The sequence below is a fragment of the Vicia villosa genome, linkage group LG6, assembly GCF_029867415.1.
Source record: "Vicia villosa cultivar HV-30 ecotype Madison, WI linkage group LG6, Vvil1.0, whole genome shotgun sequence".
Taxonomy (NCBI): Eukaryota; Viridiplantae; Streptophyta; class Magnoliopsida; order Fabales; family Fabaceae; genus Vicia; species Vicia villosa.
This window is the reverse complement of record NC_081185.1, coordinates 66,800,304-66,872,392: the sequence shown is the minus strand read 5'-3', so window position 1 is coordinate 66,872,392 and position 72,089 is coordinate 66,800,304. Positions and strand designations below refer to the sequence as shown.

Here is a 72,089-nt window from a genome sequence, read left to right as displayed (position 1 = left end):
AGAATTTTGCAGATATAGATATTGATATATCAGAAGCTGTAGAGCCAAGAAGCAAAGCTGCAGAAGCTGAAAGTCTCAGAAGCAATGGATCAGAAGATCAAGTTGATGCATCTTTAGAGAATCTCAGGATTTCTGAAGAGCCAACAGTCAGAAGATCACCCAGACTTGCATCAGCTCATTCAGAAGATGTGATCCTTGGGAAAAAAAATGATCCTATCAGAACAAGATCCTTTCTAAAGAATGACTATCAGAAGTAGTAATCAGAATCAGAAGATGTACAGTCTTTTCAAAACAACACAGCTGTCATCTATAAGTATCTGAAAATGAACGCGTGTCCGTACGGTCAGTACAAAGCGTGCAGTTGAAAAGACGCCGACCTAGGTAACTGTGTTAAATCTTTTCATTTACCATGTTCTCTCTCCAAATGTCATTTCACATTAAATGCATAATGATTTTTTTTAATCAATTTCTTTCAAAACAGTTTTCCTTCTTTATTTTTTTCAAATCATTTAAATAACCCGCTTCATCTTCATTTCTTCCTTTTCTCTCTCTCTCTCTCTTTTGTGTATCTCTTTCGTTGCATTTGTTTTCAAACCCTAGTTTCTGATTTGATCTCAAAGCATAATCATCATGAACTCATCTTCAAGTTCATCAAACCCAGCAGAAAGTCTCACTTCTACACAGATTCTTCTACGCAAATATGGGTATGCTCCTTTGAAAACTTGCATGATTCCCACGGACGAACTGGAAGTTCTTTGTGAATGTGCTGTGGACTTCGACAATCTTAGAGCAAATGGTTTTCTGTGTGACGTTAGAATATTGGAGCAAGGATGGTCGAAATATCTTGATAGACTGGTTGGACCAATTTATCCTGAACTTGTGAAGGACTTCTGGGTACATGCAACGGTTACCCCAACTGCTATAATTTCCTTCGTACTAGGGCATGAAGTGGTTATTACTGAAAAACTCATCAGGAAACTGTACAATCTGAATGATGAAGAAGGTTGGTCCGGCTTTCGACCTGGAACGGTTAACTGGCATCAAGTTGAAAATCAAATCTCTCTTGCCTTCGGAGCTGATTCTCACAAAATGGGTACCTTGAGGTCGTTTTATCAAGTATGGGCTAAGATTATTCTGGGTTCTCTTCACCACAGAAAGAAGATGTTCTCTCCCTCCGCCTACATCAGTCCGGATAACAAGTACACTCTCTTCTGCATTGGCAGAAAGATAGAACTCAACATCTCTCACATTCTATTTGAGAATCTGAAGACTTCTATAGTTGAATCAAGAGAAGATGAAAGGGCGAAGTACCCTCATATTCCTAGAAAGACTATTCCTTTCGGAAGAATGATTTCAGACATTCTGATTGAAAGCAAATTGCTGGACTCCATCAGAACACTTGATGCGTCCCATTTTCTTGGAGTAGTTTAGGGTCCCATCTTCAATGGTGTGGATTTGTTCAGACTAGAGCTCATCCAGAATGTATCTTCTGTGTGCACAAGCTTTCCTGACATTATGTCAAGAAGAGTTGCTGTTGAAGGTTTTGTCTCTTTGTTTCATAATGAACTTCATCAGGTTGTCAAGCTTTACCTGGAAGATTGTGTTAGGAAGCAATCAGATATTGATCCTGCTTGGATCCGTGGCAGAGTACTTCTGTCCAAAGCTGATCTTCTGAAGAAGGATAAGAAGGAACAATAGGCAAGGCTAAAAAGAAAGGCCCGAGAAGATGAGGCTAAGAAAGCCAAGAAGCTGAGGGTCACCTATGACCCTGACAAGGTGGACTCTGTTGAACGCAGGGAGAAAAGGATCAGAGACTCCTTTCACAGAACTAGATCTTCACATGCTTCTTATGAACGCATCTCCAGGCAGGTTTTTACTCCACCTCCTTTTGTCCCTAAACCTTCTCTCCAATCACCTCCATCTGAACCAAAAGTAAACTTCACTTTACCAAATCCTTCTCCATCATCTCTTTCCTCTCCCATTCTAAACCCCACACCTCTAAGTATTCTTTCCCCAACTCCTTCTGATAAATCTTTCTCACCAATTCCCTTTACAAATACTCCATCCTCTTCTCAACCTATCTTTTCTAATACTCCATCCTCATCAATCATTCTCTCAGATATCCCTTCTTCCTCATCCACTGCACCTCCACCTTCTATATCCCATCCCTTACCTACCAGAAAATCCAAACCCTACTGTCTTCTCTACCCTGACTACAAATTCACCTTCAATCCGCCTGAACCTGAACCCTATACCTAACTAGAACTATTCAGACATGAGGTGATTAGCAGTCTAGACCTTCTGAAGGATGCCTTCCTAAATGGTCTGGATGATGTTTCTACAAGAAATCTCTGGAAAAGCTTTCGCAAGGATTTTCAAGTAGAAGCAATGGGAGTACAGAAAAGACTAGTGGCTGTTGCCCCTGGTTACCCTGGTTACCTTCTGGAGGGTGATAATGGTATATGTAGCAACCTGCCCTAAAAATGTAGACTTTTAGAGAGTCGCCACCTATTCTGAAGGGCGAATAGGAAACCCTACGCAGATGTGAGATTCAGGGTAAGTTACTATATTCAGGTCGAGGGAAGGTGTTAGGCACCCTCAACCCTTTCCTATTGGCTTTGAATCTAAGGCAAAAGTTTGATGGCTAAGAGTATTAAGGTAAGGTTTATGCTAAAGAATTGAATAAGGGGAAAATTGAGATTTTAGGGTGGGGGACTCGCCTTGTTGCCAAGTGCCTACGTATCCCCTTATGGAGAATCAGAGCCAACGTAGTTCGGGGAAGGGTTGTACGCCCTTAAGGTTTGAAATTTGATTTGAAGGTTTGGAGGCTTTGAATAGCCGATCGTAGATAAAAATCTGTATTTTGAACTTGAAGTTTGAAAGATGTTTGAAAAGTGTTTTGAAGTATGGGCGTACAACCCTGATTTAGTATGGCACTATTAACCGCAATGATCAATAGGTTTGATCACCATAGTCAAAAGATTAGGGGTTTTGCACCATTACCAATTCAAATCGATTGATTTGATTATCACTAATAACGGATTATTGTATTTTATTATTTTTGAATTTTGTTTTGTATTGTTATCCCTCATAACCGATTGATTCGGTTACAAATAATAACAAATTAAATTTGAGAAAATAGGAAAGTTAATCATCACAACTAATAAAAACAGTTGCAACCATTTAACCAAATAGAAATTGTTTGTATTTTATTTTAATTAAATAAACATTTTAATTAAAATTATTATTGCCCATAGCGATTAATCGATTTAATCGGCACGAACAATAAATTGACATTTTTTAATATAAATATCACATATTAATTTATTTATAAAAATAAATTATTATTATTGATAAATATATTAAAAGAATTTAATTAAAACAATTATATTGATTAAAATTAAATAGTTAAATAGGTTTTGATTCAATGTGGTTACCACTAGGGCTTATGGCATAGGGACCAAATTCTGGACGTTGATCTTAGCTGAGTGGAGATTGGGGGGTTAGATCCTGAAGGACTATGGTAGTCTGTATGGCAGCAGGCGCATGGGATCCATGGTTGTAAAATTCAGAAAAATAAAAGTGTGAGGGGAGGCTCGAACCCACGACCTCTCCCTCACATATTCGCTTCATTACCAACCAACCAAACACACATTTCTGTTTCTGAAACGCCTGTATTAACAAATAAAAAAAACTGGCAAAAGCAATATAATACGCGCGCCAATTTTTGAATGACCCAGTAACGTGATGCCACGCAATCACCTTTTTCACACAGACCTGCAAAACTCTGAACTTTTGGCTACGGTTTTGCTGGGATTTCGTTCGTAGCAAATCAACCCCAAAAAATAGCGAATTGCATCTATGGACATATAAACTTTTCGCGACCCTCCCCTTACCTTCGTCTAGGCTATACGAACCTAACTGTGCCCTTGCTTTGTCCTAATTTCACCTCTAATAAAAACCCCCAATTAAAACCCTAGAAGCTTAAATCGGCTATCAATGGCAGAACACGCTTAGATCATGCAACTTCAATCAAAATCATCCAGAAACGATCCCCACATGATAACAAAGCATAACACGCAAACAATTTCACGTAAAAACGCAAAGATTGGCCCAATCGATTCAAAGTTCAGTGCGACTTACCAGGGCCTATATGGAGATATTCTGGGGTTGTTGTTGAAGCGTGAGTATCCCAATAGCTTCAGAATGATCCCACGAGTCTTTAGCAATCCTTGTATCTCCTTGAAAGTTCCAAATTCCACGAAACCGAAATCAAGTTCTTGGAGAAATTTTTTTGTTCTTGAAATCCTTCTCTGCAGAATTGTGCGTCCCCTAATCCTATGCCCCCTCTTGTCTACTTATAGTGAACCAATTAGGTCTAAAAGAGAGATCCAAAACTCCTTAAGTCCACTCTTGCCAAATCTTGGAAAATTGATATTTTCCTTTTATGGAAGCTTGCTATTTTGAAAAATATTGTATCAATTTCCTCCCCTTTGATCATGCACGAAAATAAGATATATTTTTCCCTTTAATATTGATTGGAATTGGCCTATGTGGATATTTTAACTTAATATTTGATTTTTTACTTAATTAAATCATAAAAATGAAATAAAAATATATATTAAATCAAAATAAAAAGCTAAAATTTGTGGCATGTGGTTTGGATAATCATAGATATCTTGTGGGCCAAGGTTGAGTCATAGAAAGATAGGCCCATTTGCAAGAAATCCAACTTAGGCCTCCTTTATTTCACATTTGGTCCTCCAAAATCAACCAACTTTGATCAAGCATATCTCACTCAATTTTTAGGCTATGAATGAGTTCTAATACTTTTTGGAAACCTCAAGAGGTCCTCTACAAGCCACTTTGGAATATATTTTCCATTTGGAGCTTTTATCTTGATCATATCCTCCTTGGGAAAAAATTGCTTTTGAAGGATGCCTGAAAAGGACCTGTAATCTTTTGCATTCTATCTCTCAAATGAATCATTTCTAGCCCTGGCTTGTGAGAGACAAAGTTGTAGGGAATCCAATTTCCTTCAAAATAGGCTTTGAGTGGGGAATTTTTGATGTTCCATGTGAAAGTTATGCCCAGTCAAAGTTGGGTTGACTTTCTCCTAAGAAACCCTAATTTGAACCTTTTTGCATTTGTTCATCTCTGAGTTTCTATTAATGGAATCATGATCAATCTTTGATCAAATTATGGTTATGCACCTCTATACTTGATGTTTGACCAATGATCATAGTTTGAATCATGCTTTGATTGCAGTTGACCTTCAGGTTTGAATCAGTTTACTGTGGATCTTGGGGATTGTTTGAGCAAAGCTTTGGCATTGAATCTTGAACCTTGAATCATTGTGAAAGGAACATGTAGGGCAAATTTTGGGGTATGACAGTATATACTACCATCCTCTCAGAAATTGTGTTGCTGCTGAGGAGAAGTAGTTTGTGGATGAAATGGAGGAAGCAAGACTGGCTGTTGCATTAGAAGCTAACCCTTGCAGGGAGATTGTGGTCTGGATACCTCAATATCCTATTCTACTTGGGGATTTCAAGACTCTCTTTGACTTTTTGAGGGAAAACCCTTCTAAGAAAGACCCAAGCTTGGTCATTCCAGAAGTTGTTGACCCACCAGAAGTTGAAGGTCCTTCTGCCCCTAGGAATCTAGCTGTCATTCTTCAGGCACTTGAGAATGGAGATTCTGAGATTCCGGCTGCAGAATATGAAGATGCTTCTATGCAAGAAGCATATGTCGAAGATCATGCTGCTGAAACAGTTCCTGTTAAGGAAAACCCTGCAAATGATCTATCAATGGAAGCTACAGATCACAATGCCATCTGTTGCACCCCAAAATTTGCCCATTTATTTATATCCAATTGGATTTCATATCACTTTCATATGCATACCTCATCTAGGTCCTTCATTCATGTATACATTCATTTCATTGCCATCATTCCAAGAAACTGATAAAAAGAAGTGGAAATTGAGAACGTTCTGGTTAAAGGGAAAGTCAGGTCTGAAATTGATGTGTGAGACAGTTCACTCACATCCTCCTAAAGATCAGGGTTTCATTCTCTCCAAGTCAAAGCTCTGATTAAAAGATACAAGCTTCAGATCCATCAGAGTCTCCAAATTAGGATTTTGACCAAAGTCAACCCTGTTGACTTTCTGGTCAAGATTCAATCAGGAAAATGATTGTGGATGCAATATATGGCTGTCTGAAAGAAATGTCATTTACTAGAGTGGTTGAAGATTGATTGAGAATTAGACTGGAAACGGAGTAATCGGGAAATTCATCTGGAATCAGAAAAACCAGGAAAAGCTGAGTTTTTGGTCAAAGTCAAAGTCAACTGTCAAATCTGGACTTTTGGTGGAAAATCAGTTAAAGAAAGTCAACGGAATAAATAAAATCAAGAAAATGTCAAAACTACCAAAAATGGCAAGATGGTTGAAAATGAGAGCTTCCATAAGAGGAAACTTTGATACTCAGAGAAATTTTGAGGACTTTGACAATGGCGGGACAGCTGACTTCATAGCTATTTTACACATGGAACTGGGCATAATTTCAGAAAGATTTCAACATGAAAAATCCTCAGATCATAGCATGCTACAATTCTCTAGCTGTAAGTTTTCTCATTGGAGGCCTGGTTAGAGAGATAAAAGGATAGGAAGTTGGGAGAAACACACTGAATCTATGTTCAATACTTAGAAAAATTTTGAGGTTTTAAGATTGATTGAACAACTGACTTTATGGCACATTTACACGTGGCATTTGGCATCATTTCAGAAAAATGTCAACATCAATGTTGTTCATCTCATGGGGATGAACAACTTTGTAGTTGGACATTTCCCCAATCAAGGTTTGGATCAAGAGATATGTTCATTGGAAGTCTGCAAATCATCGATGGATCAAGACAAGTTGCCAGGCCTGTTCCTTGACCAGCGTGAGCATTTAATCAAACACGTGGTGTGTAAGATTGGAAGTCAGTTATAGAGCATTGCATGAGTCACATAAGTTCAAGCCTGGTACCATTCCACTTTACTCCATGTCATCTACCCAATGAGCCAAGATTCAAGTCATTTGGACAAGCTTTGAACAAATTACAAGCCCTCAAAGTCGCTGCTTTCGCAAATCTTACATCATGCGTCTTGTAGAGCCAAAATGTTGGGTCGCGCGTGTCATATTCACGAACACGTGATGTGCCAAATGTAGGGATGATTTTAAAGGATTGTGGATCTTTTCTGGGTTTGATTCCAAATCTATGGTGTTCTACTACATGCCCTCTTTCTAACAAGATACAAATGAAGACAATTCGGTATGCATAGGCCAAGATATGAGCGCTCAAAGTTGTGCCCTGAATGAACCATAACAACTTGCATGGTAAGCTTTGAAGGGAGAGGGAGGGAGTAAACCAAGAAAGCCACACGCATAAAACAGTGATTTCTTTTACTACAAAGGCACGTGATTTGTGCATTAAAGGGGCAGACATTAACAGAAGAAAAAACTCAGCATCACATGCACCGATCCTCACCGTAACACTCATGCACCCACACCAACCATATATAAGTTCACACTCCTCATAAATCAGGAGGACACGCTACCCACTTCATTTTTCCAGATTCATCACACTTCATACTCTCCTCTCACCTTTCTCCTCTTCTCTCTCGTCCTTCTCTCTCTCCTCCACAACAAACCATAACAAACTTCTCTCTCCACCCTCAACCACCGTAACAGATTCCAAAACCACCATAACCACTCTCCACTTCATCATCTTCATCAATCAAACTCTCCCTTCATCCTCATTCAACCTCCACCATAGCCAAGATCTCCTCTCTTCTCTGAATGAACACCACAACGACCATCACCAACCTTCTACGATCTGGATCATCACCATCATCTTCAACTTCCACCAACAGAATTCCTTCTCGCTGCACCATCGGATTCAAGCACATGGAAGTGGTTTCGTAATATCTCGGTCCGTTTCCCTTTCAGCATCAAGGAGTTGCCATATTCAGTGCGCTTTTATTTGCTGCAAGACTCACCGCACGACCTCGACGTCACCGGCATCGGTTTTCTTGTTCAAATTCGAAGCAGTATTCAAAGCTCTGATAACGTCCGAAGCTCTCTCAGCATTATCAAGTGGATCAAAACCTAAGCATATGTAGAGTTTTCAGAAGATTTCTTGCGGTTCATCAACAGATAAGTTCCTTGGATCTTTCTCAACATCTTAGATCACATGTAATAGGTCATGCATTTGGTGTTGTGTTTGTGTGAACTCTCTTTGATTCTTGAGTTGATTTCATTGTTGAAGAATTGCTCGTTGTTTGAATGATTTAATAGATCTTGTATCATTGAGCGTCGTATTGGTGTATGCAACATGCGTTATGGTGATTTTCATGGAGTTAGGGCTTTGAGATTCGATTCGGTTAGCAGCTTAGAGAAAGATTTAGTGAAAACTAAGGCCGGATTCGTGATCTACACGAAAAACCGAGTCTGGCGGTGGTGGTTTGATGAATTTCTGGGCGTTTTCATGGAATCTCCGCCGTGGGAGCCGCCGGAGAAGACAACCGGAGGTCTCTCCGGCGCCGGCGTTCTTTTTATTATTTCCTCTTTCCGTTTCCTACGTGGCGCACTGATATTGGTTCGAGTTCCCATTCTTTGGTTAGTTTTTTCCTATTCAAATGATTGCAATGTTGTGTGTTATGCTTCAATTGGTTCATTACTGATTTTGTCATTTAGCAACTTAAGTGGAACTTGCCCCATTGACGAATGTTCAGGTCACGTAGCATTTTAATAAATACCATAGTATAATGAATAAAATGTCATGTGATATAGAATAAAATGTGATGCATGAGGAATATTGGAAATAAGAGATAGAAGTGAGGGTCTGGGCCTCGTTTTTTACTGGGCTTACGAGTTTCGTCTCTGCATCTCCCAGTCATGAGCCCAGTGCATGCTATAACTAAAGTTCATTTCAGTTTATTTTGCTATTTCACCCCTGCCAGCAACCTTTTTGCCTTTTTGTCTTAATTGTTTTCTTCTATTTTTGATTCATAAGTCATTTTCTCTTGAAGTAATAAAAATGATAAAAAAATATTTTTTCTACCCAATTAGAATTTTATGAATACTTAGTTTTCTTAGAATTTTTAATTGATGATTTCTTTGAATTTTGATTGGTTCTTGTAATAAATAAATAGTTTTTTCTAGTTTTAATTTTTGGAAATAGTTTAGGTCTAATAAAAAAATAAATGGTTCTTTTAGTTTTGATTCTTAAAATTAGTTCTAAAAATGATAAAAATGCAAGTTGCTTGTGAATATTTTTCTTGTAGGTTTAGAATTTAATTCTTCTATTTTGTGAATATTTTCATATTTTGAGAAATACCAAAAATACTCCTAGTTGTTAAAGTTGACTTTAGTCAACTTAAACAACTCTCTTCTTAGTTAATTCCCCTTAGATTTTAGTTTAGATATTAAATAGGAATTAGAATAACACTAGGTTTAGAAACTAGGCTAGTCCCCCTATTTTCATTCTTTTTCCTTTACAACTCTAAAACACTTAATAAATGCTCAAAATAAATTCCCTTAAAAAATACAAAGAAAATACTTAAAACATTAATAAAAAAGTGAAAATCATTAAAAAGGGAATGGAAGCTTGGATCTCCCTTGCTTTAGGGAATCATCCGAGTGCCTGGATTTCCCTTGCTTTAGGGTTCCATTCGGGCGTAAGTTCCCAAATTCTAAAAAACACAAACCATAGAGTAACTCGAGTTTCCCTTGCTTTAGGGATTTCCTCGAAACGCTCAAACTCTCTTCTATCTCTCGCCCTTGTGGCATTCTTAAGAACATGTTGAATCCATTCCATAATTAGGCGTATAAGTCTCCAAAGGTCGAGCATCGTGGAGTGCGACTTTAACCTCTGTTCACCTAAAAAACACAAAAACATAGAAAATCTTGAGCCGAACTACGGTCGCTCTGATTCCTTGTAAGGGATACGTAGGCATTGGGTCGCGGGGCCTAAGCGAGCACACTTGTAAATATTTCCTTCTTTTCCCCGTGTTTCTTTTTGCATTCATTCGCATTTAGGTTTAGACATAGTATACACCCTTTAGATAGAAACAAACATAGGTGGATACCATCGAGTACGATGGGCGTGAGGGGTGCTAACACCTTCCCCTCGCGTAACCGACTCCCGTGCCCTGTTCTCTGGTCGAAAGACCTTGTTCTTGTTCTGAGTTAGGTTTCCTGGTATTCCTTTCCCTTATGGGATAAATATATTAGTGGCGACTCTGATTCCATTTTTCGCGGTAGCGACAGCTGGCGACTCTGCTGGGGATGTTGCTAGACCTATTGCGGGTCAATTCTTAGCGAGTCGATCCTAGCCTGCGTTTGTTTGTTTATTTACTGGGTGTTTACTTGTTTTATGTCTATACCTTGTATATATGTTTGCATGCATATTCTTTGCCTGCATATCATGTTTATTTCTGTTTGCACATCATGCATATGGATTATATTTTGTGTTCTCTGGGGTCTTCTGTTCTGTTTTGCAAGTGGGGGGTTTGTATGAGAAGGCCCACTACCCAGGCCAGTGACACATAGGATTAGCGTGGATGCTCATGTTGACTCCCGTGGCCCTTGCTACGATCGAGTTCAACATGGGGTACCACAACTGGGCGAGGTTCTTTCATGGAACACTGTGTCTGGCACCCTTGCTGCCTCAAACACTTTGTACCCCATGGGAACTGTAGACCCTAGTGACCATTAGGGACCACCTGTCCGTGTCTAGAATTCATACCCGTGAGTTTGGGGTGGGACAGGATACTAGCCTTCATCATACCCGGATTTCTATATTACAATCTGAAGCCGGAATTTTGAACCTGCATCATTCAGAAAGATCAGTATAATTCAGATTGCGAGGCGTTTAGTCTCACCACTTTGCATTGCATAACATCATTCCTTCATCCACGACATTTGTGGGGGATCCTAAAGTATGATTCTAAGAAAAAGAAAAAAAGGAAATGAAAAAAAACAGAAAAGATGGAAAAAAATAGATACTATATGCAAAAAAGAAAAGAATAAAAGAGAAACAAAAGTGTGAAAAGGCTTTAGGATCCCTTAGAAATGAAACATGCATTCATGATATCATGCATTTCATAGTTCTCTCAGAAGCTTATGGGGGCCCTTTCTTCTCAGATTTTGACTTCAACAACAAAATTGACTTCTCACCGTTGTGCTCGAAAGTTAATGATGGAACAACTCCGTGAGGACTTAACTCAGATGAGGACAGAAATGGGGATTAACCTGAATCATTGTATGGAGGCTATTCAAACCTTTTCTCTTTGATAAGAAGAATTGAGACAAGTTCCTCAAAGTCCAAATGAAAATGTTAATCTCACCTCAAGAGAAAGTCTCATGAATCAGAATGTTCGAAGTATTATGGAGATTCCTATCACTTTTAAGGAGAATTCACATCATTAAGGTCCTCAGGTTCCCGATTATTGGAATTGACAAAAGATTCCACCTCTTGGAGGAAAAGTTTGAAAGCCATAAAAGGTCTCGACTCCTTCGAGTTAGACATTGTGTGTTTGTGCCTAGTGCCTGATATCAAGAACTGCAAAGGCCATTTATGCTTACTCCGAACAGTTTGGATATCGAAGTTAATGTGGTAACTACCTCTTGTACATATGTGGAAGTTGCTTGGGGCTCCCGACCGAGGGATAAGCAAGACGTATTCTGGTCTTGAGCATTGCACCATTCGCATTGCTCGAATCCCTAAAGCATTACAATTTTTTGTGCAACTTTGTCAGAATCTTTTGTCATGTGATAATCAAGAGTGTTCTGCAAAGGCATTTCTCATTCTCAAGCTGTTGCTTCATATCATGTGTCATCTCTTCCTGGAATTTTCTTCTCATAACCCTTTGCTTGTCAACAGAGATAAAAAGAATATGGGAAACATAACGATGTAATGCAAGTGCCTTGTGCTCAGTTATATCCCTGATGGTTGGTATTTCAGTTGGCATTATGGGTCTTCCTTACCACATATAGCTCTCCTGAGTTTGATGATCATACTAGCTTCTTCCATTTATGATGGTGATTACTGTTCTAGCATCTATATTTGGGGCTCCCGACCGAGGGATAAGCAAGACATTGTCTATCTTGAGTATTGCATCATTTGCATTGCTCGAATCCCTAAAGTAAGGCAAAAATGCACCACTCTTGTACGCCTTTGTTGGAATATTCTTCTGGGAAGTAATCTAAAGGGTGTGGAAGGAACATATGATAATTCTAAGTGGCTACCATGCTGGGGGCACCTAACCATTCAACTGAAGGTGGTAGGACATTCAAAGTCAGAATTCAAGTCCTCGACGATTCCAGAGCAGTCTCATCCATTCAAGAGGTTTTATGCACCAATTGAAGTCTCAATGGAGTATCGAAACTGCAAAAGGCATTCGAGAGCAATAAGTCCATACGGAGTCGAGTCTCCTCTACAAGGGTATTCATTTAGTTCTTTATTGCATTCTCATTTGTAACATTCCATTGTTTGTTTAAGCATTGCTAGCATGTAAAATTTGTTAATTTCTGAATGAAAACCATAATGCATTGTTTATGTTTGTCTTGAAGTAATCCATTCGTTTTCACTCAAAAAAAAAGTTTTTGGCATTACGATACCAACTTTACTAATATCTTGCTTAGGCAACGAGCGGAGGGAGAATGATGAAAAAAATGAAAAATCCTTAATTGTGTGTTTTTGAATAAAACCCTGCTGATGATGTACAGGCATTGTTTCAAATCCCCAAACACCGGAGATATAAGGGAGATAGACCTTCGTTAACCCCGTTGAGCCTTGAAGTAGGAGTTTCTTTTCTGTTCAGAAAAAAACCCTTAATTTTAACCCTGGGGCAGGGTAGTGTTCATTTAACTTGATCAAGTGTTCAAAACTCACAAATGATATGCATCTGAGGATACAACAATGGTTATCCTTCAAAAGGTTGAGGAGAGTCAAAACCGTAATGGTTATCCTTCACCTACCAAGAGGTCAAAAGATGACGATACCACAATGGTAATTCTTCATCAATCATGGAATGAGGCAGTCGCAATCACGTCCAACGAATCAAAGACAATGCGAGGTCACACGACTTGTTCAAAAAAAAAAAGAAAAAGAAAAAATGATGAAAAATGAAAAGAAAAAAGGATGAAAGAAAATATAGCAATAAAAAGAAAAATGATGGTGAAAATAAAGCAAGAACAAAGTCGTGTGATAATGAATCAGAAGAATAAAAGGTGAGCGACTGCCATGTCCAAAAACAAAACCTCATTGATTCCTCAACCGTTTCAAAATTCTTTGTGAGGGAGGAACACTCACGTTGAGTTAATTGAACTTAGGAATGGAGAACATCATGAAGGGGGTGGGTACTAAATAATTTTGAGCCTAAAAAATCCTTTGTTTCTGAAAACCATGAACCCGGCCAAGTTACAACCCTTAAAAGTCCTAATTGAAGCAGGGTTTATTTCGAAGACGCACTCCAATGAGATAGCGTTTAACTGACTCTCAATGAAGCATAACACATATATATGTTGGTATTGTATGCCCGCTTTACATTTCATTCACAAGAGGTGGCCACCTCATTGCATAAAAAGTTTTAAACTTCAAGACTATCATAGGCTTTGTATTAAAATTGTCATTCTTAGAATTAACATTCTTTTGCATACAAAACATTTGCTTAAACATCAAGAAAGTTTCCATGATGAGAATCCGTAAAGAGCTTGATCATGTCAAAGTAAAAGGACTTGAGAATTCCTTAGAGTAAAAAGAAATCATTTCAGAGACTGATACCAAGGGGCATGTTTTCTGAAGACTCCATTAGCATAATCAATTGATAACTTCTTCGATTGGTTACCCTGAGGGGAGAAGTCTGAATACTCTATTGAGTAGATGCATTTTGATTAAGTACCCAGAGGGGAAGAGTTTGAAAACTCCATTGAGCACGATAAAGTTGTTTCCAAAGTTTGGTTGACTTAAGGGAAGTAAACTCAAGGATTCCGATAAGATGTACATAATCAGGGGCAGTCACGACGAGGAATCTCTCTCGTGAGTTCAGCCTATCTGGGGCAAGCAAATCAAAGTTTGACATCTCAAATTCGACCAATCAGGGTTAATCAAGTCGAGGAATCTCTCTCTTGATTTCAATCAATCTGAAGTAGTGACGTCGAGGAATCTCTCAAGCTCACTCAATCTGGGGCAATTACGTCGAGATTCGACAAATCTCTTCAAGGATCCGTGGATCAAGAGAAAGGATATTTCAAATGTATGAATATGCTGGGGAAGATTTTCTCAAGTAATGGTGGTGTAAGGATCCTTTCGAGGAAAATATCTTCGTAAATCAGATACCTTCTTAAGTCAGGCAGCCTGGGGCATAATCTTTTGATTTGTATTGAAGGAACCGTCATTCACCTGTAAAGTGCGGTTGGCCACCACATAAGTGGAGAAGTATCATAATGCTTTTCCCCAGCAAGTTACTCTCTCCCCAAGCATAGGAGTTTATTTCTCCTGAGAGTTAGTTCCATTCCTCGAGCATAGGAGTTTATTTCTCCTAGAAAAGTCTTCCCCCCGAGTATAGGAGTTTATTTCTCCTGAGAATTCATTCTCTCCCGAGTATAGGAGTTTATTTCTCCTTGAAATTTGTTCTCTCCCCAAGTATAGGAGTTTATTTCTCCTCGGAGTTGTTCCACTCATCCCATAAAGAGTTCCTTATCCGGATTTCTCATCCCCAACATGGCGAATCGAGGGAATCTCCTCGTGTAAAAAATCCTCCAAGCAAAGGCATATGGTGAGAAGTCAGAAGTATTCGTCAAGTCAAATGAGAAGTATATTTTGCAAGTTAAAGTCCAATGTCTATTGGCACCCCCACAGAGTTCTTAACACTAAAGGGATTCTCCCTGGTGTTTACCTCTCCCGAGGTCAAAGACGAAGTTCGATCAACAAGTCAGCGAAATATTCTTTAAAGGGCCCTCGTCATCTTTGCATATAGTAACCACTGCATTCACATTGCATCTTCAAAAAGCGTAGCATTTCCATGAATATGGAGCATTACGCCAGGAGAAAAATCAAACATGCATCAATGCATAATCTGGTTCGTGTGTGCTCCAAAGGCACAAAATGATATATCCCTAGAAGAAGTCTCACTTTCTCACTCCAATGTGGATTGGATACAAAGTCTTTCTTCGTCAAGATCATTGTCTCTATGGTTATTTCCCGTGTGCTGAGCTCAATCGTTTGGATAACCCATACTTTGTGTATGGCAATTCGAATGATTGTCACTCTGGTAGAATTACACCCCGCCTTTTGGCCTGAGGGAACCATGTAGTTCTTCTGTTCCATAAGTAACGATATTTTCGTCAAAGTCCAATGTTTATTGGCGTCTCCAATTGAATCTAGTCATTACTAGCCTTTCTTTCAGTCAAGCCCAATGGTTATTGGCATCTCTTTCGAATTCACTATTCATAAACATCCCCAAAAAGATTCTAGTCGTCACTAGTCTTCTTTAGTCAAAACCAATGATTATTGGCATCTCTTTCTTTAAAGTCCTGTTGTTACAGGCATCCTTGAAAGTCTGGTTGTTACCAGCAAAAGTCCTGTTGTTACAGGCATCCTTTGGTCAGTTCTAGTTGTTACTAGTCTGTTCCTTTAAAGTCCTGTTGTTACAGGCATCCTTTGGTTAGGTCTGATTGTTATTGGTCCTTTCCTTGAAAGTCTGGTTGTTACCAGCAAAAGTCCTGTTGTTACAGGCATCCTTTGGTCAGTTCTAGTTGTTACTAGTCTGTTCCTTTAAAGTCCTGTTGTTACAGGCATCCTTTGGTTAGGTCTGATTGTTATTGGTCCTTTCCTTGAAAGTCTGGTTGTTACCAGCAAAAGTCCTGTTGTTACAGGCATCTTTTGGTCAGTTCTAGTTGTTACTAGTCTGTTCCTTTAAAGTCCTGTTGTTACAGGAATCCTTGAAAGTCTGGTTGTTACCAGCGAAAGTCTCGTTGTTACGAGCATCTTTCGGTCAGCTCTAGTTGTTACTAGTCTGTTTCTTTAAAGTCCTGTTGTTACAGGCATCCTTCTAAGTCTGGTTGTTACCAGCAAAAGTCCTATTGTTATAGGCATCCTTCGGTCAGTTCTAGTTGTTACTAGTCTGTTTCTTTAAAGTCCTGTTGTTACAGGCATCCTTCTAAGTTTGGTTGTTACCAGCAAAAGTCCTATTGTTATAGGCATCCTTCGGTCAGTTCTAGTTGTTACTAGTCTGTTCCTTTAAAGTCCTGTTGTTATAGGAATCCTTGAAAGTCTGGTTGTTACCAGCAAAAGTCCTATTGTTATAGGCCTCCTTCGGTCAGTCCTAGTTGTTACTAGCCTGTTCCTTTAAAGTCCTGTTGTTACAGGCATCCTTTGGCTGGGTCTGATTGTTATTGGTCCTTTCCTTCAAAGTCCGGTTGTTATCGGCAAATGTCCAGTAGTTGACTGGCGCTTCTTGTTTATATCAGGCATTTAATAGTATCCCCTGTTTGGAATCAGTAGTAACTGGTGTCCTTTCTCAAAATCAAAATTGCAAAATACCACCTCAGAGTTGTTACTCCTGAGTGCAAATTTTTGGGTTCTTTGGTATTCAATCCACTTACACCTCAAATGTCCAGAACTTGTGTCGTTCGTACATTCGGGTTTAAGAAGATTGAATAGGGGCAGCTGTTGCACCCCAAAATTTGCCCATTTATTTATATCCAATTGGATTTCATATCACTTTCATATGCATACCTCATCTAGGTCCTTCATTCATGTATACATTCATTTCATTGCCATCATTCCAAGAAACTGATAAAAAGAAGTGGAAATTGAGAACGTTCTGGTTAAAGGGAAAGTCAGGTCTGAAATTGATGTGTGAGACAGTTCACTCACATCCTCCTAAAGATCAGGGTTTCATTCTCTCCAAGTCAAAGCTCTGATTAAAAGATACAAGCTTCAGATCCATCAGAGTCTCCAAATTAGGATTTTGACCAAAGTCAACCCTGTTGACTTTCTGGTCAAGATTCAATCAGGAAAATGATTGTGGATGCAATATATGGCTGTCTGAAAGAAATGTCATTTACTAGAGTGGTTGAAGATTGATTGAGAATTAGACTGGAAACGGAGTAATCGGGAAATTCATCTGGAATCAGAAAAACCAGGAAAAGCTGAGTTTTTGGTCAAAGTCAAAGTCAACTGTCAAATCTGAACTTTTGGTGGAAAATCAGTTAAAGAAAGTCAACGGAATAAATAAAATCAAGAAAATGTCAAAACTACCAAAAATGGCAAGATGGTTGAAAATGAGAGCTTCCATAAGAGGAAACTTTGATACTCAGAGAAATTTTGAGGACTTTGACAATGGCGGGACAGCTGACTTCATAGCTATTTTACACATGGAACTGGGCATAATTTCAGAAAGATTTCAACATGAAAAATCCTCAGATCATAGCATGCTACAATTCTCTAGTTGTAAGTTTTCTCATTGGAGGCCTGGTTAGAGAGATAAAAGGATAGGAAGTTGGGAGAAACACACTGAATCTATGTTCAATACTTAGAAAAATTTTGAGGTTTTAAGATTGATTGAACAACTGACTTTATGGCACATTTACACGTGGCATTTGGCATCATTTCAGAAAAATGTCAACATCAATGTTGTTCATCTCATGGGGATGAACAACTTTGTAGTTGGACATTTCCCCAATCAAGGTTTGGATCAAGAGATATGTTCATTGGAAGTCTGCAAATCATCGATGGATCAAGACAAGTTGCCAGGCCTGTTCCTTGACCAGCGTGAGCATTTAATCAAACACGTGGTGTGTAAGATTGGAAGTCAGTTATAGAGCATTGCATGAGTCACATAAGTTCAAGCCTGGTACCATTCCACTTTACTCCATGTCATCTACCCAATGAGCCAAGATTCAAGTCATTTGGACAAGCTTTGAACAAATTACAAGCCCTCAAAGTCGCTGCTTTCGCAAATCTTACATCATGCGTCTTGTAGAGCCAAAATGTTGGGTCGCGCGTGTCATATTCACGAACACGTGATGTGCCAAATGTAGGGATGATTTTAAAGGATTGTGGATCTTTTCTGGGTTTGATTCCAAATCTATGGTGTTCTACTACATGCCCTCTTTCTAACAAGATACAAATGAAGACAATTCGGTATGCATAGGCCAAGATATGAGCGCTCAAAGTTGTGCCCTGAATGAACCACAACAACTTGCATGGTAAGCTTTGAAGAGAGAGGGAGGGAGTAAACCAAGAAAGCCACACGCATAAAACAGTGATTTCTTTTACTACAAAGGCACGTGATTTGTGCATTAAAGGGGCAGACATTAACAGAAGAAAAAACTCAGCATCACATGCACCGATCCTCACCGTAACACTCATGCACCCACACCAACCATATATAAGCTCACACTCCTCATAAATCAGGAGGACACGCTACCCACTTCATTTTTCCAGATTCATCACACTTCATACTCTCCTCTCACCTTTCTCCTCTTCTCTCTCGTCCTTCTCTCTCTCCACCACAACAAACCATAACAAACTTCTCTCTCCACCCTCAACCACCGTAACAGATTCCAAAACCACCATAACCACTCTCCACTTCATCATCTTCATCAATCAAACTCTCCCTTCATCCTCATTCAACCTCCACCATAGCCAAGATCTCCTCTCTTCTCTGAATGAACACCACAACGACCATCACCAACCTTCTACGATCTGGATCATCACCATCATCTTCAACTTCCACCAACAGAATTCCTTCTCGCTGCACCATCGGATTCAAGCACATGGAAGTGGTTTCGTAATATCTCGGTCCGTTTCCCTTTCAGCATCAAGGAGTTGCCATATTCAGTGCGCTTTTATTTGCTGCAAGACTCACCGCACGACCTCGACGTCACCGGCATCGGTTTTCTTGTTCAAATTCGAAGCAGTATTCAAAGCTCTGATAACGTCCGAAGCTCTCTCAGCATTATCAAGTGGATCAAAACCTAAGCATATGTAGAGTTTTCAGAAGATTTCTTGCGGTTCATCAACAGATAAGTTCCTTGGATCTTTCTCAACATCTTAGATCACATGTAATAGGTCATGCATTTGGTGTTGTGTTTGTGTGAACTCTCTTTGATTCTTGAGTTGATTTCATTGTTGAAGAATTGCTCGTTGTTTGAATGATTTAATAGATCTTGTATCATTGAGCGTCGTATTGGTGTATGCAACATGCGTTATGGTGATTTTCATGGAGTTAGGGCTTTGAGATTCGATTCGGTTAGCAGCTTAGAGAAAGATTTAGTGAAAACTAAGGCCGGATTCGTGATCTACACGAAAAACCGAGTCTGGCGGTGGTGGTTTGATGAATTTCTGGGCGTTTTCATGGAATCTCCGCCGTGGGAGCCGCCGGAGAAGACAACCGGAGGTCTCTCCGGCGCCGGCGTTCTTTTTATTATTTCCTCTTTCCGTTTCCTACGTGGCGCACTGATATTGGTTCGAGTTCCCATTCTTTGGTTAGTTTTTTCCTATTCAAATGATTGCAATGTTGTGTGTTATGCTTCAATTGGTTCATTACTGATTTTGTCATTTAGCAACTTAAGTGGAACTTGCCCCATTGACGAATGTTCAGGTCACGTAGCATTTTAATAAATACCATAGTATAATGAATAAAATGTCATGTGATATAGAATAAAATGTGATGCATGAGGAATATTGGAAATAAGAGATAGAAGTGAGGGTCTGGGCCTCGTTTTTTACTGGGCTTACGAGTTTCGTCTCTGCATCTCCCAGTCATGAGCCCAGTGCATGCTATAACTAAAGTTCATTTCAGTTTATTTTGCTATTTCACCCCTGCCAGCAACCTTTTTGCCTTTTTGTCTTAATTGTTTTCTTCTATTTTTGATTCATAAGTCATTTTCTCTTGAAGTAATAAAAATGATAAAAAAATATTTTTTCTACCCAATTAGAATTTTATGAATACTTAGTTTTCTTAGAATTTTTAATTGATGATTTCTTTGAATTTTGATTGGTTCTTGTAATAAATAAATAGTTTTTTCTAGTTTTAATTTTTGGAAATAGTTTAGGTCTAATAAAAAAATAAATGGTTCTTTTAGTTTTGATTCTTAAAATTAGTTCTAAAAATGATAAAAATGCAAGTTGCTTGTGAATATTTTTCTTGTAGGTTTAGAATTTAATTCTTCTATTTTGTGAATATTTTCATATTTTGAGAAATACCAAAAATACTCCTAGTTGTTAAAGTTGACTTTAGTCAACTTAAACAACTCTCTTCTTAGTTAATTCCCCTTAGATTTTAGTTTAGATATTAAATAGGAATTAGAATAACACTAGGTTTAGAAACTAGGCTAGTCCCCCTATTTTCATTCTTTTTCCTTTACAACTCTAAAACACTTAATAAATGCTCAAAATAAATTCCCTTAAAAAATACAAAGAAAATACTTAAAACATTAATAAAAAAAGTGAAAATCATTAAAAAGGGAATGGAAGCTTGGATCTCCCTTGCTTTAGGGAATCATCCGAGTGCCTGGATTTCCCTTGCTTTAGGGTTCCATTCGGGCGTAAGTTCCCAAATTCTAAAAAACACAAACCATAGAGTAACTCGAGTTTCCCTTGCTTTAGGGATTTCCTCGAAACGCTCAAACTCTCTTCTATCTCTCGCCCTTGTGGCATTCTTAAGAACATGTTGAATCCATTCCATAATTAGGCGTATAAGTCTCCAAAGGTCGAGCATCGTGGAGTGCGACTTTAACCTCTGTTCACCTAAAAAACACAAAAACATAGAAAATCTTGAGCCGAACTACGGTCGCTCTGATTCCTTGTAAGGGATACGTAGGCATTGGGTCGCGGGGCCTAAGCGAGCACACTTGTAAATATTTCCTTCTTTTCCCCGTGTTTCTTTTTGCATTCATTCGCATTTAGGTTTAGACATAGTATACACCCTTTAGATAGAAACAAACATAGGTGGATACCATCGAGTACGATGGGCGTGAGGGGTGCTAACACCTTCCCCTCGCGTAACCGACTCCCGTGCCCTGTTCTCTGGTCGAAAGACCTTGTTCTTGTTCTGAGTTAGGTTTCCTGGTATTCCTTTCCCTTATGGGATAAATATATTAGTGGCGACTCTGATTCCATTTTTCGCGGTAGCGACACCATCCCTGTGGATAGAAGCTGTGAAGCTTCTTCTGATGAACCTTCCCGTCTTGCAAGGACTCTGGAAGTTATTCAGAAGCACCAGGATGAGCAAAGCTCAGTCAATGCTGAGTTTAGAGCTTTCATGGAGAGGCAGAATGAGCACAACAATGGGGTTCAAGATATGCTGGCCAAGATCTTGTCGAAGCTAGGGTCATCTTAGATTGAGTCTTAGTTGTTTTGTTTCCGTTTTTTGCTTTGCTGCATCTCTTTTGTGCATCTTCTCTTGCCTATCCTCTTGTACTTCTGTACTTCTGTCTTCTTGAGCTTAAATGAAAGTTATCTCTTTCTTCCATTTGTTTCCTTCTGTTTTTCATCTGAATCTTTTATATTTTTTGATGTTATGACAAAAAGGGGGAGAAAATGTGATAAATGATCTGATTAATATTATCAGTTACCGGGTAAAAAGGCCCCACATTACTAACAGAACTTGCAAAGTTCTATGCTTTAAGTTGTGTTGTTGCAGGAATTGAAGATTCTCTTTAAAAGATCAACATAAGAAGCAACAAGATGAATCAAGCTCTTGGATTCTTGAAGCAAGCTGAGTGCTATGAAGCTTCAGGATCAGAAGCAAGAAGGAAGAATGTTCAGATATTCTGATGATAGAATATGATCTGAAACATTATGTCTATTTGTTCTGATACATTTTATATGGACCTGATACATTTTATATGGCTCTGATACATATTATATGTTCTAACTCATTCATGCTGACTTTTGTCGTTTAGCGTTGTTCTGTAACATTTCAGGATGTAGAGATGCTCTGATGATGCTCTGATACATTCAACAATGTTCTGATACAATCTAGCATGAAGTGATGAAAGAAGAAATTCAAGCTCTGAAGCTGTCCTAATGGAAGCAAGAATCAGAAGCTGTGAATGTTCTGAAAATCAAAGAAATTCAAGTTTTGAAGCTGTCCGATGGAAGCAGGAATCAGAAGCTGTGGATGTTCTGAAGATCTAAAGAAATTCAAGTTCTGAAGCTGTCCGATGGAAGCAGGAATCAGAAGTCATGAATGTTCTGAAGATCAAGCATATGTGAACGTCTCTACTGAAATACTCAGGGAAGTCTTTTATTTTTCTTCTAGTATTAATTTCAGGGGGAGATTATCTATCTCAGGGGGAGATTGTAAACCTCAGGGGGAGACATATTCACATGCTTATGCTATAGCTGTGTAAATTGTCTTTAGCCGTCTTCTCTTTCTGATCGCAAATTCATATCATTTATATATGTTTTTGTCATCATCAAAAAGGGGGAGATTGTTAGAACAAGATTTGTTCTGATCAATATTCTTAGTTTTGATGATAACAAGTATATGAATTTTGTGTAAGATAATGTGGTACTCTAATACACTGCAATTTCCCTTTCAGGAAATATATAAAGAGTAAGCACAAATCAGCGCTCAGAAGCTTTGACTCAGAAGGTTCAGCATGCAACATCAGAACATGGTCTGGCAAGACATCAGAAGATGGTCAAAGCAGAATCAGAACATGGGTCTATGGAAGCATCAGAAGAACTTGAGATCAGAAGCAGAAGCACTGAAGTTCTCATGGTATCACGCTCAGAAGCACTTCAAGGTCAGAAGACAAGAAGATGTTTTGCACCAAGCTGTTTGACTCTGATGATATTCAAACGTCGTATACACAAACATCAGATCAGAAGCAAGTACAAGATGGCAGGCTACGCTGACTGACAAAAGGAACGTTAGAAGCTATTAAAGGCAACGTCAGTAGACACAGCGTAAACAAGGCTCGAGGTAGTTGACAAAAGAGTGAAACATTAAATGCAATGCTGTACGGAATACGCAAAGCATTAAATGCTCCCAACGGTCATCTTCTCAAGTGCCTATAAATATGAAGTTATGATGAGAAGCAAAGTTACCAATTCTGAACGAACTTATTCTGAAAAACTTGCTGAAACGCTGTTCAACTCAAAGCTCAGAAACTTCATCTTCATCAAAGCTCACTACATTGCTGTTGTAATACATTAGTGAGATTAAGCTTAAACTGTAAGAGAAATATCACTGTTGTGATTATAGCTTTTCAGAAGCATTGTAAAAGTCTTATTTGATTACATTAATTTGTAAGTAACTAGAGTGATCAAGTGTTGATCAGGATACTCTAGGAAGTCTTAGCTTGTGTCTAAGCAGTTGTAATTAGAGTGATCACGTGGTGGTCAGGATACTCTAAGAAAGTCTTAGCTTGTGTCTAAGCATTTGTTCCTGGAGTGATCAGGTTGTGATCAGGATACTCTAGAAGACTTAGTCGTGGGCTAAGTGGAAAACCATTGTAATCTGTTGCGATTAGTGGATTAAATCCTCAGGTGAGGTAAATCACTCTGTGGGGGTGGACTGGAGTAGTTTAGTTAACAACGAACCAAGATAAAAATAACTGTGCTAATTGTTTTTATCGTTCAAGTTTTTAGACTACACTTATTCAAACCCCCCCCCCTTTCTAAGTGTTTTTCTATAAATCGAATCTTCCACTTCATCACATTCACTAAGTGTCTCAATGCACTTACGGAGGCCTCTCACCAATCAACCATTGCTCTCAATTTCTAGTTTAAAATAATAATATTCCAGATTGAGATAGTGACCTGCAGAATGTAGCGGTTGATAAAGTTGACACTCCCATCTTTTATCAATGATTTCAAATAAGGCTTTGTACTTGCTTGAATTTTTTTGATTGAAATCTTTTTCAATTGATTACTTTGCTAACCTATTGAAACATATATGTATCCCATTGTGGGTTTCCTTTCATTATCAACCATTCTTAGCACATCTACAAGAGGCGCCATGCACTTAGAGTGTAGAGAACATCATTCCAAAATGATACCGTAAGTATAGTAGTAGCTTCCCTTTGTCATTTAACATCTTTGACACACTTGGAACTTGTCCATTCTTCACAAAGCAACATCTCTCTAAGCTTGCCTTTTAGTTCTTGCATCCCTTGTAGTCAAAGGAAATGGGTAGCAAACTTTGTCACTCCTTGTTTAACCAATTCAACATTGTCGGTAGTCTTTCTCAATAGATTCAAAGAAAAAGTATGGTAATAAATGTAGCCCACAACCGTAATCCCTTTTTGTATAACTTTTTGAACCTTAGGAATTTTGCCCATGTCTTCTAACATAAGGTCTATACAATGGGCAGCACATGGCATCCAAAACATATGAGGCCTCTTCAAACACAATTATTTACCCGCCGCTACATAGTTACTTCCATTGTCGGTAACCAATTGAAAAACATTCTTTTCACCCATTTCCTCAATAAAAGTGTCCAACAACTTGGCTAGCTTTACCCCCGTCTTGGCATAGTTAGAAGCATCAACACTTTTTACAAACATAGTCCCTGTCGGGCAATTGACCAAGAAATTAATCAAAGTTCTACCTTTTATATCCTTCCAATCATCAGACATAATTGAACAAACATATTTATTCCTTTGCACCTCTTGGTTCTTCAACAAACCTTTTGTATATTCCAATTCATTTTGAAGGAGTGGAACCCTAAGTTCAAGAGAACTTGTCGGTTTCAAATGAGGACCGTAGCTTCCAACAACTTCCAACATCAACTTAAAAGCTCTTATATTTGCTACGTTAAAAGCAACTCCGCACGTATAAAAAAAGTGACCAATATATTGGATGGTTCTTGCCCTCGCTTATTTATCACACGCATTATTGATGCTTCTGTTCTTAGTCTTCTTATACACCAAATCCAATGGCCCTTTAGTCCTCTTGACGACCATTGAAGAGGTCTCACTTTCTGCAAGCCTCTTTCTGGTTCGAATTCTACATATTTCCTCAATATCAATTATATAATCCGTATCTAATTGCATCAAAACCTCTTGTTTTCCTTTCTTAATTCTCTCTTTCTCAACCATTGCAGCACATAATATAACCTTAACATCCTCATGTGTTTTCAAGCAAAGAGCTACATCATCCTGAATTCCTAGTTGATGCCTTTTTGCTCTACTTATTCCCTCACTGCTTGTTATATTACAAAAATCATATGTCTCCTTCTTCTTGTTATCAAAATCCTTCAAATGATTATATTTCCATCCTATGTCCTTACTATTGATTGCTTTGAACGTTGGAGCACATGAAGCAATCGACGCAGAATTCTGTGTTGAAGATGATGCTGCCATGTTGTTTTAGTCTCTAGAATATAAAGATAAACGGTGTTTACAATAAAACAAAATACAAGGAATAGAAAAGAAAAAGAAATAGAAGGAGATGGAAGAAAAAAAGTTGAATAAGTAGAAAGAAACAACAAGAGATGGAACAAAACACCTTAGAATTGAGATGGCAGAAGGAGAGGGAAGAAGAACCGAAGGAGATGGCAGAAGGTGGCGGCAGCGGCAGCAGCTCAACAGTGGCGCATTTTTGTAGAATGAGAGAGGAGGCGCACAAGGAGTATAAGGAGACAGAAACAAAATGAGATAGGAGCGTTTAGAAATTAGGGCACGAGAGAGAAATGAGAAAGAAAATCTGTTTAAAAATTAAATTTAAAACATGGGCGTTTTGGTAATTTTGCCCAAAAAATGTTTAGAAAAAATAAAAAGAACTGGAGCCGCTCCGCCCGGGAATTTTCCGCGACCTATATAGCGGCTGAAGTGGCCGCTTTCTCATCTCCGCCTCAGCACCTTGCATATTGCGCAGCAGGATGCTGTTGCGCTACGGAGCGACCGAGATTGATTACTCAGATTTTACCAAAATTTAAAGGAGGTTTTAAACAAAATATAGATTCACTTTAAAAATAAAATTATTCAAAGAAGATCTAACTAATAGTGTTTCACCATGTTTTTCTTTTCTATTTCTTTTCTACTTGGGTTCTTCATAGACAAATGAAACCTCATTCCTTCTTAGAAAAATTCAAATAAAAATCTGAAAGAGTACCAAAAGCACAACAAAATAAGCATTATCTAAAAACATAAAGGCTGTCAATAGTTGGCCATCGAGCATGGAACGAAATAAAATAAACAGGTCATGCTTTTCTACATTTAGAGAAGAAAATAGGTTTGCTAGTTTTGAGAAATTCGCTGCATCCCTTGTAGCGGGAAGAACCAGCTTTTCTACATATAGAGAAGAAAACAACCTCTCTCTATGTAAGAGAACAACACTTGTAAATAACCGTAAACAGAAAATTGCATGTTAATAGAGCTCATCATTGGTGAAAAAATCTATCATCTTTGGAAGATATAAATAAAGTGTTAATAGAATGCATCAAACACTATTAAAAACTAGAACCGAAGTACGATACATACAAAGTCAGTTTGGCCAAAATTAAGAACTATCAGCAAAATAAGAAAGTAGAGAAAGCCACATACTTCACTATTAAAATAATGCAGCACATTCCCCCAAATTCTTGGCCAGAAATATTTACAAGAACACATTCTGATCAATATAATTATCATAAAATCAGCCATCAATATTCTCATCAATATACATTCATTATTCTAAATCTACATGCTCTTCATCCATATCCTTATCATCATCTGATGTGATATTGTCCTCGGACCCAACACCTTCGTGCTCTTCGTCCATGTTATCTTCAACCAACAATATAGATGCATCAACTTCATACCCCTCAACTGTTGTATAAGACAAATTTGTAATTTGTTCAACTACAATCACATCATTAATTGGTCCAACTTCATCAACTTGGTAAGCAAGATCTTCCACTAGATATGTTAGAACATAGTTTGGTTCTACATCCTTGCAATAGTTTTGATGATAACAAATACATAATTTTGTTAAGAACAAATATACAGTCTAATCGTATGTATTGACTTGCAGAAGTTCTGAAGCACTCTAAGAAGAAAATAGAACAATGAAAGTGATCTCTCAGAAGCAGAAGGCTGCATTGAGAGAAGTTTACAAGAATGAGAAGTTCTAAAGATTGAGAGAAGTTTACAAGAGTAAGAAGTTCTAAATATTGAGAGAAGTTTACAAGTATAAGAAGTTCTAAAAGATTGAGAGAAGTTTACAAGATGTTCTGAGACTAAGACGCTTCACAAGCACCAAAGGATAAAGCTGCATTCTAAACTCTGATAAGAAGTTTCTGACTGATCTCTCATCTGAACTAAATGCTCTGATAATCAGAAGATGCTCATTACGTTACAATCATTAATACAGGATCAATTAGTAACAGCTTAAACATCATTATGGTAGATAGAATCTTTATTTTTGGAAAGATCCTTAAATCACATTTTATCATCCTTCCAAAACAAGAAAATGTGTCTTTCAACGGATCTAAAGTTCACTCTATATAAAGAAGACATTGTTGAAGAATTGGACACAACTCTCACGCACGCGAACAGAAAAGAGCGCTCATAAAATATTCTTATTTCTTATTATCACTGTGCTACAATTTCGTGTATACATCACAGTTGAGATACTGCTTACTAGAAGCACTATTTGTAAACACACTTAAGAATTGTTTTGTAATTGTTACTCCTTGAGAAAATTGGATTATGATTTGATCTCGAGAAGATGTTGACGGTTGTCTATGTGTTATTGTAAACAAAGTTTTGATTAGCGGATTAAGACCTCATAAAAGAGAGGCGAAATCACCTTAACAGGGTGGAATGGAGTAGTTTGAGTTCAAACGAACTAGGATAACCAAACATGTAACTTGTTTTAATTTTTGAAAACCCCAATTCAAACCCCCTTTCTTGTGTTTTTCGTTTATTCAAGATCGCCAATTTCAATATGGCCCAATGGTTGTGTTTTTATTACAACACAACACCCTCGTTTACGTGGCACAATTGAAGGATAAAAAACATAATAAACTTGCTTAACAACATGTGATATTATGAAAGAGTCATACTCTTTGTACCTCCTGTCCATTTGAATCTCAACAGTGTCGTATGTCTTGTCTATTTTTGTGCCTATAGTTGGATCATACCAATCACAATAAAACAAGATAACTTTATTCTCCGAGTCCAAGTAATTGTATACTAACTCGTACATATGTTTAAAAAATTCATAGAAGTCATCTTCACCCCCATTTGTATCTCCTTTTACAAATACATCACTATTTTTGGTTTTTTCCCTTCAGTCCAATCTCATTGTGAAATTTATATCCGTTCACGAAGTGTGTGTGCCATTCGTTTGCGCTTTGAATAGGGCCTTCAAACAAATTTCTCAAATAGAGTATTTCTTGAGTCGGTGTAACAATGCTTGACAGCCTCTCCTTGAACCATGCTGGAAATCGAGCATGAATGACACCGGATGTTGATTGTATACTAGTACTATGAAAATAGACGTTGTTAAATTCCCTAAAAAAACATACTATAAGTTTCAAGATAATAATATTTTCACACTATAAATAAAATTAAATAGTTGGGTATACTTACTCAAGATATGGTTTAACTTCAACGCAGTTGATCAAGACATGAACATGTGCGGATTGCATTTCTTGTTGGGTCAACCAATGAACACCTTTCTTTCCAAATGGACGACCTGGAAGCACGGAAATTGATAGGGTGAATTGACTTCTTTCGCTAACATTTACAGGATTCCTTATGATTCTTGGAGTTAACATCAAGTTGTTGAAATAGTGATTGTAAAAATGTGATGTCTCCCGATGCAAATAAAGTGCACATATTGATCCTTCAACTCTAGCTTTATTTTTCACTGATCGCTTAGAATCACCGATGAACCTTTCAAATGGATACATCCACCTATAATGAACAGGTCCTACAAGATAAGCTTCATATATAAGATGCACAGGTAGATGTTCCATGGAGTCAAAAAAACCAAGTGGAAATATTTGTTCCAACTTACAGAGAATGATTGGAATATTTTGGTCTAACTTAATGATATCATCCACTCATAAAGTTGACGCACAAATATCTCTAAAAATTAAATAATTTTAGTTAGTGGATTAAGCACATGTTTGGGTAGAGAACCGAACGCAATTGGTAGCAATTGTTCCATACAAATCTAGCAATCATGACTTTTCATACCATGCAACTTCCCAGTGATAGCATCGACACACCTTGCTAAATTTGAAGAATACCCGTAGGGCATCCTCAATTATTTTAACCATCGACAAACCACTTAAGCTTCTTGTGAAGTCAGAGTGTAACTAGCCTTGGGTTTTAATAATTTTCAATTCGGTTGAGGCTTCAACTCCAACTCTTTTCGATTACACCAAATTTATGTGTCTTGTCTAGTCGTCTCATTATCTTTTGTCCTGTCTTTAACATCCATCATTGTGTTAAATATATTATCAAAATAATTCTTCTCAATATGCATAACATCAAGATTATGGCGCAACAATTTATCTTTCCAATACGGGAGGTCCCAAAATATACTTCTTTTTGTCCAATTGTGTATGACCCCTTATCCTGGAATCCTACATGCTTTACCAATATCTGTGAATTTTGGTAGGTCACAAACTTGGTCCCATACAGCACCTGGTGACAATCGAGGTGGAGGAAGATATGTTACCACGTCGTCTTTTTTTAAAACATGTCTTGTTTCTTCTATAGTTATGATTTCTTTGTAGGAATCTGCGATGACAGTCAAACCACGAGCTCTTCCCCCCTTTATCCAATGTAAACGCCTTAGTGTATCTCATGCAATGCGGGCAACCCATTTTGCCATGCATACCCCAACTAGACATCATATGCTAGAAAGTCGTTAACAGTTCACATCAAGGCAACTCGCAAAGTAAAGTTTTGTTTACGGCATATATCATAAGTGCATTCTCCAATCCAAAACCTTTTCAAATTATCAATTAAAGGTTGTAAGTACACATCGATTCCGGATTTTGGACTCGACGGTCGTGGAATGATATAAGTCAGAAACATGTATGGTTTTGTCATGCACATTTCAGTAGGGAGGTTGTAAGGGGTAACAATAACTGTCCAACAAGAATACGCACTTCCCGACGCTTAGAAATATGGAGAAAATCCATCAAAGTATAATCCAGGCTTGGCGTATCTAGGTTCTGCAGAAAAATCAGGATGTATCCGATCAAAGTGCTTCAAAACCTCGCCATTAGAAGGATGTCGCATAGTGCCTGGAGTTGTTTTGTTTGTATGATGCCATGTCATCTGACTTGCACTATGCATTGAAGCAAACATTCTTTTTAACCTTGGTATAGTCGGAAGATAAAACATGGACTTCACTGCTACACGTGTTTGCTTACGGTTAACGACTTTACTTTGAACTTGGTATCTTGGACTATTATAGAACTTACATTCCTCCAACAATCCATCATTAGTACGAAACTCATTGTCATAAAACAACGTGCAACCATTAATGCAACAATCAATTTTTCTTACACTTAAACCCAACTTCGGCACCAACTTCTTTGCATCATAAAAAGTTGTAGGCAAGTTGTCTTTCGTAGCAGTCGAGTCCAACATAATTTTTGTGAAGAATTCCAAACACTGATCAGGAACATTCCAATTTTTCTTGGCGGCCAATAATATCACACACATTGATAACTTTGAGTATGAAGACCCCTCAAACAACAGTATATTCATCTCATTCAATAACTGATAAAATCTTTGTGCTTCCTCATTCGGAAACTCTTCCCCATCAAAATATTCAAGTTTATCATAGGTTACGTTCACGTCGAAAGCATCCTCAACCATGTCACCAATCAGATAAAGTTTTCCTCATATTCCATAGTCGGTCGACTACTTGAAGCATGCATATTGCTAGTCTCGGGCACGTTCTTCGGCAGTTTTTCACCATTAGACGTCCAAACCCAATAATTTTTAATGAAACTTCTTCTATACAAATGACGTTCTACTTCCTCTGGGTCACTAATTATATGTCTACATTCACATTTAAGACAAGGACACCTAACTCCCCCTTCACTTTAACAACATTCCTGAGCAAATGCCCATGTGATAAACCTATCAACTCCTTCTATAAATTTGGGTTTAAGTGCACGTCTTTCTGATTCCAATCTATCGTACATCCAACTACAATAGTACAAATAATATTCCATCTTGAACATTTGTACAATCATTGCACTAATTAATATGTAACTTGTATGTAAACTATATATAAAACTGTTTTTTAACATATTCTCACATAATATATAACATATTCTCACATGAAATATTAACTATAAAAAATATATAACATATTCTCACATAATATATAAATTTTTATAATAAAATTTTTAAGATAAACATAATTATTTTGATTTTGCTTAAAAATAAAATTCCAACGCCAACATATTGTTCTTTTAAAAAACATAAAATGTATAAATTATGTTTTTAATAAATTATATATAAATATAAATAAAAACATTATTAAATATTCTATTTTTAGAAAACTATAATATAATATAAATTTTGTCTATATATATAATATTCTATTTTTTTACTAAACTTTTTTTTACCATTTAAAATAATAACACACACACACACATATATAATATAAATTCTGTTTGCCATTAAATTTACTTTTTTTTACCATTTTAAACAATAAATATTCTATCTATAACACTATATTGTGTATACTTCTCAAACACTATTGCATTCCTATAGCTCTAAATTTCATAAATAGCTTCAGCACAAGCCATTTTCAGGATACTCGATTTTCATCCTTTTTTCTTTGTGTTCTCATCTATCCACTTGAACTCTGCATTCCAGCCTTTAGGTTCCCTGTCAATGTTCATCCATTCAAGGGTAGCTTTCCAGATTCTGTTGGTATCCCTGCATTCAAAGAAAACATGATTTATTGATTCATCAACCTCTTTACACATGTTGCAGATACTTTCAGTAATTAATCTGAATCTTCTCATCCTATCCTTAGTTGCCATCTTTCCATGACATAGCAGCCATAATGTGATGAGTGCTCTAGGCCTAACATTGTTCCATTTCAGAACTCCTCGCCAGTCCACATTCAGGTTATCTTTTATCAAAGCAGCATACATGTTACTCATCTTAAACCTGGGCCTGCTCAGGAGGTTGTTCCAAGCAGTTTGGTGTTGCATGACTAGTTCTCTTTGCTTCATGATGTTTTTAATCACCCATGACCAACTTGTTCCAGCCACACAATCCATCACACTGCTTCCTTTCAGGTAATATGCATTAATCCACTTGACCCACAGGATATCACTCTTCACACAAATGTTCCACAGACATTTCATCAGAGTAATTTTGTTCCACTGATCCAGATCCACAATGTTAAGTCCTCATTGACTGTAGGGTTTTCACACTTCTTTCTAGGCAATTGGACTTTTCTTAGTGATTTCCTGGCTTCCTGACCAAATGAATGACCTGCATTTAGCGTCAATTTTGTGGATCACTGCTTTGGGGATGGGAAAACAGTGCATCCAATATTGAGTCACAAAAAAATTAACACTCTTTACTAGTTGCACCCTTCCAGCATAGCTTAAGAGCTTTGATGTCCAATGACGAATTCTGGAAACAATTTTCTCAATTAGGGGAAAATAATGCATGATGTGTAATTTCTTAAAGCTTAAAGGGATCCCTAAGTACTTAAAGGGGAGGACTCCTTCCTCAAAGTTGGTGACCTCTTTAATCTCCTGCATCGTGTCTACATTAACACCACCAAAGAACACCTTGCACTTAGCTGGATTAATGATCAGACCTGTGGAGGAAGAAAATCTATGCACAGTCTCAGTCATCATCTTTACAAATTTTGTATCTCCCCTACAGAAAAGCAGAATATCATCTGCAAAAATCAAGCTTGTGAGTCTGATTTTTTTTTGCATTTGGAGTGATGATGAAAATCAGTATCCAGCTGCATGCTATGATGTAATCTATGGAAATATTCCATCATGAGCACAAATAGCAAGGGGGAGAGAGGATCCCCTTGCCTAATCCCTCTACAAGCCAACATAGATTCAGAAAATTCTCCATTGACATTAAACACATAGCTTACAGATTTGACAGTTGCCAAAGTCCAGCTAATAAACTGCCTAGGTATTCCAAGCTCATACATTATTTCCTCCAAGGCTCCCCAATCTACCATGTCATATGCTTTTTGGAGATCTAGTTGCATCATGCATCTAGGTGTTCCACCTTTTCTATTGTACCCTTTGATTAACTCATAAGCTAGCATAATGTGGTGATGTATGTTCTGACCTGGTATAAAGGCTGCTTGGCTCAAGTTGATTTTTCCTTGTAGCACTTTCCCCAATCTAGCAGTTAAAACTTTGGACATAATTTTATAGAAGGTTGTACAACCAGCTATGGGTCTGTATTCTTTGATACTATTAGCATGCCTAAATTTTGGAATAAGGGTGACTATAGTTTTGTTGAATTCCTTGTACATCCCCCCCTTCTGAAAGAATTCCCTGACTGCAGCAAAAACATCATCCTTAATGATGTGCCAACTAGCCTTAAAGAACTTGGAGCCATAACCATCCACCCTAGGGGATTTTAAGTCACCAATTCCTTGTAAAGCTTCCTCAATCTCCTTATTAGTGACATGTGTGATCAGGTATTGCCTCTACTCATTGCTCAACTTTTTTCCTCTCCTCATGGTTGCTACATCAATATGAGTGAGGTTGTGGCTAGCCTGTCCCATTAAATTTTTGTAGAAGTCTATAACTTCATTTTCAATGTCCTTCTGGGTGGTGAGGATCGTGTCATCATTTTTCTTGATCATAGTCATACTCTTAGCTTGATGCTTGGTCTATAATGTTGATGTTTTTATTGGCGGATTGGAATCTATGTTTGGCTAAAATATAATAGCAGCAAAATGTAATAGAATGTATAAGTCTTGCAAATATAAAAGAATAAAACAGGTACAAAAGCAAGATGTTATATGGAATGTCATGACATCAACTCAAGACATCGCGCCTGCAGAACTGGAACATGAAGACTCAGTCTAATACTCAACAGATACAGAATATTCTATGGAATATTATGTAATCCTATGTGGCGTAGATTTAAAGGTCAATAGAATCAAGTCAGAATATTGAAGAATCTAATCAGAATATTGAAGATTAAGCAGTTTCTAATTTAGGAGATAAATTAGGAAACTTGTGATTAAAAACCTTTCTTTTAGCAGAAGATATATGCAGATTTGTAACAGCTAGTAGTGCTGCAATTTGTAAGCCCAAGTCCAATTGGGAATAGGTTATAAATAGAAACCTTTATAACCTAGTTTTAAAAAAGAGCAAACCGAGTATTGAAAAGATGTAGTCATTAGGGTTTGTAAAGGTAGACCACCCAGGTTGTGGGATGGCTGCCATGTCTTTCTCGACACCTATAGGTAAGAGAAGTTATTGTTCTCACTCGAAACCTATAGGTAAGAGTTGAGTATTATGTTCTTGATTAAAGCTGTGAAGCAAGATCTAGTTAGTTTTTATTGTTAATTGTTTAAATAACTGTTGCAGGGTTGTAACAGTTAGGTATCACTAGGGAGTGAGCAGAGGTTCTCTTGTCTTAGATGGAGTTCTAAGATAAATGTTGCATTGGGTAGTGACTAGGTAAACCAGAGGTTGTTTATTTGTAAACCATAGGTTGTTTACATAAAATAGTACTATTGATAGTGAAATCTTCTTCCTGGCTTGTTAGCCCTCAGAGTAGGTAGTTAAACCGAACTGGGTTAACAACTCACAGTGTTATTTATCTTCTGCATTGTATTGTATGTTTAGTATTGGATGTTGTAACATCGTGTATAACATCAGGTTCAGGTTTGACAGCTTGTCCACTTACTGAACCAATGAAATTTACAGTCTGGTTATGTTGACTGAACAAACATGATCCCAGTACTCATGGACTCCTTCTTCTTAGGGGTAATCAAAAATTGGGGATCGTTCTGTTTTGCCTTTGCTAAGCTGATAACAGATCAGATGTCGAGACATCGTGAGTGACATCCTGAGTCTGTCATACCAGAATTTCATTTAAGTAAGCATGGAAGAAAGCATTATTACCATCCCCTTTTTTATCCAATTAATCTTTGTTCTCTGCTGCAGCCAACTATCCTCCATGTTGTTCCAGTTTATCACAACTTCAGTATATATTTTGATGTCCTTAATTTTTTTGTTTATTCAATCTATCAGTCGTGAGATCATTTTGTGCTGTGGTCAGATCATGCCTAACTCGAGCCATCTTCTGTTTTATCCCAGTCAGAGGTTTGTCGAGATTTTTCAAATCCCCTCTAAGCCTTTTCAACTTATTCCAAAGAATATTCATAGGGCTACCCTGCATATGCTTCTTCCAGCTGCTCAATATTACCTCACTGTATACTCTACAAGGTAGTTATTAAATTTGAAACCTCCCTGTCTATGCTTGGTCTTCTCTCCACAAATATGCAAAAGAGCATGATCATACACAGTAGAGGGAACACTTTTAGGACATAGTCACTATAGTCATGGAACCAACTAACATTAGCCACAACCCTATCTATACGAGAGTATATTGGATCCATACTTTGCTTATTGCTCCAGGTAAAGTAGTCTCCAGTACTATCCATTTCTGCCAAGCCTGTGGAAATCAGCATTTTATGAAGGTCCTCATATTCAGATTCTTTTACCATTCTATCTCTTATTTTGTCCTGAGCTTTGTTCACATTGTTGAAGTCACCAACAACATACCAAGCCCCTGTTACAGTCTTCGAAAGGTCTTCAATATGATGTCAAAGAATTTTCCTCTACTCTAGCTGATTATGGGCATACGTTGCTGTGAGCCAGAACCTGAATTTACCATTGCTATCATACACTTCACAGTGAATAGATTGGCTAGTCATACGAATCATCTTTATATCTACTTTAGTAGGATCCCATCCAATTCAGATTCTGTTTTATAATACATATATTAACCTAATTACAAATTTTACAAAAAAAAAAAACATAATATTTAACAATCAACCAATAATTCAATTAATATATCAAATTTAAAATTGCAAAAATACCTCTTCTTCAATCTCCTTCAATCTTTTTGTTCAATATTTTTCTAAACCTCTTCAATCTTCAATCCTCTTCACTTCAATATTTTAAAGAAATAAAATTAACATAAATTAAAATTCTAAATCAGTAAAAATATTAAATAAATGAAATAGAAAATACAATAGAAAAAAATTATGAAAGAAATATACCTTGAGAAATTGAAATGGAAGAAAAATGGAAGGGTGAGTAAAGATTTGGTGTGAAGAAAGGGAGAGAAGAAACAGAGAGAAAGGGAGAAGAAATGAACAAAAAGAAATCAATGTTCAAATGGGAGTGCTGAAAGAGGATTTAGTAAGACCCTCAGCGACGTGGAAATCACGTTGCAACGTCTCTAACGATCAAAATAATAAATTCTGTATCGACGTGGCTTTCACGTCGCAACTTACCCTCATGGCAACCACGTCGCCATGTCCCCAACGATCATACTCTTTAACTTTCCCATCTGCCATTACCTACACTAGTCAAGTCAAAGTCAGAATTAAAGTGTTGCGACGTGAGAAACACATCACAACATAAAATTTGAATTTTTTTTACTTTCCCACCATATTACATTACAACTTTTAATGTTTTTTATTTATTTTAGATATTGAGACGTGGAACAAACACAACTTTTTTTTTAAATAAATATTCTCTGACTCCTCATGTGATAACTTGATTTTGATTTTTAAGTATTAAAATAATATATTGACGTGATTACCACGTCAGAACACCACTTTTTGCCACATGCCATATTTCTTGTAGTGTACAGCGGAGATCAAAATGAAGTGAATTTTGTAGCTTTCAAATCCTAGCACAAAATTTGATAGAAATGAGTCATAACATAGTTAATAGCAATAACAGAGATGCGAGAAGATAAATGAACAAAGATGAGGAAGTGTAAATGCAGACTCTTATAGTTGAGGTTGGATCTAGACACCCTTCTTCATGAAGGGCCTGACACTGCAATATCTAAAAGTTCTAAAATATTTGCAATAAAAATGAACACATGCCCAAGGAAGAAGAAAGAAAGATGGATGATACCTTGTCATACTTTGCATTTGCAAGTTCATATTTTCCTTTGAATAACCGATTACCCTGTAAAGCATGAGATATTTTGATAGCCAATTTAAATTAGAGTATAATTTGTATATATCATGATTAAATACAAAAATTACAGTAACAGTTATGTCTCTGAGTTGTGAAACTCCTGCAAAACTAAGGCGACACAGAACTTAAGATACAATAGCATCACAAACAAATAAAGATACTATAAAAAGTAAAAGGACCTATAAATTCTAACATTACCAGCTCATTAGTTAACTTTGTAGTTATATTTTTCTCTATAGGAAAACACGGCTCCACCTCAAGAAAGAACCTATTATAGAAATTGCGACAAAAGTTTAGTGAAGAAAAAATCTAGTAGGACTACAATGGTTGATTTAGGAATGGTTTCTACTACCTGAGACAGTTGATAATTTCATAGATGTTTTTAAAGCATCTGGCAGAGTAGGACTTCCATCTCTAATGCATATAATTGGCAGCGATCATTTTGTAATCCTTTCGATTCTCGCAACATCCTGGAAAAATTACATCAATGGCTCAATGTAAGTGGCAGTCTAGAAAATGCAGACAACACATAATTGTCTTTTGAAATTTCGTATAATTGTCATCTAGCATGACGAGAGAACTTCTTTCTTGTCTCGCAGAATTTCCAATATTGCTTACTGGAATGACAACAACATACAAAAGCTTATAATGAAATCATAAACATATATCCATCTCCTTCTTCACATGATTTTTCACTGAACTGAAATCATAAAGACTCAAAAGTCATTATGCGCAAATGGATCTCGTACGAAAAGTGAAGATATTGGATCTCAGATAAAAACTTATGAAGAAAGTGACAATTATAACACAAGCTTGACATAAAGACATGAACTTTTCCATTTCAAGCTGAAGTTGCAGTTGAAGAACATGAACAACAAAAAGTGTGCAGTATACACATTCACAAAACCATATGCCACTCAAGACTCATCAAAAGGCAGTCACCAAAATACGACCCATCATCATTATCATCATGTAACCAGACCTGCTCTCATCACAAACAATACATCATCAAGATAATGCAACAGTATAAAAATAGATCCAACATAAAAGCAATATATCTCACTATTAGCGAAAGTCATGTTCATGTACTCAACAAATCGAAAGCTATTAAGACATAAATGAGATGAAAATTTCCATACCATCGTGTTATTCCTTCTACCAGATCTGCTCATGCTCTTTGTGCTAAGAAGAGAAAACATTTCATCATTATGTTCAAAATCATCAATGGACTCGACTAGCAGCGCAATCCGTGGACTCGATATATTTCACACAAACTTGATTCACGTTCTTCGGTTCCAGTGTTATTGGTGGTCGCGTTTCTAGGGGTTGGAGAAAGAGAGACGAGAGAGAAAAATATGCTATTGGAGAGAGATATAGAGAATGGTGTGTTTTGAGGAAGGAGAGAGAAAGAGAAGGGAGAATGGGAGAGAAATATGTTGAAATGGTGTGTTTTGTTTGTCTACCGGATAATGCAAAGGTTCACAAACTATAACAAATAAAGGGTGAAAGAAAAGTTGTATAACATTGTCTATTGGGTAAAGACAAAAACACTCCATAATTTAAAAAATGTGTGCCATTTGAATGAATGAGACAATATCATTGATTGATTAATTCCATTGAATTAGCAAGTTATCGAAGTACCATTTGTTTAGTGCAATTTTATTTTTCATTAAAGGTATTTTAAGGTGTTTATATATATATATATATATATATATATATATATATATATATATATATATATATATATATATATATATATATATATATATATATATATATATATATATGAGGAGGGTTATATTTACTCCAAGAGTAAGTTATTATAACTTACTCCACATCTTGACCATTTATTATTTTCAATCTAATGGTTAAAAATAATAAGGACTAATTTTCTCTCTCCACATTTAATTACTTATTATTTTTAACCATTAGATTGAAAATAATAAATGGTCAAGATGTGGAGTAAGTTATAATAACTTACTCTTGGAGTAAATATAACCCTCCTCTATATATATATATATATATATATATATATATATATATATATATATATATATATAGGGAGCGTATCCGGTGAGAACTGATATCTTTGGTGAGAAATGATAACTATTATAATCAACGTTTAGGATTTAAAAGTTTCAAATAAATAACACCTTACTCAATCATTCTATAAAAGGATATTATTGCCAAAAATAAATTTATTGTGATTATTATTCATTATAAATATACTTAATATTTATTTAGGATATTATGATAAAATATACTTCAATTATATTTATTATTATTTAGAATAAATATTATCTAAACTATAAATATTTTTCTAAACTAAAATAATAAATTTAAAAAAAACTTCTGAAAAATTATATTAAATTTAAACTAATTATAAATATAAATTACTTACTCATCTTCTTAATATTAAAATTATTTTTATATAAAATCATGTCATATAGTTTTTAAAAAATATATCTTAAAAAATTTAAATTATGATTCAAATGTTTTTTTAAAAAATATATAACTTAATTTTATTTTAAAAACATCACTTTTTAAATCATAACTTAATTATGTAAACAATTTTAACATTGTATCTCGTATTTAAATAATAGAATCATATTTTTTTCACAATTTATTTTGATAAATGACTTTTCCTAAACATACTATTTACACTAAATAAAACTCACAATATATTAAAAATAATTCAATTATTGCAGTAAATTAATATTAAAGTATTAAAATATTATTTGAATTTAAAATTAAGTCTAGAATAATTTATTTAAGAAAATAAATTCTAAAAAAGTATAATTCTAAAAAATATGAGGTACAACGTTAAAATAGTTTTTTAATTAAATTAATTTTTTAAGATTGATTTTTTTAAACTGTATGACATGATTTTTTTATAAAAATAATTTTAATACTAGAAAGATGAGTAAAGAATTTGTGTTTTTTATTATTTTGTAACTAATATTATTTTTAAGAAGTTTTATTTTGAATTTTTTCTTTTACTTTTAAAAAATATGTATACTTTAAATAAAAAAATACACTTCAAGTATATTTTATGATAGTATCCTAAATAAATATTTAGTATATTTATAACGAATAATAATCACAATAAAATTATTAAGTATATTTCTTTCGAATTTATTTGGATAAATAACTTTTTCTAAACATACTATTAAAACTAAACAAAACTCACAATATATAAATAACAATTTAATTATTGCAATAAATTGTTATTAAATATTAAAAAATTATTTGGTTTTAAAATTAAGTCTTTAATAATTTATTTATGAAAATAAAATCTAAAAATAATATGATTCTATAAAATACGACATATACAATGTTAAAATAGTTTTTTAGTTAAATTATTTTTCTAAGATTTGTTTTTTTAAAACTATATGACACAATTTTATATAAAAAGCATTTTAATACTAGGAAGATGAGTAAAGAGTTTGTGTTTTTGATTATTTTGAAACTATTATTACTTTTCAGAATTTTTATTTTGAATTTTTGCTTTTAGTTTTAAAAATACTTATAGTTTAAATAAAAAATACATCTAAAATATATTTTTGGTAAGAATCTCTTTTTATAAATTTTTTAAATAATAAGTGCATCATAAAATGATTGAGTAAGGTATTTTTTATATAAAACTTTTAAATCTCAAACATTTGAATGCCCATATGAGGCCGTTGTAGTTTGTGCTTTCCATAAGTTATTTTAAACCGTTCATTTTCTAATTTTAACCTCATCAGTTATATTTTGAATTCTTGAATGGTTTCACATCAATCAGTTTTATTTTTATTGTTTTATTACCGTGTAAAAACTTTGTTGTAACAGTATTTTTCAATGAAAAAAAAAATTTCCTTTATCTTATTAATTAATATTTATTTAATAGTTGTATTACTATTAATAATTTTATTTTTTTTGGGTGTAAATTATTGTTTATTATTTTACTATATATATTGCTATTATTTTTTATAAACCCAATATATTGCTATTGTGTTTCTTTATAAGAAACGCCATTTTCTTATTCCCTTGTCTTTTTTCTGTCTCGTCTTTGTCCTTTCGATTCTCTCTGTGATTTCTCTTTGGGTCTTCAACATGAGTGAAGTCCATGAAGGTGACTCTGTAACCATTGGAAAGCTCAAGCAATTGCAAGCTCAGTTCGCCAAAGACAGGAATTGGGATCAATATCACAGCCCAAGAAACCTTCTCTTGGCTATGGTAATTTTCTTTGAAATTTTACATAAATTTTGTAACTTTTGTAACTTTTGTTGTTATTTCACCTTTGCATGAACTTCATTGGTTGAATTTGTAGTTTTTTGGAATAAAAAATTGATTTTTGATTTTGGGTTTTTTTTACCAGGGTTTTGTTTTGTAGTTTTCTGTTTTGACATGTGAAAGAAAGAAAGAAAGAGGGTATTAGGAGAAGAACTATTTTAGTTTAATCGCTTTTCTTTATAATGGGTTTTGATTTGAATATATTTCTGACCTATCAAAGATATGCTTACACTCTGTTTGGCATTTTGTAAAGGTTATTCTTTTGCAAGTTGTGTGTTTTTTTAATTGCTTTTGAGTGTATATATGCTTTTGCCACTTTTTATGAACTTTAGAGATGATTGTATGTCACGGCAAATGAACAATTAAAGAGGGTCGAAGCTATGAAGCACGGACACCCCTAAAACGACCCCGACACTGACACGGCGACACCGTTAGTAATTTTAAAAAATGAATAAATTAAATGTAATTGCAAGTGTCGGTGAAGGTGTCCGTCATCGACACCGACACCGACACGCCTGATTTAAGAGATGTCGGTGCTTCATAGGGTCGAAGTAAAGGAAAAAACTATTTTGTTTGGGGTATGAATTTTCCGACACGGGTTGTACGAGTGTCATAGAAGTGTTGGACATCGACGTGTGTCGGACACCGCGACACGCCTGCTCCCTAAAGATGTTCGTGCCTCATAGTTTGTGATTTCCATTTCTATTTTCTCTTTTGTTATTGGTTATATTCTAATAGGTTTTGGATAGAATTGAGTATGGTGCTGGAATCAATTTTAGGCAGATGCCGAATATAACCAATTTGTGGTCAAAGCATAATCGACCAACCCAAACGCGATTATGAAGAGTTTTCCAGTGGAACCTAACATAGGCTAAACCATTTTGATGCCTTATTTTTCAGGTTATGTCATTGTTAATTCAGTTCTAGTTCATCTCAGTGCAATGCAAACACATTCCATATTATTGTTACACCATTTATCACACGCCATATGCAATTAGTTTCCTTGCCTTATGTTCTTTAACTTCATACGTATAGAATGCATATAAGATTTAGGGGTATGTTATTAATAGTGATGTTATATAGCGGTTATAGTGGTGCAATAGCGCTATTGCGTAACGAAATTTGAACGAAACACTTTTGTTCTGTGATATGTTTTAGTGCAAAATACTGCTAAATAGTGGTTACAGCGATGCTATAGCAGTGTTTGCATTGCAGAATTTGAACAAACTGTTATTTTCTGCTATCTGCAATTGACAACATTGATCTTATACATATTTTTTTCATGTGATTTTTTGAAGGTGGGTGAAGTGGGAGAATTGTCCGAGATATTTCAGTGGAAAGGTGAGGTTAAACGTGGACTTCCAGAGTTTAAAGAGGAAGAAAAAGTTCATCTTGGAGAAGAGCTTTCTGACGTGTTGCTATACCTTGTTCGTCTCTCTGACATTTGTGGTGTTGATCTTGGCAAAGCTGCTTTGAGAAAAGTCGAACTCAATGCTATCAAATATCCAGCAAAAGCTAACAAAGAAGTCACAAACAAGGAAGATAATAATGGTACTGCTTGAGGGTGACACATTGGAAGGAGTTAGTATTATGGTTTGTATACTACTATATTGCATTGAAACTGGTATTAGATACTTATAATTTTCTCACAGATTTTTTTGTTGTTATGTATTTCCTTTTCAAATGCAAGAAAAATGACATGATTCATCGATCTTCTTTCTGCCATAGCCCCAAGAGTATTTGACTTTAGAAGGAACATTCTCGACAGCTAAATAAGAGGTTGAGAAGTTAAGTTCATCACTTACAGTTACATGAGTAATGGACTGTGTTATCCCTTTTTATTATTCTTTCTTTTGAAAAGCTTCTTCCATCCCTCTTCTTCAAGTAATTGACATAACTTAATATTCTCAAAATTAAATCCGGTGTACGGAATATTGAACTATTATTTCCCTTTGGAAAGCACTAGCAAATCTGTGAGTTGAATCAACCAATGAATAGTTCCTATATTGATGACACTTTCTAGCAAATCTCTGAGTTTTCATCACTTACACTTTTTACCTGCTGGGTTTAGAATTAAACTCACTTTGTAGTTTAGCAATACTGCACTCTTCTTAATTTGTTGGGTCCTATCCATTAGGTCAAAACATTGGTCAGACTTCCAAGTTGTAGTCTCTCTTTCCATCTTCAACAAGAAACCCTTGAGTGATTGTAGAATCCCATCTCTCTTCTCTACCATTATCAAAGACGATAACATTGAACTCGACATACCATTCATCACGGCAATGCTGGAAGTTCCAACGGTGCTTGGCTCAGCGGAGACGGTGGACCACAACAATAGACCTTGTTGGTAGGGTGGCTCCGGTGGATACGGTGGCTTCCCACACTTTGTCAATGTCAAATATAGTGTTACCACACTCATGAACATTCCATCTTTCTAAGGCATGAATTATTCCAGCAATGCGCCAAGCACTCATCCTTCTTCTTGGAAGACAATTCTATTGTACATTAAAAGAAATATATTGATTATATTTCTAATTCCCAATTGATAACTTCTTTAAATGCATACAATTTATCATAGGGATTTATTATGAGAATATAAAGTCATATACGCGCCAAAGAATATAAAAATGTGCTAAGTACTAACCTCACATGAGTGCAAGTTTTTGAGTTCAGTTGGAGTTATCATTGCTGGTGTTGTATAGTGGTAGAAGCAATCTTTTCGCATTTGTTTGGGAGGAAAATGAGAAAACGGTATGAAAAATGATCCCTCTGATGCTTGCATTTGCTCATCTTCATTCCATTCATCTCCAACTAACCATATCTATTAGACTCATATTATTAAAAAATTTAGAAAATAGTTAATGTAAATTTTGAATATGCATGAGTGCTTTAAACAGTAAATAACCTTTGGAGTATTGATTGGTGAAAGAGAAATGTTTCGATTTGATAAGGTGACTAATCTCTCAAGCTCATCCCTATATTCTGGAACGTCTAGGTCTAGTGGTTTTGGATCGAGAAGTGCTTTAGCCGGTAAACCCGAGTCCGACGATTCTAGTAAAAGCACGGCGACGGTGTATCATCTGTAACCGTTGATTTTCTTCTTCTCTCCTTCATTATTGGTCCCTTGTTAATCGTTTCTTTCGCATCCTGGATCTGTTTGTCTGCACATTGTAAGTTTAGATCTGACCATCCTTGAGGAACATTGACCTTGGTCCCAAGCAATTGCACTCATTCTTTTCCTAATGCAAGTGCATTTACTATCGTCTTCATTGGTTCTAACGATGGTGTGAGAATTGTCAAATACTGTTGTGATCTATCGTCAGTATTATTAGAATTTTTCTTCAAATCTTCATCGTTCTTTGTTGTCTCTTTTAGAGTGTATTTTTTGCTTTCTTGTTCGTCACTTTCTGCAACATTGATCATCTCCCACATATCTGGAATGAATTTCTTAATGAAAGCCATTTCAAAAGTTTTCCACGTGACATTTTCGATTCCTTGCTTCCAAGAGAACCACTAGGTAAAAGCATCCCCACTCAACCCAAATGCAGTCACCCATCTCACCTTTCTTCCTTCACAAAGCCAAATGTTAGCCTCAAAATACTGATCTAACTGGATCAGCAACCAATAGCCATCTTCCGTTCCGTCGAATCTAGGAATCCCTTCGTGGATGTTACTGGCTCTCCGTCATATAGCATTGATTAACTCGACATGAAATGCCTTGTATGCCAATCCAATAAGATTACATATTTTATCTTTTGAATCAAGAACAAAAAGATTGTGGTCGCGTGAATGAGACAAAAGAAAGAAAGCGATAATTATTATAGTTGTGGAAGGGAGAGTAATATTCCCTTTTTCATTTGACTTCAAAGTTTAAACAATAAAAGTGAAAAGGGTGTGTTTGTGAACACATGCATTACTCTTTGTTGTCCAAGGGTGTGTTCGGAAAATAATTTTTCAAAAGAACAATATTGAATTTTTATATGGCATGTAAAAAATACTTAGTGTGTAATGAATTATATTTTTAATGAAACGAGGTTAAAAGGATCCATGAAGAAACAAAGTTCAAATTGTTTCATTGACAAAGTTAAATAAAAACATAGTAAGAATTATGGAAAGAGAAGAGTAGAGAGAAAGAAATAAGGAGGAAACTCAATATATAAAAATTTGTTTTTGTATTGAATAATAATAAATATTTATTATTAATATATTTTTAATTTTTAGAGTATTAAGTTAAATTAGGGTAGATGAAGTAACTCAACTTTAAGAATTAAATAAGTGTAATTATTGGTTCAAGGTTTAATCTCTCACAACAGTTTTATGTTTATGCATTAATTTAAATAAGTTGTTGATATTCAAAAATTAACAACTTACTAAAAAAACATATTGAATTTAATTTTTTTATCTAAACCATCTAAAATCATCCATCCTTTTTTAAATATAATTGTCAAAAATTTTTAAAAATGAAGCAACTCAAAAATTATATTAAAGGAGATTTTCAAAGGGTTTTGAAGAGTTTTGATAAACTATTTTAATTAGAGGACTCAAATATCTAATCTCAAAAATGCCTATTTCAAAAGGAACAAGTCTCTAATTTAAAATTGAGAAAGAATAATTGTTGTAAGTAAATAAATGTCATCTAGAAATAATTCAGAATTTGTATAACTCTCACTCTATGTTATATATGCATCAAAGAATTCTAAATGAAAAAATAAAATAACAAGTATTCAGAAAATCGAAATCCAATCTCTTGAAAAGCCAGTAGAAAATATAATGCAAGATATTACTAATTTTGTTCAATTGACTAATATTTTTTAAAAAATATGGGTTCACAGTCTGGAGTTTTTTATAAAGTTGAAATAGGTATTAAAACATCTCAAAATTAGAAGACATATGAAAACAAAATTTCCTCACTTAAGCAAAGCAAATAAGTGTTCACTTGACAAAAAATTAGGTCATCAAAAAGAAAAATGTCAAGAAGACAACTTCAAATAAGAGATGTTCTTACTTAAAGAAAACCAATCACCTTGAGTCAAACTGTTATTTCAAAAGGAAAAAAGGAATACTTCCTAAGCATATAAGACTAAAACAAATTAAAGGAGAAAAACTTTTGAAACTAACCACAAAGGACCCAAGTCATTATAGGTTCCTAAAATATTCTATTGTCTGATGCAATAATGTCTTCTAAAACTTTTAAGAAAAAGTTATGGTATTTGGACAGTGGTTGCTCAAGACATTTGATAGGAGATAAAAAATACTTCATCTATTATTTCATCATCTTTCATTTCAAAGGTTTCAAATTTTTTAACACCTATGTCTACTCGTTCCTCTTTAACGTGACGGGTTTTTTCATGATGTATTTTAAGAGCATCCCACATTTCTTTTGTAGTTGTGCATTATTCTATTATGTCATATTCTTAACATTATCTTATAATTTTCATCTTTGTTCCATTCAGTTTTAGCTTTTGAGACTGAAGGTGTTGTTTCGATTGAAGTAGTCATAAATTGAAATAATAGATGTATGTGAGATGACCCCCCCCCCCCCCCCCCCCCCCCCCCCCCCCCCCCCCCAAATATGTTAATTAATGACGTGCGAATATCTTCTTTAGTCAAACAATTTAATATGTGTTTTTTATTGTGTGATTAGTGTAAAATGATAAAGCAAGTAAAGGAGAAGAGTTTAGAAAATACACACAAGAAATTTATAGAGGTTCTCCAATAAGGTTTGTCTAGTTTTCACGTTGTGTGGGAGTTTTCTTATTAATGCTTGAAAGAGGAGAAGTTTTCCTAAGTGAGCATCTTTCAACTATGTATTTCTTTAACCTCGTCAAGCTTATACAACTGATTGATTTAGCTTTCAGTAAGTTTACACAAAGCAACAAAAAAATTTCTATCACTTGTAGATATAAAAATGTTACAAAAATTGGTTCTTTAAAAGATTTTTTAAATTTTCACCCTATGGTAGTAAGAGGTAGGGGTGTTCAAAACCAAACCAACCCAATAGAAAACCGCAAACCAAATCAAACCAAACCGAAACCGCAAAAAACCACATTTGGTTCGGATTAGTTTGGGTCATCTTTTAACAAAACCGCACGGTTCGGTTCGGTTTGCGGTTTGTATTTTATAAACCGAACCAAACCGAATCAAACCGCATTATGCTACAACCTAACTTTTACTTAACTCACATCCAGCCCAAACTTAAATCTATTATACATTAGCCTTATGATTACGAACAATTTTCTCATCCTTAGACATATGATTTTAGTCCCGATCTTCTCAAATCATTATCGCGCCTTCTTTGCCCCGTACATCTTCCCTCTTTTTCTATAATCTCTACTCTCTTATATTCTTTCTTTTTCACTTTCTTATTTTTATGCAAATGTTCCCTATTTCAGTTTCGTTTTTATCGCACATCTTCTTCTTTAATCTCTCAACTCTTTTGTTTTTTCTTTTTCACCTTCACTAATCTCTCCTGTCTTCTATTTTTTTGTTTCATTCTAATAATTTTTATATTGTTTTATACTATTATTTTATCTTTATTATTTCACTTTTGTCTAATTTAATTTTTACATATTAAATAGAAAGTTGTTGTCAAAACATGACGAGTTTTGTTGTTATTTGATAGTGTATGAATGTTTAAATACAAAGTTATGTTGTCATCTATATGTATATGTATTGTTCAATAAAATTTTTGTAAAAAACCGAATCAACCGAACCAAACCAAACCGCATTAGTTTGGTTCAAATTTTTTTTAAAAGTTAATCGAACCAAACCAAACCGCACGATTTTTTTCTTGTGGTTCGGATGATTTTTTTCGTCAAAACCGCCCAAACTGCACCGCGAACACCCCTAGTAAGAGGTTAGTTAGGTATCTTTGATAATATGGATATGTTGTGTTTGAAATAATGAAATTGTTTTGCTTATAATGATTATGAATCTTTGTTCACCTTTTTATCAAGTGTATTCCCTCACTTATTCTCGAAGAAATGGCTTGTATTTATAGGCAAAACGTGTAGGTGTATAATCCTCGGGTTTTAGTCACATGTTTGTAACCTTTATTTCACTAGAATGAGTCCTCATATTTTAATAATGATGAAAGTTTGATTTGATTCATCCATAAGCTTTATGTCTAATCAATGGTGCAGAGCTAGCATCATATGTACTTGGAAACTGAGTATTTTGTCTTTTAGTCGGGTGAGTCTTTTAGTTCTATTTTCCATGGTTGATTCCTTTAGCTTTAGTTTTGTGAATCATATTATATCACGCTAAGTATGCAATGCTGACATCATATGTGTATAGTTGTTATCATGTGTTTGTACTCTGAATGTTGACTTTTGTCTTTTAGTGTATATGAATCCTCTAGATGTTTCTGGCACACTTGAGTCCTCTAGTTCATTTGATATTTTTAGTTCATACATGTTCAAAACATGTTCTGCTTTGACTTTCTTAAGTAATGAAGACTTTAATGAATCTGTCTTATAATATTAGATATAAAAGATATAACATGATTTTTCTATATCATTTGTTATCCTAAAATCTTGTTTAGAATCAACAGTATCTAACAAAGTTTAATTTATTTTGTAGGAATGCTTGAAAACCACAATCAATATGTGGTACCTTGATAGTGAATGCTCTAAATATATGATAAATAATAATTCTCATCGATGACCTTAAAGTCTAAAGGGTTTGTCACTTAAGGAGACAACAATAAGGGGGAGATTATTGGTATTGGCAAAGTATGTACGCCACCCTCTACCATTATTGATGATGTGCTATATGTTGATGGTTTAAGTATAACTTGCTAATCCTAGGCAAATTATGTCATAAAGGCCTAAAACTCAACTTTAATATAGATGCATGCATCAAAGAAGATGAAATATCTTTCGAAATCAATCTTGTTGGAAAAAGAATCAATAATATATTCATGATATCTTTGGATAATATGTCTTTAAAACCAAAACGTCTTATGGTCAACAATAACAATGATGCATGCTTGTGTCATAAAATAATTTCTTAGATTCATATGGATCATTTGAATAAACTAGTAAATCATGATCTTGTTGTTGGTTTGCCCAAGATAAAATTCGTTATAGACGAATATAGTGATGCATGTCGAAAAGTTAAGAAAACCAAAGTTTCTTTCAAGGAAAATTATATTGTTTCAACTTCTAGATCTCTTCAATTACTTCATATGTGAAATTTCTGGTACAGGAACAACACATGCTAACACAGCTGTCTCACATGATGTCAAGACAGATGTTACGACATTTGGAAAACGACTAGACATATCAGACTGAAATTGATACTTAATTAAAAATTACATAATGATAAACAACACAGAGAAATATTAACCCAATTCGGTGCAACATCACCTACTTTGGGGGCTACCAAGCTAGGAAGGAAATCCACTATTAGCAATATTGGTTCAAAGTCTAAACAGTCACAATTTACAACTTCTCTCCTAATCACTACCCAGTACCACTTCTACCTAGAAATCGACATCTAGATATGAGAAATCGCCATCTCACTTCCTAAATCACCTCAGTGATATCTACCAGTCCCAATCACAGTGACTGTATAAAAAACAACCCAATTTAAAAGATTAAACTTCAAATACAAAATACTTATTTTTGCTTAAAAGCTTCAACCAAGAACAATGCTCAACTCAACGCTTAAAATATTTAAGAGTGAGAACAACAACTTGACAAACAGTCAAGCAACAAACAGTCTACCACACAGTATCAAAAGATACGTGGGTGACTTAAAACACAAGAGAGACTCTCAAAACCTAAGATTTTTAACCTTCCTATAATTTTAAAATTGTGAAAGACTTGGTTACATTAGGTCTAGGGATCTCTTTAAATCGTCTTCAACAATCCATGGGCTTCGAAAAACTTTATTTGATCCACAAGCTGAGAGTTGCAACAAATCTGTAGAGAAATATTTTTGAATCTTGAAACAAATATTATCTCAATCATCCAATTTTAGAAACTTTAATTCAGGTGGAGATTTGATTTCCTTGTTCCAGATTAAATCTTCTTGACCTGCATAAATCACTGAGACATAACCAAAATAAATAGGGTTAAATATACAAACCCCCCTGTAATGTTAGCAAGTTTAGGTTTTAGCCCCTCGTAAAGTTTTTTTTAAAACAAACCTTGTAATATTCATATTCTTTCAATATGCCCCCTGCCTGCCACATTGCAACAAAGATTCTCTTTAACCGCATATGTGGCAATCCACGTGGTATTTGTTTATTTTTTAATTAATTTTTTAATCCAAGTGAATATTTTGTTTTTTTAATTAAATTTTTAATCCCCATGAATTATTTATTTATAATTTTCGTTTTATTTTTAAATTAAGATATTATTTAAACAAAAATTTATTGTCAAACATATTAGGCTTTTGACCCATTTCCTGTCATCCTATTTTCAATTCAAATGCCCATATGAGTGATTGACTTATAAAGACTAATATTTTTGTACTACCAAACAATGTGGGACTCCTATATAGATGAAATAGCCTGCTTAAATGTTTTTCCACTCACACTACCACTATAGCTTGCAAGTTCATGTGCAAGGTTGGATATATATTTTTTTCTTCACTGTTTCAGATCAAAATATATCTTCAGTGTTTCGGAACAGCTATAGCATGCAACAACAACAACAACTATTGCATGTTAATGTATCATCATAAACTAGTTAATGCATGCAACAACAATAAGTATAGCATGCAACAGTTCCAGAAACATGCATAGAAACCAATTGTACCAGTCACCACGAAGTGCAAAATAACATATCCTATTTAGATTGTTTCAAATATATGGATAGTGTTTCAAATGTATCATAATAATGCTGGAAGCAGGAAAAATGTATTGATATAATAACCATCATATCATATGTATTGATATTTCTCAAATGTATTGATATAATAACCATTATAGCTTACAATGTATGTATTATTTATTTAACATTGGGGTGTTTTATTTTTTATTAGAGAGAGGAAATATGGTATGACAGATAACGTGTTTGGCTCCTAAGCTGCATAAAAAATTACAAGCTTATTGAGTGCATCAAATTATGGTCTCTACGAAACATAATTCTCTACAATGTCATGTGGTTGTTTAAAGAGAGCCACAAATTCTTAACAAGTTAGCTGGAGACTTGTTTAGTGGTTCCATGAAGACTTGTTTGGTTGAATGACAAGTCTTAAATTTGCATGTTCTATTTGATTTCCATTAAATATTATTTGTTTATTGCTTTATGTCTTCCATATGTTTAGCCATTTATGGTCTTTCAAAAACAACGATTGTTAGAACAAGATTGGTTCTGATCAATTATCTTAGTTTTGATGATAACAATAAAATGAATTTTGCTTAAGATAATATGGTACTCTAATCCAATGCAATTTCCTTTTCAGGAAATATATAAAGAGTATGCATAATTCAGAGATCAGAAGCTTTGTCTCAAAGGGTTCAGCATGCAACATCAGAACATGGTCTGGCAAGACATCAGAAGATGGTCGAAGCAGAATCAGAACATGGGTCTATGGAAAGCATCAGAAGAACAAGAGAACAGAAGCACTGAAGTTCTGATGGTATCACGCTCAGAAGCACTTCAAGGTCAGAAGATCAGAAGATGCTTTGCACCAAGCTGTTTGACTCTGATGATATTCAAACGTTGTATTCACAAACATCAGATCAGAAGAAAGTACAAGTGGCAAGCTACGCTGACTGACAAAAGGAACGTTAAAAGCTACTAAAGGCTACGTCAGTAGACACAGCGTGAACAAGGCTCGAGGTAGTTGACAAAAGCGTATAACATTAAATGCGATGCTGTACGGAACACGCAAAGCATTAAATGCACTCAACGGTCATCTTCTCCAACGCCTATAAATATGAAGTTCTGATGAGAAGCAAGGTTAATGATTTTAACGATTCTGAACAAAACAACGCCTATTAACTTGCTGAAACTCTGTTCAAATCAAAACTCAGAATCTTCATCTTCATCAAAGCTCACTACATTGCTGTTGTAATATATTAGTGAGATTAAGCTTAAACGTTAAGAGAAATATCACAGTTTGTGATTATAGCTTTTAAGAAGCATTTGTAATACTCTTAGAATTGATTACATTAAGTTGTAAGGAACTAGAGTGATCGTGTGGATCAGAATACTCTAGGAAGTCTTAGAGGTTATCTAAGCAGGTTGTAACTAGAGTGATCGTGTGGATCAGTATACTCTAGAAAAGTCTTAGAGGGTATCTAAGCAGTTGTTCCTGGAGTGATCAGTGTGTGATCAGAAGACTCTGGAAGACTTAGTTGCTGACTAAGTGGAGAACCATTGTAATCCGTGCGATTAGTGGATTAAATCCTCAGTTGAGGTAAATCATCTCTGCGGGGGTGGACTGGAGTAGTTTAGTTAACAACGAACCAGGATAAAAATATCTGTGCAATTTATTTTTATCTGTCAAGTTTTTAAAGATACACTTATTCAAACCCCCCCTTTCTAAGTCTACACCTGCATCTACATCTGGCTCTGCTGAGCAATACAACGGTAACAATGGTTATACTAGACCGCCGGTATTTGATGGTGAAAACTTTGAATACTGGAAAGATAAACTGGAAAGTTACTTTCTTGGTCTAGATGGTGATCTATGGGATCTTCTGATGGATGGTTACAAACATCCAGTAAATGCCAGAGGCGTAAAGCTGACAAGGCAAGAAATGAATGATGATCAGAAGAAGCTTTTCAGGAATCATCATAAATGCAGAACTGTTTTGCTGAATGCTATCTCTCATGCTGAGTATGAGAAGATATCTAACAGGGAAACGGCCTATGACATATATGAGTCCTTGAAAATGACTCATGAAGGAAATGCTCAAGTCAAGGAGACTAAAGCTCTAGCTTTAATCCAGAAGTATGAAGCCTTCAAGATGGAGGATGATGAAGACATTGAAAAGATGTTTTCAAGATTTCAAACTCTTACTGCTGGATTGAGAGTTCTTGACAAGGGATACACCAAGGCTGATCACGTAAAGAAGATCATCAGAAGCTTACCCAGAAGATGGGGTCCTATGGTGACTGCATTCAAGATTGCAAAGAATCTGAATGAAGTTTCTCTGGAAGAGCTTATCAGTGCCTTGAGAAGCCATGAAATAGAGCTGGACGCAAATGAGCCTCAAAAGAAAGGTAAGTCTATTGCATTAAAATCCAATATCAAGAAATGCACTAACGCTTTTCAGGCTAGAGAAGAAGATCCTGAAGAATCAGAATCTGAAGAAAAAGATGAACTGTCCCTGATCTCCAGAAGGCTAAATCAACTCTGGAAGACCAAGCAAAGGAAGTTCAGAGGCTTCAGAAGTTCAAAGAAATTTGAACGTGGAGAATCTTCTGATGACAGAAGATTTGACAAGAAGAAGGTCATGTGCTATGAATGCAATGAGCCTGGACACTTCAAGAATGAATGTCCAAAACTTCAGAAGGAAAATCCCAAGAAGAAGTTTCATAAGAAGAAAGGTCTTATGGCAACCTAGGATGAGTCAGAAGATGATTCAGACTCTGAAGATGAGCAGGCCAACTGTGCGCTGATGGCGACAGAAGATGACGGATCAGAATCTATATCAGAATCAGATTCTGAAGAGGTATTTTCTGAACTTACTAGAGATGAGTTAGTTTCCGGTCTAACTGAACTTCTGGAACTCAAGTCTCAGATCAGTCTCAAATACAAAAAGCTGAAAAAGCTATTTGAATTTGAAACAAAGAAGCTTGAGTTGGAGAATTCTGAATTAAAAGAAAAACTTTTAAAATTATCCAATAATGTTGGATCTCCTTCTGATTCAGAAAAATCCACTCCTAGTCTAAACCATATTCTGAAAGAATATGATTTAAGTTTCAGGAAGTTCTTATCTAGAAGTATTGGCAGAAGTCAGCTAGCTTCTATGATATATGCTGTGTCTGGAAACAAAAGAGTCGGCATTGGTTTTGAGGGTGAAACCCCATACAAACTTGAACCCGTTGATGAAATGAAATTCACATACAAGCCATTGTATGATCAGTTCAAGTATGGCCACTCCCATGATATTAGGCACACTTCACATGCTCAAAGTTTTCACATAACACACACCAAAAAGCATGTGACACAACCTAGGAAATATCATGAAACTCACATTAAAAATTATCATGCTGTTCCTCCTATTGCTTACAATGTTAAACCCAAGTTCAATCAGAACTTGAGAAAATCTAACAAGAAAGGACCCAAGAAAATGTGGGTACCAAAGAAAAAGACTATTTCTTTTGCAGATTCTCTTGGCGACAAAGAAGATAAAAGTCAACATGACATGTCTCCTGGACTCAAGTTGGTCTCAACACTTGAAGGGAAGAAAGATTGTCTTCCAAGTTCTGGTTCTTAAATCTGTTGAAGAAACTATGTTCGTAGGAAATCAGAAAAGAAAGTTTATTAGTCTTGGAACCATCTGTTTTGTTTGTCTCTAAAGCATTGATGTTTCGTTCTTGATTATTCTGAATGCTCTAAATGCTACAGAATATACAATATTGAAACATTGATTGTGGACGAATCAATAAATATCTGGTTTGATGATAAACTTGTTTCTAATGAAACAAAGCGCTTAAGAATTTCTGCAGATACAGTTTTGTCTTATCAGAAGCTGCAGAACAAAGAAGTGAACCTCCAGAAGCTGTGTATATCAGAAGTAATGGATCAGAAGATCATTCAGATTTATATCAGCACACTTCAGAAGGAATGTTTCCAGAAGAGAAACTTGATCAGATCAGAAGCAGTGATCTGAATCTGAAGGCGTAAAGTCTATTCTGAAATTTACAGCTGTCATCTATTATCTTATGGTGAACACGTGTCTGTACGGTTAGTACAAAGCGTGCAGTTGAAAAGACGCCGACCTAGGTAACTGTATTAAATCATTTCATTTACTGTGTTCTCTCTCCTAATGTCATTTCTCATTAAATGCATAATGATTTCTTCTTAAATCTTTTAAATAACCCGCTTCATCTTCATTCCCTCTTTTTCTCTCTTTCTCTCTATTTTGTGCATTCACTTCGTTGCATTTCTCTTCAAACCCTAGTTTTCTGATTTGATCTCAAAGCATTATCATCATGAACTCTTCCTCTTGTTCATCTTCCTCAAAAGAAAGACTTACTTCTTCACAAATCCTTCTACGAAATTATGAATATGCTCCTTTGAAAACTTGCTTGATACCCACGAAGGACTTGGAGGTTTTATGTGAAACTGCTGTGGACTTCAACAATCTTAAAGCGAATGGCTTTAAGTGTGATGCAAGAATCCTTGAGCAAGGATGGTCCAAGTATCTCAATAGATTGGTTGGTCCAATTTATCCTGATCTTGTGAAGGATTTCTGGATACATGCAACGGTTACTCCAACGGCCATCATTTCATTCGTGCTAGGGCATGAAGTGGTTATCTCTGAAAAACTGATCAGGAAGCTATACAATCTGAATGATGAAGAAGGTTGGTCTGGTTTTCGACATACATCTGTTGATTGGTCAATAGTTGAAAAACAAATCTCTAAGTCTTCTGGGATTGACTCTAATAACACAGGCACCTTGAGGCCATTTTATAGAGTATGGGCTGAGATTATTCTGGGTTCTCTTCACCACAGAAAAAGGATGCTCTCCTCTTCTTACATCAGTCCAGATCACAAGCACACTCTTTTCTGCATTGGCAAAAAGACTGAGATCAACATCTCTCACATTCTGTTTGAGAATCTAAAGACTTCAATCCTTGAGTCAAGAGAAGAGGAAAGGGCGAAGTACCCTCATCTTTCAAGAACGACTATTCCGTTTGGAAGAATGATTTCAGACATTCTTACTGAAAGCAAAGTGCTGGACTCCATCAGAAAACTCAATGCATCCCATTTGCTTGGAGTAGTTCAAGGTCCCATTTTTAATGGTGTGGATTTGTTCAGATTAGAACTCATTAAAAATGTACCTTCTGTGTGCCCAAGTTTTCCTGACATTCTCTCAAGAAGAGTTGTTGCTGAAGGTTTTGCCTCCCTGTTTCAAGAAGAACTGCATCAGGTTGTCAAGTCTTACCTGGAAGATTGTGTTAGGAAGCAATCAGATATTGATCCTGCTAGGATCCGTGGCAGATTACTTCCGTCCAAGGCTGATCTTCTGAAGAAGGATCAGAAGGAACTAAAGGCTAGGCTAAAAAGAAAAGCCCAAGAAGATGAGGCTGAGAAAGCCAAGAAGTTGAGGGTCACCTATGATCCTGACAAGGTGGACTCTGAAGAACGAAGAGATAAAAGGATCAGAGATTCCTTTCGCAGAACAAGATCTTCTTCTTCTGTACAAATCTCCAGAAAGGTTTTTACTCCACCTCCTTCTGTCCCTAAACCTTCTCCCCAATCACCTCCTTCTGAACCAAAAGTAAACTTCACCTTACCAAATCCTTCTCCATCATCCTTATCCTCTCCCATTCTAAACCCCACACCTTTAAGTATTCTTCCCCCAACTCCTTTTGATAAATCCTTCTCACCAATTCCCTTTACAAATACTTCACCCTCTTCTCAATCCATCCCTTCTGATATTCCACCCTCATCAATCATTCTCTCAGATATCCCTTCTTCCTCATCCACCGCACCTCTACCTTCTATATCCCATCCCTTACCTACTGTCGCACGCTCGCGAAAAATGAACAGAGTCGCCACCAATATATTTATCCCATAAGGGAAAGGAATATCAGAAAACCTAACAAAGGAAGGAACAAGGTCTTGCGACCAGAGAATCAAGGTACGGGAGTCGGTTACGCGAGGGGAAGGTGCTAGCACCCCTCACGCCCATCGTACTCGATGGTATCCACCTATGTTTGTTTCTATCTAAAGGGTGTGTACTATGTCTATGTCTACATGCGAATGAATGCAAAATGTAGGGAAAAGAAAGAAATCTACTCGCACGGGCCCTACCCCGCTGCCTACGTATCCTTTTCAGGAATCAGAGTTACCGTAGCTCGGCTAAAGATTTTCTGTTTGTTTTTGTGTTTTTTAATTGGGCGGAGTCAACGTTCACGTTCTTGCATAAGGGACGACCTACGATGCGTACGAACGGAAATGACATTGCCCTTAGGTGCCAACGAGGCAAAAGGAAAAGAAATGATTGGTTTGTGTCTTTTAGCGTAGATGAGTGGTGAACAGTTCCCAATACCGGGCCACTCACCACTTTCTCTACTTTGCTTTAGTCTGAACCATTGTTAGATGTTTTGAAGTGTTTTTGATTGGTGTTTTTTAAGGGGAATTTACTTCACGATTCGAATCACATAAAATGTATAATGATCGAGAAGCAGATTAGGGAATGAATCCCACTCGCTTCCATCCCATTATGTAATGTTTGAGAAACAGATTAGAGAATGAATCTCACTCATTTCCCTCCCATTAATTAATGTTTGAGAAACAGATTAGGGAATGAATCCCACTCGTTTCTCTCCCATTAAGTAGTGACCGAGAAACGGATTAAGGAATGAATCCCACTCGTTTCTATGCCACTAAGCGATTGAGAAATAGATTAGGGAATGAATCCCACTCATTTCTCTATCACTTGCTTAATGTGATTCGCATCTTCCTTTTATTAAGCATTTTAAAAGAGTTGAAAAGAAAAAGAATGCAATAGGGAACTAATCTTAAATTCTAGTCTAAGTTGTCTATACAAGTCTAAATCCTAATGTTAACATGGGATAGATTCTAAAAGGAGCATTAAGATGGTATTAACAAAACAGGCCAAAGATATGGCCAAAAACAAGTAACAAAAATCACACAACAAATATACACCAAATAACATGGAAATAGTACAAAAAAAATTCAAGTATTAATGCAAATTCAAACTAAAAAATACTACTATCTTTTCGAGTTTTTTGTGAGAGAGAAATGAATTCTAAATCAAGCAAAAGGGGACTAAAACCATAAGCCTAAAACTAATATTTTTTATGAACATTTCTATGCCAATTATCACCTAAAAATCTAACAAAATGTTAAAGGTTTTATCATATTTTTATCAACTTAAAAATGATAGAAAAAAACTATTGTGAAGTGAACCTAAAATCTAAACATTTTAATGGAGCCAGGGGGGTGCAAGTTAAATCAGGGTGCACATGCAGTAATTAGCCGGGCCCAAGGGAATGGCCCGATATAGTTTTTGTTCATGTTCTTCTTAGCACACCAAAAATGGTGCGTATGGGCCTCTTGGGGGGTGTGAATGCAGAATTCGTATGAGGCCTAGTGACACTATGGATCACATTCAGATTTTTATTTTTTCACTTAACAAAAGAATTAAAATAATAATAAAAAAAAAGTGAAATTAGGTTTTATGTCGTGACTCCCAAAACCTCACCCTCAGACCCAAACCTTCTTCGCTTTCTCATGTTCATATGGCCGCGGCGGCACCGCCTGCCGGGAACCGCTCACGGTGGCGGAGCGAAACATAAACTCTAAATTCTCCCACCATTAACCTCGCCTCGGCTCCCTCATCTCAAATCTCAGCTTTATCTCTTCGAATCCCCTCTCAAATCTCTCTGATCTAAACCACAACAAAACAACCAAAAAACCTAAACATCTAAATGAAATTAAACAATCACGACGTCCGGTTTTGTGCAATCGATGGAGGGGAAAGACACTATGAGATGCACACAATCATGATGATACAACGGTTTATGCAACAGAATGACGGTTTAGGCTTACCTACCGGAGCAGTTCCGGTGACTCTTCACCGGCGATTACGAAGACGAGAAAACCAGAGGAACTTCGACTTTACAGGTAATATTATGCATCCATTGATCTTCTTTTCTTGCTTCGTTTTTCCGGTTGGATGATTCTCTTCTTCTTCCTTCTTCTACCGTTTTGAGTTTTGCGTGAACTGTTGTGTTGTTCTTGAGGGTAATTGAGATGGTGATGACGATTCAGCGAGAGTGTGTTGAAGGTTTAGCTCAACCGTTCAGAGCTTCCATTGATGAAGCTCTGACGGTTATGGTTTCCTGAGCTTTAGTGAGGTGAAGAAGATGAAGGTGATGGTGAAGGTCGATAGAGAATCTGAGAGAGAATGATGAAGTGGATGAAAGATGATGAAGTGGTGGTGAATGAGTGGAGATTTTTTTGAATATATAGAAGTGGAGGGAAGAGAGGTAGTTAGAGAGAAGAGTATTGTGAGCCGTTGGATTGGAGATTCGGTTAGAGAGAATTAAGGGTGGTGATTGAATCGGTTAGGAGCTTGTTATGGGGTTATGGATTCAGTTATAAGAAGTTAGAATTGTAACAAAGTTAGTTACCTTGTGAAATTTTGTTAGTGAATCAAAATAGAAAGAGGCTAGTTAACTACTGTTGGTAAGCTGGTTAGTTATAGGACTGTTATAAATCAGTTGGGAATTGTTAGAGAAGTGGCTAGGGGGTAATTCTGTTTTTGTCAGTTGGAAACTATATTTGAACTTTCTCTTAACAGTAGTGAAGCTGCAACTGAAAATGATTAGGTTGTTTAGTGTGGCTAACTCTGAGTTTTTCCTGTTGGTTTCTTCTTGTTGATGCAGGGCTGACTTGGGACAAACTTATGAACTGAAACCGTATGTCTTCCATGAGCTGAAATGAAGCATATAGAATTCCGAGCTCGGTATTTTCAAGTGGTGAGCTAGATGTGTGGCGTTTATTTCTTTTCTTTTAGTATGGCGGCTCTGAATCTACTGTGGTTGAATTGTTTGGTAGGAAGTTAATAATTTTGTTTTGCTTCTGAACTTGTGGTAATGAACCAAGTCTGGATATCAATCTTGTGCTTGCCCTGTAGGTATTGGAGCTGACTTTCATTCAACTCGTACTGAACCGACCTCATGTTGATAGCAATGGTACGGTAAGGTGATTGTTTCAGTTAGCTGTATGATGAAATGGTTTTGTTTTTTGAATAATTGGAATACTGTTAGATTGGTTACAATCAGTTCTGCTTTTGAATGCTAAGCTTTCTGAACTGTATTCCTTTTGAATGTTAAGCTTTCTGAACTGTATTCCTTTTGGTTAGAAATTTGAAGTGTTAGAAAGAAACCATTAGGGATTGGGATCTGTTAGGAGAAGTTAATTGGCGATGGTTAACGTGATGGGACCCCTTGTATGAACTTGGTTTGAATTGTGTCTGATGCACTTTATTTGTATGTGTGTATTTCTATTAGTGAGTTAGTTTTGTGATAAACTCAAATGTCGAATGATATCTTAGATATTGTATGGATGTGTCAGGTCGTGAATGTATGAATGTGGTATTGGACAGAGGCAATTATTTGTTTTTGGAATGCTGATTGGAAAGATGTATGGTGTGATACTGATGCGAATGAAAGCAGGACTTACACTATGTTCAGGTGTTGAGGGTGCCTCTGTTTTGGTGTGTGAAACTATTTGTGTTTGAATGTTTGATTGATGAGTATATGTATGGTGACTTGCAACTCTGTTTATGTAGGTTTGAATGTATTGGTAAGGTGCAGGGACTGGTTTGAGATTGTAACTATAATTAGTTACTGACTGTTGAATTTGATTTAGATCTGTTCTTGTTTTCTTTGACAGGTTCGGATGTGATTTGAAAGGCGTATTGAGGGGCATGACATGGTGTGGATAGGAATGATGAAACTGAAGATGGTTTTTAACTAAAGACATGGTTTAGAATAGGCTTCCAACATTGTGTCTTTAAATTTTGTGAAGATGTAAGGATACTTTGGTGGGATTGGAACGGTCGAATGTATTTGTATTTTGAAATTGGTTTCTGAATTTTGTAAAGGGTTTTCTTTTAATGACTTTTCTTGTGATGACTTTTCTTGTGATGACTTTTCTTGTGTTTCAAGTGACACCATCCATGTAATTCGATGATTTTGTGTATGAAAAAGAATCTTCTTCATTTGTAGAACTTGAATTCCGACTCTTCATTTATTTGAACTCCATGCTAAATTTGAATGAAAGATGAAAGCCCATGACAACATCCTATGGGCTTTGTACCAAAAGCAAGTTTCCCATGGTTTGCTTGGACTAAAAAAAATCAAAGTTTTCCTTGTATGCTTTTCAAATTTATTAATATGGACAAAGTCCACCATGTTTAACTAGAATCTTGCACAAAATCCAAAGCGAATGTCTTGCAACACAGCTAATCAAAGTGAAACTTAGAATCGAACACAAGGGTGTGAACATCAATCCCCAATCAGTAAGGCGTGTCCAAATTCAAAGAATTTGAGTGAAGCCCAATAGAAGGAATTGTATTACAACAATAATGAAGCCACTCCGCAATTGATGAATAGCCCAAGTAAAACCCACAGATGATCATAAGGCCCAAACCTTTGGACTTATATGATAATCCCAAGCATACAGAGAGTACTTTAATCCATGAACAATGAACACCTCTAGTGAATGAATTTGCATAGTGTAGAGACTCTGGATATTGTGAAACCTTAGATCCCATGCTTGTACATGTTTTATTTAATGAATGAATGCGAAGTCATGCAAATGCCCTAATGATGGTATGCAGATGAAATGGAAAGTATAAGCCAGTTAGAAATAAAGGGTAGGACAAATTTGGGGTATGACAGCTGCCCCTATTTAATCGTCTTAAACCTGAAGGTGAGATTGGCGTCAGCCTTTCGAACATTCGAGGTAGAAGAAGATTAAATATCAAAGTACCAGAAATTTGTCCTGAAGAGAAGATGGTGTAAATGTTATCATTATTATTTGTTTTTGATATCTGCTGGGGAAAGAGAAATTTTTGTTTTTCTGGTGGAATGATTTATGGATGTTATGGTTGAATGGGGAAAGAGAATAATGACTTGCTGGGGATTGAGAATTGGTTTTACGGTAAGAAATTATGGATGAATGGTGGTTGTCAGGCGAGAACTGACTTCACCATAAGATATCAGACGAGGACTGAAAATGATGGAAATGATTTGCCAGGGCGAGGACTGGACTTTGAAAAAGGTTTGCCAAGGCGAGAATTGGGCTTTGAAAAAGTTTGCCAGGGCGAGAACTGGACTTTGAAAAAGTTTGCCAGGGCGAGAACTGGACTTTGAAAAAGTTTGCCAGGGCGAGAACTGGACTTTGAGAAAGTTTGCCAGGGCGAGAACTGGACTTTGAAAAAGTTTGCCAGGGCGAGAACTGGACTTTGAAAAAGTTTTGCCAGGGCGAGAACTGGACTTTGAAAAAGTTTGCCAGGGCGAGAACTGGACTTTGAAAAAGTTTGCCAAGGCGGGAATTGAACTTTGAGGAATGATTACCAGGACGGGAACTGGGGTTTGAGGAGATTTGTGATGTAGTAGCAGATATCAATCGGAGTTTGTAAGGACAACTTTTTATGTGGGGAAGTACCGTCGTCTTGATTGAGTGATAATTTGTCTTATCTGGCTTATGCTTTGTATGCATGTTTGAATTTTCTATGGCGTAATGATCCACTTTGATGGATATGCTACGCTTTTGAGGATGCAATGTTATATGCAATGAAAACTATATGCAAAGTGCCAAATAAAGGCATTAGTGATAAAGGAGGAGGATCATTGGGGTCCGTTGCTTGTTGTCTTGAGCTACTAATATGGATCGGTGTTGGAAACCCTGCAGTACCAAAGATCATTGGAAACTGCATTGAGGGTTGAAATATAGCTTTGTTGGGGAGGAAGTGACTTCGTCTGACTTTCCCTACACCTTGAATTGCTTTGGGATGGTGAGCTTGAGGAGATTCCCTCGATTCACCATGGTGGGGATGAGAAATCCAATAAGGAGACCCGGTTGGGGAAGTGGAACAACTCTCATGAGAAATAAACTCATGTGCTTGGGGAGAAACCATGATTCTAGGAGAAATAAACTCCTATGATTGGGGAGAATGCAATAAAACTCATAGGATTGTGCCCCAAGCTTGGTGAACTACAAAGGAATTTGCCCCACAGGATCCTTGGAGAGATTTATCAAATCTCGACGTAACTGCCCCAGATTGGTTGAACTCAAAAGAGATTCCTCGACTTGATTGCCCCAGATATGCTGAATTTGGGAGGTCGAACCTTGATTCAATTGCCTCAGATTGACCAACAGTGAATGGATGCTTCAGTTGACAGAGTTTTCACACACAACTTGCCCCTTGGACTAGTCAGCCTTTAAAGTGAATGGCTCATGGAATCGATCAACTTTTTCTGCAGTTATTCATTGTTTGGTCTTCCTTGATGTCAAGTCTTTATTCACAAGTAAAAGATATTTGTTTTGAAGATGATAATCCTAATGCAATGCTTATGCTAGCTTCGAAATCAAAGTTATTAAAACAAAGTTGTGACATTCAGTGTTTGAATTATTTGTCATATCGATACCAACATGAATGGTAAGCACACATCTAGGAGTCAGTTTTACATAAATTGCTTTTGAAATAAACCCTGCTTCAATTAGGTCTTTTAAGGGTTGTAACGTGGCCTGGTTCACGGTTTTAAAAAGAAAGGATTTAAGGCTCAAAGTCTAACCTAACCCACCCATTCTTCGCGATGTTCTTCAGTCCTAAGTTCAACTTAACCTGATACGAGCGTTCATCCTTCAAGAGGAGTTTGAGATGATTGAGGAATCAATGAAGTCTTCTCGGACATGGCAGTCACTCACTTTCTTTTTTGGTGCCTGATCACACGACTTTGTTCTTTTGATGAGGATCTTTATTTTATAATCCTTGCTTTTCGCTTTTGCTTTGCATTTCCTTTTTTGTTTCCCTAACTTTTGCCTGGACGAATTCTTTTGAATTTTATTTTGGAGTCCAGCGGGATGCCCTAATTTTTGCCTAAGTCACTTGTTTTCAAGTTGTTGACTTAGCGGGCTTTCTTTCTTTTTTTTTTTTGAACAAGTCGTGTAATCCTGAATTTTTGATTTGCGGGAGGTGATTGTGACTGCCTCATTCTTTGGTTGATGAGGGGTTACCATTGTGGTATCTATTTTCTCAATCTTTTGAAAGATAACCATTGTTGTATCCTTGGACGGACACTCCTGATGAATTTTGATTGCTCGATCAGATTAATTGAACGCTACCCTGCCCCTGGGTTAAATGTGAGGGTTTTTTCTTTGGTATAGAAAAGAAACTCCTACTTCAAGGCTCAAAGGGGTTAACGAGGGTCTATCTCCCTTATATCTCCAGTGTTTGGGGATTTGAAACAATGCCTGTACATCCTCAGCGGGGTTTTATTCAAAAGCACATGATTAAAGATTTTTGCAATTATTATTTTTTCATCATTCTCCTTTTGATATTTTTTTGCTTAAACCAGAGTTTGATATCGATAGACAGAAAGATATGAGTGAACACGAACGGATTGATTCGAAACTAGCATATGCAGAGCATTTTTATTTTTATTAAAACAAACAGGTTTTACATGGAAGAAACAATTAACAAAACAAGGAAAATTACAAATGAAAATGCAGGAATGAATTGATGACTGCCATAGTTGAGGAGGCTTGACTCCGTCTGGACTTGTTGATCTTGAATACTTTTCGCGGTTCTTTCCAAACACTTCGGATTACCTCCAAAGAAAACTCCAACGAAGTCACCCAAGAGTTGTAAACTTTTGCCTTGCTTTAGGGATTCGAGCAACGCGAGTGATGCAATGCTCAAGATAAGAGTACGTCTTGCTTATCCCTCGTGCGGGAGCCCCAAGCATAGTTGCTAGAGTGGTAATCACCATCAAACATGGAGGAACCTTGCATGGCCGTCAAACTTAGAAAAGCTATATGTTGTGAGGAAAGAATTTGTTGATTCTGGAGACTTTCTGAAATCTAGGCATTTATTCGAGCAAAGGAATTCCATTCACCCATATGTTTCCTTCTTGAAGGGTTATATGCCTCCCATCAATCAACTGTTGTACTTTGGCTTTGAAAGCATTGCAGTCCTCAGTTGAGTGCCCTGCTGATCCAGCGTGATACCCACATTGCACATTAGGGTCATACCCAGGTGGAAACGGCTGTGGTGGAGGCTTCAGAGATTTGGGAGTCACCAACAAGCTTTGAACTAGATATGGCAGAAGTTTACTGTATGTCATAGGAATCTGGTCCAAAGGAGCATTTCTTCGTTCCAAATTACTTCTAGGTTGGCGTTGATTCGGATGACCTTGTTGATGTGGAGCACATTGCTTTTGTGGCAGATACTGAACCGGTTGTTGTTGGACCATCTGGGGTTGTTGATTGATAGTGGTGGCAAAGGCTTGTGGAATATATTGGCCAGGAGAAACTAGTACCATCTGATAGTTAGGAACCTGAACTTGAGGATAAGCAGGGATTTCCTCTTCTGCGATCTCAGAAACTGCATTTATTTCACTTTTCTCTTCTTCTGTGAGTTCGGAAACATAAGCAATATCCTGAATCTTACCAACCCTTAAGGCGTTTTCAATTCGTTCTCCTACGACAACCAAATTTGAGAATTCGGAGGAAGCACATCCAACCATCATGTTCAGATAAGGATCTTTCAAAGTATTCATGAACATGTCTACAAGCTCTCGTTCCAAAAGTGGAGGTTGGACTCTGGAAGCTAATTCTCTCCACCTTTGTGCATACTCTTTAAAAGACTCCTCAACTTTCTGAGTTAAACTTTGGAGTTGTAGTCTAGTAGGAGCCATGTCACTGTTGTACTTGTAATGTCTGAGAAAAGCCTCTGCTAGTTCATCCCATGTGCGGACATGAGTTCGTTCGAGTCGTGTATACCATTCAAGAGATGCCCCACTTAGGCTATCCTGAAAGAAATGCATTAGAAGCTTGTCATTTTCTGCATACGGAGCCATCTTGTTACAGAATGCCTTGATGTGACTCATCGGACAAGTAGTACCCTTGTATTTCTCAAAACTGGGGACTTTGAATTTAGCAGGAATCTTGATATCAGGCACTAGGCACAAATCAATAGCATTTAAACCGGAGGAGCTTCGACCTTCTAAAGCATTCAACCTTTCTTCCAGAAGATGGAATTTTCTCTCATTTTCCTCGATCGGGAACTTGAAAGCCTCCAGTTCAGAATCTTTCTCATGACGTGAATCCTCCTTGTTATGAATTTCCACAGGCACAGGTTTTGACCCCCCATTAGCAACAGTGGTCGGAGTACCATTAGCCAACTTAGCAACACTTTGTCTGAGCTCTTCTTGCCCCTGAATAACAACATGGAGAGTCTCAAAGAGTTGGTTCATCCTCTCCCCCATAGTATCCATGTCCTTACGAAGTTCAACCTGATTTTGTTCAAGACGGTCCATGATTATCCTCTGATTAATCCTTGTATGATACGGATGTAGGGAAGTCAAATTTGTTGATGAAGCAGAAATCTGGATTGAAAGAGGACCCCAATAAGCTTCTGATAGAACTATGAAATGCATGATAATATGAATGCATGTTTCATTTATGAGAGATCCTAAAGTCTTTTCACAATCTTTCATTTTCTTTCTTTTTTATCTCTTTTTGGAATCAAGGCTTCTTTTTTTGGTATAGAGTATCTTTTCTTTTCTTTTTCCTTTTCTATTTCCTTTTCTATTTCCTTTTTCTTTTTCTCCTTCTTTTTTGGAAATAGACTTTAGGATCTTTCATAAATGGAATGGATAAAACAATGATGTTATGCAATGCAAAAGCATGGGATCAAGGTCCATATAATCTTAGTATCCACTATACAATCTTCTGAATAACTGATACAGGTCAAATGTCACAGGATCAAAGGTCCGACACCTTTTTGAATACCAGGAAAACCAATAGTCACCAACAGAACAGAATAGTCACCAACGGTACCTGTCATGTATATCCCACCCCACTCATAGGTGAATCTAGGTCAAGGTAGGTCAATGGCTTCCAGCGTTATCAGTTCTCCTGAAACACCATCATTGTCGCAAATACATGCCAACAACGGTATCTCATTTGAACCTCGACTGGTCGTGGGTCTCATGATCGCAATCAACAGAACCTGACATTCTGTTGGCGTCATGACTATCCACTCTGTCCTAGGTATCCTATGTGTCACTCTGGCCTGGGTATTGGGCCTTTTACCTCATAAAACATCCCACCCAACCTGCAAAACAGAACAGAAGACCCCAAGGAACACAGAATATAATCCATATGCATGATGTGCAAACAGAAATAAACATGATATGCAAGCAGAAAAGTAAACATGCAAACATATATACAAGGTATAGACATAAAAACAAATAAACACCCAGTAAATAAACAAACAAACGCAGGCTAGGATCGACTCACTAAGGATGGACCAGCAACAGGTCTAGCAACATCCCCAGCAGAGTCGCCAGCTGTCGCACGCTCGCGAAAAATGAACAGAGTCGCCACCAATATATTTATCCCATAAGGGAAAGGAATATCAGAAAACCTAACAAAGGAAGGAACAAGGTCTTGCGACCAGAGAATCAAGGTACGGGAGTCGGTTACGCGAGGGGAAGGTGCTAGCACCCCTCACGCCCATCGTACTCGATGGTATCCACCTATGTTTGTTTCTATCTAAAGGGTGTGTACTATGTCTATGTCTACATGCGAATGAATGCAAAATGTAGGGAAAAGAAAGAAATCTACTCGCACGGGCCCTACCCCGCTGCCTACGTATCCTTTTCAGGAATCAGAGTTACCGTAGCTCGGCTAAAGATTTTCTGTTTGTTTTTGTGTTTTTTAATTGGGCGGAGTCAACGTTCACGTTCTTGCATAAGGGACGACCTACGATGCGTACGAACGGAAATGACATTGCCCTTAGGTGCCAACGAGGCAAAAGGAAAAGAAATGATTGGTTTGTGTCTTTTAGCGTAGATGAGTGGTGAACAGTTCCCAATACCGGGCCACTCACCACTTTCTCTACTTTGCTTTAGTCTGAACCATTGTTAGATGTTTTGAAGTGTTTTTGATTGGTGTTTTTTAAGGGGAATTTACTTCACGATTCGAATCACATAAAATGTATAATGATCGAGAAGCAGATTAGGGAATGAATCCCACTCGCTTCCATCCCATTATGTAATGTTTGAGAAACAGATTAGAGAATGAATCTCACTCATTTCCCTCCCATTAATTAATGTTTGAGAAACAGATTAGGGAATGAATCCCACTCGTTTCTCTCCCATTAAGTAGTGACCGAGAAACGGATTAAGGAATGAATCCCACTCGTTTCTATGCCACTAAGCGATTGAGAAATAGATTAGGGAATGAATCCCACTCATTTCTCTATCACTTGCTTAATGTGATTCGCATCTTCCTTTTATTAAGCATTTTAAAAGAGTTGAAAAGAAAAAGAATGCAATAGGGAACTAATCTTAAATTCTAGTCTAAGTTGTCTATACAAGTCTAAATCCTAATGTTAACATGGGATAGATTCTAAAAGGAGCATTAAGATGGTATTAACAAAACAGGCCAAAGATATGGCCAAAAACAAGTAACAAAAATCACACAACAAATATACACCAAATAACATGGAAATAGTACAAAAACAATTCAAGTATTAATGCAAATTCAAACTAAAAAATACTACTATCTTTTCGAGTTTTTTGTGAGAGAGAAATGAATTCTAAATCAAGCAAAAGGGGACTAAAACCATAAGCCTAAAACTAATATTTTTTATGAACATTTCTATGCCAATTATCACCTAAAAATCTAACAAAATGTTAAAGGTTTTATCATGTTTTTATCAACTTAAAAATGATAGAAAAAAACTATTGTGAAGTGAACCTAAAATCTAAACATTTTAATGGAGCCAGGGGGGTGCAAGTTAAATCAGGGTGCACATGCAGTAATTAGCCGGGCCCAAGGGAATGGCCCGATATAGTTTTTGTTCATGTTCTTCTTAGCACACCAAAAATGGTGCGTATGGGCCTCTTGGGGGGTGTGAATGCAGAATTCGTATGAGGCCTAGTGACACTATGGATCACATTCAGATTTTTATTTTTTCACTTAACAAAAGAATTAAAATAATAATAAAAAAAAGTGAAATTAGGTTTTATGTCGTGACTCCCAAAACCTCACCCTCAGACCCAAACCTTCTTCGCTTTCTCATGTTCATATGGCCGCGGCGGCACCGCCTGCCGGGAACCGCTCACGGTGGCGGAGCGAAACATAAACTCTAAATTCTCCCACCATTAACCTCGCCTCGGCTCCCTCATCTCAAATCTCAGCTTTATCTCTTCGAATCCCCTCTCAAATCTCTCTGATCTAAACCACAACAAAACAACCAAAAAACCTAAACATCTAAATGAAATTAAACAATCACGACGTCCGGTTTTGTGCAATCGATGGAGGGGAAAGACACTATGAGATGCACACAATCATGATGATACAACGGTTTATGCAACAGAATGACGGTTTAGGCTTACCTACCGGAGCAGTTCCGGTGACTCTTCACCGGCGATTACGAAGACGAGAAAACCAGAGGAACTTCGACTTTACAGGTAATATTATGCATCCATTGATCTTCTTTTCTTGCTTCGTTTTTCCGGTTGGATGATTCTCTTCTTCTTCCTTCTTCTACCGTTTTGAGTTTTGCGTGAACTGTTGTGTTGTTCTTGAGGGTAATTGAGATGGTGATGACGATTCAGCGAGAGTGTGTTGAAGGTTTAGCTCAACCGTTCAGAGCTTCCATTGATGAAGCTCTGACGGTTATGGTTTCCTGAGCTTTAGTGAGGTGAAGAAGATGAAGGTGATGGTGAAGGTCGATAGAGAATCTGAGAGAGAATGATGAAGTGGATGAAAGATGATGAAGTGGTGGTGAATGAGTGGAGATTTTTTTGAATATATAGAAGTGGAGGGAAGAGAGGTAGTTAGAGAGAAGAGTATTGTGAGCCGTTGGATTGGAGATTCGGTTAGAGAGAATTAAGGGTGGTGATTGAATCGGTTAGGAGCTTGTTATGGGGTTATGGATTCAGTTATAAGAAGTTAGAATTGTAACAAAGTTAGTTACCTTGTGAAATTTTGTTAGTGAATCAAAATAGAAAGAGGCTAGTTAACTACTGTTGGTAAGCTGGTTAGTTATAGGACTGTTATAAATCAGTTGGGAATTGTTAGAGAAGTGGCTAGGGGGTAATTCTGTTTTTGTCAGTTGGAAACTATATTTGAACTTTCTCTTAACAGTAGTGAAGCTGCAACTGAAAATGATTAGGTTGTTTAGTGTGGCTAACTCTGAGTTTTTCCTGTTGGTTTCTTCTTGTTGATGCAGGGCTGACTTGGGACAAACTTATGAACTGAAACCGTATGTCTTCCATGAGCTGAAATGAAGCATATAGAATTCTGAGCTCGGTATTTTCAAGTGGTGAGCTAGATGTGTGGCGTTTATTTCTTTTCTTTTAGTATGGCGGCTCTGAATCTACTGTGGTTGAATTGTTTGGTAGGAAGTTAATAATTTTGTTTTGCTTCTGAACTTGTGGTAATGAACCAAGTCTGGATATCAATCTTGTGCTTGCCCTGTAGGTATTGGAGCTGACTTTCATTCAACTCGTACTGAACCGACCTCATGTTGATAGCAATGGTACGGTAAGGTGATTGTTTCAGTTAGCTGTATGATGAAATGGTTTTGTTTTTTGAATAATTGGAATACTGTTAGATTGGTTACAATCAGTTCTGCTTTTGAATGCTAAGCTTTCTGAACTGTATTCCTTTTGAATGTTAAGATTTCTGAACTGTATTCCTTTTGGTTAGAAATTTGAAGTGTTAGAAAGAAACCATTAGGGATTGGGATCTGTTAGGAGAAGTTAATTGGCGATGGTTAACGTGATGGGACCCCTTGTATGAACTTGGTTTGAATTGTGTCTGATGCACTTTATTTGTATGTGTGTATTTCTATTAGTGAGTTAGTTTTGTGATAAACTCAAATGTCGAATGATATCTTAGATATTGTATGGATGTGTCAGGTCGTGAATGTATGAATGTGGTATTGGACAGAGGCAATTATTTGTTTTTGGAATGCTGATTGGAAAGATGTATGGTGTGATACTGATGCGAATGAAAGCATGACTTACACTATGTTCAGGTGTTGAGGGTGCCTCTGTTTTGGTGTGTGAAACTATTTGTGTTTGAATGTTTGATTGATGAGTATATGTATGGTGACTTGCAACTCTGTTTATGTAGGTTTGAATGTATTGGTAAGGTGCAGGGACTGGTTTGAGATTGTAACTATAATTAGTTACTGACTGTTGAATTTGATTTAGATCTGTTCTTGTTTTCTTTGACAGGTTCGGATGTGATTTGAAAGGCGTATTGAGGGGCATGACATGGTGTGGATAGGAATGATGAAACTGAAGATGGTTTTTAACTAAAGACATGGTTTAGAATAGGCTTCCAACATTGTGTCTTTAAATTTTGTGAAGATGTAAGGATACTTTGGTGGGATTGGAACGGTCGAATGTATTTGTATTTTGAAATTGGTTTCTGAATTTTGTAAAGGGTTTTCTTTTAATGACTTTTCTTGTGATGACTTTTCTTGTGATGACTTTTCTTGTGTTTCAAGTGACACCATCCATGTAATTCGATGATTTTGTGTATGAAAAAGAATCTTCTTCATTTGTAGAACTTGAATTCCGACTCTTCATTTATTTGAACTCCATGCTAAATTTGAATGAAAGATGAAAGCCCATGACAACATCCTATGGGCTTTGTACCAAAAGCAAGTT

The 72,089-nt window shown here is 36.4% G+C and overlaps 2 protein-coding genes and 2 long non-coding RNA genes across 5 annotated transcripts; 3 read left to right on the top strand and 1 right to left on the bottom strand.

Annotated features, from left to right (window-relative positions):
• Nucleotides 1-31,802: 31,802 nt before the first annotated feature.
• On the bottom strand, nt 31,803-32,267 carry LOC131613801 (uncharacterized). The gene has a single exon (XM_058885441.1). It carries the CDS (start codon nt 32,265-32,267, stop codon nt 31,803-31,805), a length of 465 nt encoding a protein of 154 aa, XP_058741424.1.
• Nucleotides 32,268-41,210: 8,943 nt separating this feature from the next.
• Nucleotides 41,211-43,209, top strand: LOC131611610 (uncharacterized). Its single transcript, XM_058883550.1, has 2 exons — nt 41,211-41,432; nt 42,788-43,209. Exons 1-2 carry the CDS (start codon nt 41,310-41,312, stop codon nt 43,049-43,051), a joined length of 387 nt encoding a protein of 128 aa, XP_058739533.1. The 5' UTR covers nt 41,211-41,309; the 3' UTR covers nt 43,052-43,209.
• Nucleotides 43,210-60,034: 16,825 nt separating this feature from the next.
• LOC131611609 (uncharacterized) lies at nt 60,035-61,289 on the top strand. 2 transcript variants are annotated; one of them, XR_009287047.1, is made up of 3 exons: nt 60,035-60,137; nt 60,296-60,353; nt 61,057-61,289. It is a non-coding gene; the product is annotated as an uncharacterized LOC131611609 (long non-coding RNA). The 2 variants fall into 2 exon arrangements; XR_009287048.1 differs by having other exon boundaries at nt 60,296-60,363.
• A 9,447-nt stretch (nt 61,290-70,736) lies between these two features.
• On the top strand, nt 70,737-71,884 carry LOC131611608 (uncharacterized). The gene is made up of 3 exons (XR_009287046.1): nt 70,737-70,807; nt 70,891-70,948; nt 71,652-71,884. It is a non-coding gene; the product is annotated as an uncharacterized LOC131611608 (long non-coding RNA).
• Nucleotides 71,885-72,089: the final 205 nt, after the last annotated feature.

Coding starts and splice junctions, on each gene's coding strand:
- LOC131611610 (XM_058883550.1), top strand. CDS start 41,310: ATGAGTGAAGTCCATGAAGGTGACTCTGTAACCATTGGAAAGCTCAAG. Junction 41,433..42,787: donor GAAACCTTCTCTTGGCTATG/GTAATTTTCTTT, acceptor GATTTTTTGAAG/GTGGGTGAAGTGGGAGAATT.
- LOC131613801 (XM_058885441.1), bottom strand. CDS start 32,267: ATGGATTGTGTGGCTGGAACAAGTTGGTCATGGGTGATTAAAAACATC.